Genomic DNA, 72,089 nt, shown 5'->3' with positions numbered 1-72,089 from the left:
AATCCAGTGGCAAAGTGAGCAAGGGACTCACGTCTGAGCATACCCTGCCAACTTATGGCGAACAAAGCAAAAACCAAAGGAAATGATGGATGGAGTGTTGAACATTGCAAGCACTCACCCCCAGTCAACTGATCTGGGTTTAATCCATCACCGTTCTTTAGCCCACTCTGCCACCCCAGTTCAGACATGGCCCTATGCAAATCAGTCTGACCCTGTGCCTCATGGGAACAGTCCAGCCCGAACTGCCAAGCCATGTCTTTCCTGGCCCTGAAACAAGCTTCCTAGGACCGGTTTCTGGCATTTCAGCCGTCTTCAGCCAGGCTTGCTTGAATCCAGTGACAAAGTGAGCAAGGGACTCACGTCTGAGCATACCCTGCCAACTTATGGTGAACAAAGCAAAAGCCAAAGGAAATTATGGAGGGAGTGTTGAACATTGCAAGCACTCACCCCCAGTCAACTGATCTGGGTTTAATCCATCACCGTTTTTTAGCCCACTCTGCCACCCCAGTTCAGACATGGCCCTATGCAAATCAGTCTGACCCTGTGCCTCATGGGAACAGTCCAGCCCGAACTGCCAAGCCATGTCTTTCCTGGCCCGGAAACAAGCTTCCTAGGACCGGTTTCTGGCATTTCAGCCGTCTTCAGCCAGGCTTGCTTGAATCCAGTGGCAAAGTGAGCAAGGGACTCACGTCTGAGCATACCCTGCCAACTTATCGCGAACAAAGCAAAAACCAAAGGAAATGATGGATGGAGTGTTGAACATTGCAAGCACTCACCCCCAGTCAACTGATCTGGGTTTAATCCATCACCGTACTTTAGCCCACTCTGCCACCCCAGTTCAGACATGGCCCTATGCAAATCAGTCTAACCCTGTGCCTCATGGGAACAGTCCTGCCCGAACTGCCAAGCCATGTCTTTCCTGGCCCGGAAACAAGCTTCCTAGGACCGGTTTCTGGCATTTCTGCCGTCTTCAGCCAGGCTTGCTTGAATCAAGTGGCAAAGTGAGCAAGGGACTCACGTCTGAGCATACCCTGCCAACTTATGGCGAACAAAGCAAAAACCAAAGGAAATGATGGATGGAGTGTTGAACATTGCAAGTACTCACCCCCAGTCAACTGATCTGGGTTTCATCCATCACCGTTCTTTAGCCCACTCTGCCACCCCAGTTCAGACATGGCCCAATGCAAATCAGTCTGACCCTGTGCCTCATGGGAACAGTCCAGCCCGAACTGCCAAGCCATGTCTTTCCTGGCACGGAAACAAGCTTCCTAGGACCGGTTTCTGGCATTTCAGCCGTCTTCAGCCAGGCTTGCTTGAATCCAGTGGCAAAGTGAGCAAGGGCCTCACGTCTGAGCATACCCTGCCAACTTATGGCGAACAAAGCAAAAACCAAAGGAAATGATGGATGGAGTGTTGAACATTGCAAGCACTCACCCCCAGTCAACTGATCTGGGTTTAATCCATCACCGTTCTTTAGCCCACTCTGCCACCCCAGTTCAGACATGGCCCTATGCAAATCAGTCTGACCCTGTGCCTCATGGGAACAGTCCAGCCCGAACTGCCAAGCCATGTCTTTCCTGGCCCGGAAACAAGCTTCCTAGGACCGGTTTCTGGCATTTTAGCCGTTTTCAGCCAGGCTTGCTTGAATCCAGTGGCAAAGTGAGCAAGGGACTCACGTCTGAGCATACCCTGCCAACTTATGGCGAACAAATCAAAAACCAAAGGAAATGATGGATGGAGTGTTGAACATTGCAAGCACTCACCCCCAGTCAACTGATCTGGGTTTAATCCATCACCGTTCTTTAGCCCACTCTGCCACCCCAGTTCAGACATGGCCCTATGCAAATCAGTCTGACCCTGTGCCTCATGGGAACAGTCCTGCCCGAACTGCCAAGCCATGTCTTTCCTGGCCCGGAAACAAGCTTCCTAGGACCGGTTTCTGGCATTTCATCCGTCTTCAGCCAGGCTTGCTTGAATCCAGTGGCAAAGTGAGCAAGGGACTCACGTCTGAGCATACCCTGCCAACTTATGGCGAACAAAGCAAAAACTAAAGGAAATGATGGATGGAGTGTTGAACATTGCAAGCACTCACCCCCAGTCAACTGATCTGGGTTTAATCCATCACCGTTCTTTAGCCCACTCTGCCACCCCAGTTCAGACATGGCCCTATGCAAATCAGTCTGACCCTGTGCCTCATGGGAACAGTCCTGCCCGAACTGCCAAGCCATGTCTTTCCTGGCCCGGAAACAAGCTTCCTAGGACCGGTTTCTGGCATTTCTGCCGTCTTCAGCCAGGCTTGCTTGAATCAAGTGGCAAAGTGAGCAAGGGACTCACGTCTGAGCATACCCTGCCAACTTATGGCGAACAAAGCAAAAACCAAAGGAAATGATGGATGGAGTGTTGAACATTGCAAGTACTCACCCCCAGTCAACTGATCTGGGTTTCATCCATCACCGTTCTTTAGCCCACTCTGCCACCCCAGTTCAGACATGGCCCAATGCAAATCAGTCTGACCCTGTGCCTCATGGGAACAGTCCAGCCCGAACTGCCAAGCCATGTCTTTCCTGGCACGGAAACAAGCTTCCTAGGACCGGTTTCTGGCATTTCAGCCGTCTTCAGCCAGGCTTGCTTGAATCCAGTGGCAAAGTGAGCAAGGGCCTCACGTCTGAGCATACCCTGCCAACTTATGGCGAACAAAGCAAAAACCAAAGGAAATGATGGATGGAGTGTTGAACATTGCAAGCACTCACCCCCAGTCAACTGATCTGGGTTTAATCCATCACCGTTCTTTAGCCCACTCTGCCACCCCAGTTCAGACATGGCCCTATGCAAATCAGTCTGACCCTGTGCCTCATGGGAACAGTCCAGCCCGAACTGCCAAGCCATGTCTTTCCTGGCCCGGAAACAAGCTTCCTAGGACCGGTTTCTGGCATTTTAGCCGTTTTCAGCCAGGCTTGCTTGAATCCAGTGGCAAAGTGAGCAAGGGACTCACGTCTGAGCATACCCTGCCAACTTATGGCGAACAAATCAAAAACCAAAGGAAATGATGGATGGAGTGTTGAACATTGCAAGCACTCACCCCCAGTCAACTGATCTGGGTTTAATCCATCACCGTTCTTTAGCCCACTCTGCCACCCCAGTTTAGACATGGCCCTATGCAAATCAGTCTGACCCTGTGCCTCATGGGAACAGTCCTGCCCGAACTGCCAAGCCATGTCTTTCCTGGCCCGGAAACAAGCTTTCTAGGACCGGTTTCTGGCATTTCATCCGTCTTCAGCCAGGCTTGCTTGAATCCAGTGGCAAAGTGAGCAAGGGACTCACGTCTGAGCATACCCTGCCAACTTATGGCGAACAAAGCAAAAACTAAAGGAAATGATGGATGGAGTGTTGAACATTGCAAGCACTCACCCCCAGTCAACTGATCTGGGTTTAATCCATCACCGTTCTTTAGCCCACTCTGCCACCCCAGTTCAGACATGGCCCTATGCAAATCAGTCTGACCCTGTGCCTCATGGGAACAGTCCAGCCTGAACTGCCAAGCCATGTCTTTCCTGGCCCGGAAACAAGCTTCCTAGGACCGGTTTCTGGCATTTCAGCCGTCTTCAGCCAGGCTTGCTTGAATCCAGTGGCAAAGTGAGCAAGGGACTCACGTCTGAGCATACCCTGCCAACTTATGGCGAACAAAGCAAAAACCAAAGGAAATGATGGATGGAGTGTTGAACATTGCAAGCATTCACCCCCAGTCAACTGATCTGGGTTTAATCCATCACCGTTCTTTAGCCCACTCTGCCACCCCAGTTCAGAATTGGTCCTATGCAAATCAGTCTGACCCTGTGCCTCATGGGAACAGTCCAGCCCGAACTGCCAAGCCATGTCTTTCCTGGCCCGGAAACAAGCTTCCTAGGACCGGTTTCTGGCATTTCAGCCGTCTTCGGCCAGGCTTGCTTGAATCCAGTGGCAAAGTGAGCAAGGGACTCACGTCTGAGCATACCCTGCCAACTTATGGCGAACAAAGCAAAAACCAAAGGAAATGATGGATGGAGTGTTGAACATTGCAAGCACTCACCCCCAGTCAACTGATCTGGGTTTAATCCATCACCGTTCTTTAGCCCACTCTGCCACCCCAGTTCAGACATGGCCCTATGCAAATCAGTCTGACCCTGTGCCTCATGGGAACAGTCCAGCCCGAACTGCCAAGCCATGTCTTTCCTGGCCCGGAAACAAGCTTCCTAGGTCCGGTTTCTGGCATTTCAGCCGTCTTCAGCTAGGCTTGCTTGAATCCAGTGGCAAAGTGAGCAAGGGACTCACATCTGAGCATACCCTGCCAACTTATGGCGAACATAGCAAAAACCAAAGGAAATGATGGATGGAGTGTTGAACATTGCAAGCACTCACCCCCAGTCAACTGATCTGGGTTTCATCCATCACCGTTCTTTAGCCCACTCTGCCACCCCAGTTCAGACATGGCCCTATGCAAATCAGTCTGACCCTGTGCCTCATGGGAACAGTCCAGCCCGAACTGCCAAGCCATGTCTTTCCTGGCCCGGAAACAAGCTTCCTAGGACCGGTTTTTGGCATTTCAGCAGTCTTCAGCCAGGCTTGCTTGAATCCAGTGGCAAAGTGAGCAAGGGACTCACGTCTGAGCATACCGTGCCAACTTATGGCGAACAAAGCAAAAACCAAAGGAAATGATGGATGGAGTGTTGAACATTGCAAGCACTCACCCCCAGTCAACTGATCTGGGTTTCATCCATCACCGTTCTTTAGCCCACTCTGCCACCCCAGTTCAGACATGGCCCTATGCAAATCAGTCTGACCCTGTGCCTCATGGGAACAGTCCAGCCCGAACTGCCAAGCCATGTCTTTCCTGGCCCGGAAACAAGCTTCCTAGGACCGGTTTCTGGCATTTCAGCCGTCTTCAGCCAGGCTTGCTTGAATCCAGTGGCAAAGTGAGCAAGGGACTCACATCTGAGCATACCCTGCCAACTTATGGCGAACAAAGCAAAAACCAAAGGAAATGATGGATGGAGTGTTGAACATTGCAAGCACTCACCCCCAGTCAACTGATCTGGGTTTAAACCATCACCGTTCTTTAGCCCACTCTGCCACCCCAGTTCAGACATGGCCCTATGCAAATCAGTCTGACCCTGTGCCTCATGGGAACAGTCCAGCCCGAACTGCCAAGCCATGTCTTTCCTGGCCCGGAAACAAGCTTCCTAGGACCGGTTTCTGGCATTTCAGCCGTCTTCAGCCAGGCTTGCTTGAATCCAGTGGCAAAGTGAGCAAGGGACTCACGTCTGAGCATACCCTGCCAACTTATGGCGAACAAAGCAAAAACCAAAGGAAATGATGGATGGAGTGTTGAACATTGCAAGGACTCACCCCCAGTCAACTGATCTGGGTTTCATCCATCACCGTTCTTTAGCCCACTCTGCCACCCCAGTTTAGACATGGCCCTATGCAAATCAGTCTGACCCTGTGCCTCATGGGAACAGTCCAGCCCGAACTGCCAAGCCATGTCTTTCCTGGCCCGGAAACCAGCTTCCTATGACCGGTTTCTGGCATTTCAGCCGTCTTCAGCCAGGCTTGCTTGAATCCAGTGGCAAAGTGAGCAAGGGACTCACGTCTGAGCATACCCTGCCAACTTATGGCGAACAAAGCAAAAAACCAAAGGAAATGATGGATGGAGTGTTGAACATTGCAAGCACTCACCCCCAGTCAACTGATCTGGGTTTAAACCATCACCGTTCTTTAGCCCACTCTGCCACCCCAGTTCAGACATGGCCCTATGCAAATCAGTCTGACCCTGTGCCTCATGGGAACAGTCCAGCCTGAACTGCCAAGCCATGTCTTTCCTGGCCCGGAAACAAGCTTCCTAGGACCGGTTTCTGGCATTTCAGCCGTCTTCAGCCAGGCTTGCTTGAATCCAGTGGCAAAGTGAGCAAGGGACTCACGTCTGAGCATACCCTGCCAACTTATGGCGAACAAAGCAAAAATCAAAGGAAATGATGGATGGAGTGTTGAACATTGCAAGCACTCACCCCCAGTCAACTGATCTGGGTTTAATCCATCACCGTTCTTTAGCCCACTCTGCCACCCCAGTTCAGACATGGCCCTATGCAAATCAGTCTGACCCTGTGCCTCATGGGAACAGTCCAGCCCGAACTGCCAAGCCATGTCTTTCCTGGCCCGGAAACAAGCTTCCTAGGACCGGTTTCTGGCATTTCAGCCGTATTCAGCCAGGCTTGCTTGAATCCAGTGGCAAAGTGAGCAAGGGACTCACGTCTGAGCATACCCTGCCAACTTATGACGAACAAAGCAAAAACCAAAGGAAATGATGGATGGAGTGTTGAACATTGCAAGCACTCACCCCCAGTCAACTGATCTGGGTTTAATCCATCACCGTTCTTTAGCCCACTCTGCCACCCCAGTTCAGACTTGGTCCTATGCAAATCAGTCTGACCCTGTGCCTCATGGGAACAGTCCAGCCCGAACTGCCAAGCCATGTCTTTCCTGGCCCGGAAACAAGCTTCCTAGGACCGGTTTCTGGCATTTCAGCCGTCTTCAGCCAGGCTTGCTTGAATCCAGTGGCAAAGTGAGCAAGGGACTCACATCTGAGCATACCCTGCCAACTTATGGCGAACAAAGCAAAAACCAAAGGAAATGATGGATGGAGTGTTGAACATTGCAAGCACTCACCCCCAGTCAACTGATCTGGGTTTAATCCAACACCGTTCTTTAGCCCACTCTGCCACCCCAGTTCAGACATGGCCCTATGCAAATCAGTCTGACCCTGTGCCTCATGGGAACAGTCCAGCCCGAACTGCCAAGCCATGTCTTTCCTGGCCCGGAAACAAGCTTCCTAGGTCCGGTTTCTGGCATTTCAGCCGTCTTCAGCTAGGATTGCTTGAATCCAGTGGCAAAGTGAGCAAGGGACTCACATCTGAGCATACCCTGCCAACTTATGGCGAACAAAGCAAAAACCAAAGGAAATGATGGATGGAGTGTTGAACATTGCAAGCACTCACCCCCAGTCAACTGATCTGGGTTTCATCCATCACCGTTCTTTAGCCCACTCTGCCACCCCAGTTCAGACATGGCCCTATGCAAATCAGTCTGACCCTGTGCCTCATGGGAACAGTCCAGCCCGAACTGCCAAGCCATGTCTTTCCTGGCCCGGAAACAAGCTTCCTAGGACCGGTTTCTGGCATTTCAGCCATCTTCAGCCAGGCTTGCTTGAATCCAGTGGCAAAGTGAGCAAGGGCCTCACGTCTGAGCATACCCTGCCAAATTATGGCGAACAAAGCAAAAACCAAAGGAAATGATGGATGGAGTGTTGAACATTGCAAGCACTCACCCCCAGTCAACTGATCTGGGTTTAATCCATCACCGTTCTTTAGCCCACTCTGCCACCCCAGTTCAGACATGGCCCTATGCAAATCAGTCTGACCCTGTGCCTCATGGGAACAGTCCAGCCCGAACTGCCAAGCCATGTCTTTCCTGGCCCGGAAACAAGCTTCCTAGGACCGGTTTCTGGCATTTCAGCCGTCTTCAGCCAGGCTTGCTTGAATCCAGTGGCAAAGTGAGCAAGGGACTCACGTCTGAGCATACCCTGCCAACTTATGGCGAACAAAGCAAAAACCAAAGTAAATGATGGATGGAGTGTTGAACATTGCAAGCACTCACCCCCAGTCAACTGATCTGGGTTTAATCCATCACCGTTCTTTAGCCCACTCTGCCACCCCAGTTCAGACATGGCCCTATGCAAATCAGTCTGACCCTGTGCCTCATGGGAACAGTCCAGCCCGAACTGCCAAGCCATGTCTTTCCTGGCCCGGAAACAAGCTTCCTAGGACCGGTTTCTGGCATTTCGGCCGTCTTCAGCCAGGCTTGCTTGAATCCAGTGGCAAAGTGAGCAAGGGACTCACGTCTGAGCATACCCTGCCAACTTATGGCGAACAAAGCAAAAACCAAAGGAAATGATGGATGGAGTGTTGAACATTGCAAGCACTCACCCCCAGTCAACTGATCTGGGTTTCATCCATACCCGTTCTTTAGCCCACTCTGCCACCCCAGTTCAGACATGGCGCTATGCAAATCAGTCTGACCCTGTGCCTCATGGGAACAGTCCAGCCCGAACTGCCAAGCCATGTCTTTCCTGGCCCGGAAACAAGCTTCCTAGGACCGGTTTCTGGCATTTCAGCCGTCTTCAGCCAGGCTTGCTTGAATCCAGTGGCAAAGTGAGCAAGGGACTCACGTCTGAGCATACCCTGCCAACTTATGGCGAACAAAGCAAAAACCAAAGGTAATGATGAATGGAGTGTTGAACATTGCAAGCACTCACCCCCAGTCAACTGATCTGGGTTTAATCCATCACCGTTCTTTAGCCCACTCTGCCACCCCAGTTCAGACTTGGTCCTATGCAAATCAGTCTGACCCTGTGCCTCATGGGAACAGTCCAGCCCGAACTGCCAAGCCATGTCTTTCCTGGCCCGGAAACAAGCTTCCTAGGACCGGTTTCTGGCATTTCAGCCGTCTTCAGCCAGGCTTGCTTGAATCCAGTGGCAAAGTGAGCAAGGGACTCACATCTGAGCATACCCTGCCAACTTATGGCGAACAAAGCAAAAACCAAAGGAAATGATGGATGGAGTGTTGAACATTGCAAGCACTCACCCCCAGTCAACTGAACTGGGTTTAATCCAACACCGTTCTTTAGCCCACTCTGCCACCCCAGTTCAGACATGGCCCTATGCAAATCAGTCTGACCCTGTGCCTCATGGGAACAGTCCAGCCCGAACTGCCAAGCCATGTCTTTCCTGGCCCGGAAACAAGCTTCCTAGGTCGGTTTCTGGCATTTCAGCCGTCTTCAGCTAGGATTGCTTGAATCCAGTGGCAAAGTGAGCAAGGGACTCACATCTGAGCATACCCTGCCAACTTATGGCGAACAAAGCAAAAACCAAAGGAAATGATAGATGGAGTGTTGAACATTGCAAGCACTCACCCCCAGTCAACTGATCTGGGTTTCATCCATCACCGTTCTTTAGCCCACTCTGCCACCCCAGTTCAGACATGGCCCTATGCAAATCAGTCTGACCCTGTGCCTCATGGGAACAGTCCAGCCCGAACTGCCAAGCCATGTCTTTCCTGGCCCGGAAACAAGCTTCCTAGGACCGGTTTCTGGCATTTCAGCCATCTTCAGCCAGGCTTGCTTGAATCCAGTGGCAAAGTGAGCAAGGGCCTCACGTCTGAGCATACCCTGCCAAATTATGGCGAACAAAGCAAAAACCAAAGGAAATGATGGATGGAGTGTTGAACATTGCAAGCACTCACCCCCAGTCAACTGATCTGGGTTTAATCCATCACCGTTCTTTAGACCACTCTGCCACCCCAGTTCAGACATGGCCCTATGCAAATCAGTCTGACCCTGTGCCTCATGGGAACAGTCCAGCCCGAACTGCCAAGCCATGTCTTTCCTGGCCCGGAAACAAGCTTCCTAGGACCGGTTTCTGGCATTTCAGCCGTCTTCAGCCAGGCTTGCTTGAATCCAGTGGCAAAGTGAGCAAGGGACTCACGTCTGAGCATACCCTGCCAACTTATGGCGAACAAAGCAAAAACCAAAGGAAATGATGGATGGAGTGTTGAACATTGCAAGCACTCACCCCCAGTCAACTGATCTGGGTTTAATCCATCACCGTTCTTTAGCCCACTCTGCCACCCCAGTTCAGACATGGCCCTATGCAAATCAGTCTGACCCTGTGCCTCATGAGAACAGTACTGCCCGAACTGCCAAGCCATGTCTTTCCTGGCCCGGAAACAAGCTTCCTAGGACCGGTTTCTGGCATTTCAGCCGTCTTCAGCCAGGCTTGCTTGAATCCAGTGGCAAAGTGAGCAAGGGACTCACGTCTGAGCATACCCTGCCAACTTATGGCGAACAAAGCAAAAACCAAAGGAAATGATGGATGGAGTGTTGAACATTGCAAGCACTCACCCCCAGTCAACTGATCTGGGTTTAATCCATCACCGTTCTTTAGCCCACTCTGCCACCCCAGTTCAGACATGGCCCTATGCAAATCAGTCTGACCCTGTGCCTCATGGGAACAGTCCAGCCCGAACTGCCAAGCCATGTCTTTCCTGGCCCGGAAACAAGCTTCCTAGGACCGGTTTCTGGCATTTCGGCCGTCTTCAGCCAGGCTTGCTTGAATCCAGTGGCAAAGTGAGCAAGGGACTCACGTCTGAGCATACCCTGCCAACTTATGGCGAACAAAGCAAAAACCAAAGGAAATGATGGATGGAGTGTTGAACATTGCAAGCACTCACCCCCAGTCAACTGATCTGGGTTTCATCCATCACCGTTCTTTAGCCCACTCTGCCACCCCAGTTCAGACATGGCGCTATGCAAATCAGTCTGACCCTGTGCCTCATGGGAACAGTCCAGCCCGAACTGCCAAGCCATGTCTTTCCTGGCCCGGAAACAAGCTTCCTAGGACCGGTTTCTGGCATTTCAGCCGTCTTCAGCCAGGCTTGCTTGAATCCAGTGGCAAAGTGAGCAAGGGACTCACGTCTGAGCATACCCTGCCAACTTATGGCGAACAAAGCAAAAACCAAAGGTAATGATGAATGGAGTGTTGAACATTGCAAGCACTCACCCCCAGTCAACTGATCTGGGTTTAATCCAACACCGTTCTTTAGCCCACTCTGCCACCCCAGTTCAGACATGGCCCTATGCAAATCAGTCTGACCCTGTGCCTCATGGGAACAGTCAAGCCCGAACTGCCAAGCCATGTCTTTCCTGGCCCGGAAACAAGCTTCCTAGGACCGGTTTCTGGCATTTCAGCCATCTTCAGCCAGGCTTGCTTGAATCCAGTGGCAAAGTGAGCAAGGGCCTCACGTCTGAGCATACCCTGCCAACTTATGGCGAACAAAGCAAAAACCAAAGGAAATGATGGATGGAGTGTTGAACATTGCAAGCACTCACCCCCAGTCAACTGATCTGGGTTTAATCCATCACCTTTCTTTAGCCCACTCTGCCACCCCAGTTCAGACATGGCCCTATGCAAATCAGTCTGACCCTGTGCCTCATGGGAACAGTCCTGCCCGAACTGCCAAGCCATGTCTTTCCTGGCCCGGAAACAAGCTTCCTAGGACCGGTTTCTGGCATTTCAGCCGTCTTCAGCCAGACTTGCTTAAATCCAGTGGCAAAGTGAGCAAGGGACTCACGTCTGAGCATACCCTGCCAACTTATGGCGAACAAAGCAAAAACCAAAGGAAATGATGGATGGAGTGTTGAACATTGCAAGCACTCACCCCCAGTCAACTGATCTGGGTTTAATCCATCACCGTTCTTTAGCCCACTCTGCCACCCCAGTTCAGACATGGCCCTATGCAAATCAGTCTGACCCTGTGCCTCATGGGAACAGTCCAGCCCGAACTGCCAAACCATGTCTTTCCTGGCCCGGAAACAAGCTTCCTAGGACCGGTTTCTGGCATTTCAGCTGTCTTCAGACAGGCTTGCTTGAATCCAGTGGCAAAGTGAGCAAGGGACTCACGTCTGAGCATACCCTGCCAACTTATGGCGAACAAAGCAAAAACCAAAGGAAATGATGGATGGAGTGTTGAACATTGCAAGCACTCACCCCCAGTCAACTGATCTGGGTTTAATCCATCACCGTTCTTTAGCCCACTCTGCCACCCCAGTTCAGACTTGGTCCTATGCAAATCAGTCTGACCCTGTGCCTCATGGGAACAGTCCAGCCCGAACTGCCAAGCCATGTCTTTCCTGGCCCGGAAACAAGCTTTCTAGGACCGGTTTCTGGCATTTCAGCCGTCTTCAGCCAGGCTTGCTTGAATCCAGTGGCAAAGTGAGCAAGGGACTCACGTCTGAGCATACCCTGCCAACTTATGGCGAACAAAGCAAAAACCAAAGGAAATGATGGATGGAGTGTTGAACATTGCAAGCACTCACCCCCAGTCAACTGATCTGGGTTTAATCCATCACCGTTCTTTAGCCCACTCTGCCACCCCAGTTCAGACATGGCCCTATGCAAATCAGTCTGACCCTGTGCCTCATGGGAACAGTCCAGCCCGAACTGCCAAGCCATGTCTTTCCTGGCCCGGAAACAAGTTACCTAGGACCGGTTTCTGGCATTTCAGCCGTCTTCAGCCAGGCTTGCTTGAATCCAGTGACAAAGTGAGCAAGGGACTCACGTCTGAGCATACCCTGCCAACTTATGGCGAACAAAGCAAAAACCAAAGGAAATTATGGAGGGAGTGTTGAACATTGCAAGCACTCACCCCCAGTCAACTGATCTGGGTTTAATCCATCACCGTTCTTTAGCCCACTCTGCCACCCCAGTTCAGACATGGCCCTATGCAAATCAGTCTGACCCTGTGCCTCATGGGAACAGTCCAGCCCGAACTGCCAAGCCATGTCTTTCCTGGCCCGGAAACAAGCTTCCTAGGACCGGTTTCTGGCATTTCAGCCGTCTTCAGCCAGGCTTGCTTGAATCCAGTGGCAAAGTGAGCAAGGGACTCACGTCTGAGCATACCCTGCCAACTTATGGCGAACAAAGCAAAAACCAAAGGAAATGATGGATGGAGTGTTGAACATTGCAAGCACTCACCCCCAGTCAACTGATCTGGGTTTAATCCATCACCGTACTTTAGCCCACTCTGCCACCCCAGTTCAGACATGGCCCTATGCAAATCAGTCTAACCCTGTGCCTCATGGGAACAGTCCTGCCCGAACTGCCAAGCCATGTCTTTCCTGGCCCGGAAACAAGCTTCCTAGGACCGGTTTCTGGCATTTCTGCCGTCTTCAGCCAGGCTTGCTTGAATTCAGTGGCAAAGTGAGCAAGGGACTCACGTCTGAGCATACCCTGCCAACTTATGGCGAACAAAGCAAAAACCAAAGGAAATGATGGATGGAGTGTTGAACATTGCAAGTACTCACCCCCAGTCAACTGATCTGGGTTTCATCCATAACCGTTCTTTAGCCCACTCTGCCACCCCAGTTCAGACATGGCCCTATGCAAATCAGTCTGACCCTGTGCCTCATGGGAACAGTCCAGCCCGAACTGCCAAGCCATGTCTTTCCTGGCACGGAAACAAGCTTCCTAGGACCGGTTTCTGGCATTTCAGCCGTCTTCAGCCAGGCTTGCTTGAATCCAGTGGCAAAGTGAGCAAGGGCCTCACGTCTGAGCATACCCTGCCAACTTATGGCGAACAAAGCAAAAACCAAAGGAAATGATGGATGGAGTGTTGAACATTGCAAGCACTCACCCCCAGTCAACTGATCTGGGTTTAATCCATCACCATTCTTTAGCCTACTCTGCCACCCCAGTTCAGACATGGCCCTATGCAAATCAGTCTGACCCTGTGCCTCATGGGAACAGTCCAGCCCGAACTGCCAAGCCATGTCTTTCCTGGCCCGGAAACAAGCTTCCTAGGACCGGTTTCTGGCATTTTAGCCGTCTTCAGCCAGGCTTGCTTGAATCCAGTGGCAAAGTGAGCAAGGGACTCACGTCTGAGCATACCCTGCCGACTTATGGCGAACAAATCAAAAACCAAAGGAAATGATGGATGGAGTGTTGAACATTGCAAGCACTCACCCCCAGTCAACTGATCTGGGTTTAATCCATCACCATTCTTTAGCCCACTCTGCCACCCCAGTTCAGACATGGCCCTATGCAAATCAGTCTGACCCTGTGCCTCATGGGAGCAGTCCAGCCCGAACTGCCAAGCCATGTCTTTCCTGGCCCGGAAACAAGCTTCCTAGGACCGGTTTCTGGCATTTCAGCCGTCTTCAGCCAGGCTTGCTTGAATCCAGTGGCAAAGTGAGCAAGGGACTCACGTCTGAGCATACCCTGCCGACTTATGGCGAACAAGGCAAAAACCAAAGGAAATGATGGATGGAGTGTTGAACATTGCAAGCACTCACCCCCAGTCAACTGATCTGGGTTTAATCCATCACCGTTCTTTAGCCAACTCTGCCACCCAAGTTCAGACATTGCCCTATGCAAATCAGTCTGACCCTGTGCCTCATGGGAGCAGTCCAGCCCGAACTGCCAAGCCATGTCTTTCCTGGCCCGGATACAAGCTTCCTAGGACCGGTTTCTGGCATTTTAGCCGTCTTCAGCCAGACTTGCTTGAATCCAGTGGCAAAGTGAGCAAGGGACTCACGTCTGAGCATACCCTGCCAACTTATAGCGAACAAAGCAAAAACCAAAGGATATGATGGATGGAGTGTTGAACATTGCAAGCACTCACCCCCAGTCAACTGATCTGGGTTTAATCCATCACCGTTCTTTAGCCCACTCGGCCACCCCTGTTCAGACTTGGCCCTATGCAAATCAGTCTGACCCTGTGCCTCATGGGAACAGTCCTGCCCGAACTGCCAAGCCATGTCTTTCCTGGCCCGGAAACAAGCTTCCTAGGACCGGTTTCTGGCATTTCAGCCGTCTTCAGCCAGGCTTGCTTGAATCCAGTGGCAAAGTGAGCAAGGGACTCACGTCTGAGCATACCCTGCCAACTTATGGCGAACAAAGCAAAAACCAAAGGAAATGATGGATGGAGTGTTGAACATTGCAAGCACTCACCCCCAGTCAACTGATCTGGGTTTAATCCATCACCGTTCTTTAGCCCACTCTGCCACCCCAGTTCAGACATGGCCCTATGCAAATAAGTCTGACCCTGTGCCTCATGGGAACAGTCCAGCCCGAACTGCCAAGCCATGTCTTTCCTGGCCCGGAAACAAGCTTCCTAGGACCGGTTTCTGGCATTTCAGCCGTCTTCAGCCAGGCTTGCTTGAATCCACTGACAAAGTGAGCAAGGGACTCACGTCTGAGCATACCCTGCCAACTTATGGCAAACAAAGCAAAAACCAAAGGAAATGATGGATGGAGTGTTGAACATTGCAAGCACTCACCCCCAGTCAACTGATCTGGGTTTAATCTATCACCGTTCTTTAGCCCACTCTGCCACCCCAGTTCAGACATGGCCCTATGCAAATCAGTCTGACCCTGTGCCTCATGGGAACAGTCCAGCCCGAACTGCCAAGCCATGTCTTTCCTGGCCCGGAAACAAGCTTCCTAGGACCGGTTTCTGGCATTTCAGCCGTCTTCTGCCAGGCTTGCTTGAATCCAGTGGCAAAGTGAGCAAGGGACTCACGTCTGAGCATACCCTGCCAACTTATGGCGAACAAAGCAAAAACCAAAGGAAGTGATGGATGGAGTGTTGAACATTGCAAGCACTCACCCCCAGTCAACTGATCTGGGTTTAATCCATCACCGTTCTTTAGCCCACTCTGCCACCCCAGTTCAGACATGGCCCTATGCAAATCAGTCTGACCCTGTGCCTCATGGGAACAGTCCAGCCCGAACTGCCAAGCCATGTCTTTCCTGGCCCGGAAACAAGCTTCCTAGGACCGGTTTCTGGCATTTCAGCCGTCTTCAGCCAGGCTTGCTTGAATCCAGTGGCAAAGTGAGCAAGGGACTCACGTCTGAGCATACCCTGCCAACTTATGGTGAACAAAGCAAAAACCTAAGGAAATGATGGAGGAGTGTTGAACATTGCAAGCACTCACCCCCAGTCAACTGATCTGGGTTTAATCCATCACCGTTCTTTAGCCCACTCTGCCACCCCAGTTCAGACATGGCCCTATGCAAATCAGTCTGACCCTGTGCCTCATGGGAACAGTCCAGCCCAAACTACTAAGCCATGTCTTTCCTGGCCCGGAAACAAGATTCCTAGGACCGGTTTCTGGCATTTCAGCCGTCTTCAGCCAGGCTTGCTTGAATCCAGTGGCAAAGTGAGCAAGGGACTCACGTCTGAACATACCCTGCCAACTTATGGCGAACAAAGCAAAAACCAAAGGAAATGATGGATGGAGTGTTGAACATTGCAAGCACTCACCCCCAGTCAACTGATCTGGGTTTAATCCATCACCTTTCTTTAGCCCACTCTGCCACCCCAGTTCAGACATGGCCCTATGCAAATCAGTCTGACCCTGTGCCTCATGGGAACAGTCCTGCCCGAACTGCCAAGCCATGTCTTTCCTGGCCCGGAAACAAGCTTCCTAGGACCGGTTTCTGGCATTTCAGCCGTCTTCAGCCAGGCTTGCTTGAATCCAGTGGCAAAGTGAGCAAGGGACTCACGTCTGAGCATACCCTGCCAACTTATGGCGAACAAGGCAAAAACCAAAGGAAATGATGGATGGAGTGTTGAACATTGCAAGCACTCACCCCCAGTCAACTGATCTGGGTTTAATCCATCACCGTTCTTTAGCCCACTCTGCCACCCCAGTTCAGACATGGCCCTATGCAAATCAGTCTGACCCTGTGCCTCATGGGAACAGTCCAGCCCGAACTGCCAAGCCATGTCTTTCCTGGCCCGGAAACAAGCTTCCTAGGACCGGTTTCTGGCATTTCAGCCGTCTTCTGCCAGGCTTGCTTGAATCCAGTGGCAAAGTGAGCAAGGGACTCACGTCTGAGCATACCCTGCCAACTTATGGCGAACAAAGCAAAAACCAAAGGATATGATGGATGGAGTGTTGAACATTGCAAGCACTCACCCCCAGTCAACTGATCTGGGTTTAATCCATCACCGTTCTTTAGCCCACTCGGCCACCCCAGTTCAGACATGGCCCTATGCAAATCAGTCTGACCCTGTGCCTCATGGGAACAGTCCTGCCCGAACTGCCAAGCCATGTCTTTCCTGGCCCGGAAACAAGCTTCCTAGGACCGGTTTCTGGCATTTCAGCCGTCTTCAGCCAGGCTTGCTTGAATCCAGTGGCAAAGTGAGCAAGGGACTCACGTCTGAGCATACCCTGCCAACTTATGGCGAACAAAGCAAAAACCAAAGGAAATGATGGATGGAGTGTTGAACATTGCAAGCACTCACCCCCAGTCAACTGATCTGGGTTTAATCTATCACCGTTCTTTAGCCCACTCTGCCACCCCAGTTCAGACATGGCCCTATGCAAATAAGTCTGACCCTGTGCCTCATGGGAACAGTCCAGCCCGAACTGCCAAGCCATGTCTTTCCTGGCCCGGAAACAAGCTTCCTAGGACCGGTTTCTGGCATTTCAGCCGTCTTCTGCCAGGCTTGCTTGAATCCAGTGGCAAAGTGAGCAAGGGACTCACGTCTGAGCATACCCTACCAACTTATGGCGAACAAAGCAAAAACCAAAGGAAGTGATGGATGGAGTGTTGAACATTGCAAGCACTCACCCCCAGTCAACTGATCTGGGTTTAATCCATCACCGTTCTTTAGCCCACTCTGCCACCCCAGTTTAGACATGGCCCTATGCAAATCAGTCTGACCCTGTGCCTCATGGGAACAGTCCAGCCCGAACTGCCAAGCCATGTCTTTCCTGGCCCGGAAACAAGCTTCCTAGGACCGGTTTCTGGCATTTCAGCCGTCTTCAGCCAGGCTTGCTTGAATCCAGTGGCAAAGTGAGCAAGGGACTCACGTCTGAGCATACCCTGCCAACTTATGGCGAACAAAGCAAAAACCTAAGGAAATGATGGATGGAGTGTTGAACATTGCAAGCACTCACCCCCAGTCAACTGATCTGGGTTTAATCCATCACCGTTCTTTAGCCCACTCTGCCACCCCAGTTCAGACATGGCCCTATGCAAATCAGTCTGACCCTGTGCCTCATGGGAACAGTCCAGCCCAAACTACTAAGCCATGTCTTTCCTGGCCCGGAAACAAGATTCCTAGGACCGGTTTCTGGCATTTCAGCCGTCTTCAGCCAGGCTTGCTTGAATCCAGTGGCAAAGTGAGCAAGGGACTCACGTCTGAACATACCCTGCCAACTTATGGCGAACAAAGCAAAAACCAAAGGAAATGATGGATGGAGTGTTGAACATTGCAAGCACTCACCCCCAGTCAACTGATCTGGGTTTAATCCATCACCTTTCTTTAGCCCACTCTGCCACCCCAGTTCAGACATGGCCCTATGCAAATCAGTCTGACCCTGTGCCTCATGGGAACAGTCCTGCCCGAACTGCCAAGCCATGTCTTTCCTGGCCCGGAAACAAGCTTCCTAGGACCGGTTTCTGGCATTTCAGCCGTCTTCAGCCAGGCTTGCTTGAATCCAGTGGCAAAGTGAGCAAGGGACTCACGTCTGAGCATACCCTGCCAACTTATGGCGAACAAAGCAAAAACCAAAGGAAATGATGGATGGAGTGTTGAACATTGCAAGCACTCACCCCCAGTCAACTGATCTGGGTTTAATCCATCACCGTTCTTTAGCCCACTCTGCCACCCCAGTTCAGACATGGCCCTATGCAAATCAGTCTGACCCTGTGCCTCATGGGAACAGTCCAGCCCGAACTGCCAAGCCATGTCTTTCCTGGCCCGGAAACAAGCTTCCTAGGACCGGTTTCTGGCATTTCAGCTGTCTTCAGACAGGCTTGCTTGAATCCAGTGGCAAAGTGAGCAAGGGACTCACGTCTGAGCATACCCTGCCAACTTATGGCGAACAAAGCAAAAACCAAAGGAAATGATGGATGGAGTGTTGAACATTGCAAGCACTCACCCCCAGTCAACTGATCTGGGTTTAATCTATCACCGTTCTTTAGCCCACTCTGCCACCCCAGTTCAGACATGGCCCTATGCAAATCAGTCTGACCCTGTGCCTCATGGGAACAGTCCAGCCCGAACTGCCAAGCCATGTCTTTCCTGGCCCGGAAACAAGCTTCCTAGGACCGGTTTCTGGCATTTCAGCCGTCTTCAGCCAGGCTTGCTTGAATCCAGTGACAAAGTGAGCAAGGGACTCACGTCCGAGCATACCCTGCCAACTTATGGCGAACAAAGCAAAAACCAAAGGAAATTATGGAGGGAGTGTTGAACATTGCAAGCCCTCACCCCCAGTCAACTGATCTGGGTTTAATCCATCACCGTTTTTTAGCCCACTCTGCCACCCCAGTTCAGACATGGCCCTATGCAAATCAGTCTGACCCTGAGCCTCATGGGAACAGTCCAGCCCGAACTGCCAAGCCATGTCTTTCCTGGCCCGGAAACAAGCTTCCTAGGACCGGTTTCTGGCATTTCAGCCGTCTTCAGCCAGGCTTGCTTGAATCCAGTGGCAAAGTGAGCAAGGGACTCACGTCTGAGCATACCCTGCCAACTTATGGCGAACAAAGCAAAAACCAAAGGAAATGATGGATGGAGTGTTGAACATTGCAAGCACTCACCCCCAGTCAACTGATCTGGGTTTAATCCATCACCGTACTTTAGCCCACTCTGCCACCCCAGTTCAGACATGGCCCTATGCAAATCAGTCTAACCCTGTGCCTCATGGGAACAGTCCTGCCCGAACTGCCAAGCCATGTCTTTCCTGGCCCGGAAACAAGCTTCCTAGGACCGGTTTCTGGCATTTCTGCCGTCTTCAGCCAGGCTTGCTTGAATCAAGTGGCAAAGTGAGCAAGGGACTCACGTCTGAGCATACCCTGCCAACTTATGGCGAACAAAGCAAAAACCTAAGGAAATGATGGATGGAGTGTTGAACATTGCAAGTACTCACCCCCAGTCAACTGATCTGGGTTTCATCCATCACCGTTCTTTAGCCCACTCTGCCACCCCAGTTCAGACATGGCCCAATGCAAATCAGTCTGACCCTGTGCCTCATGGGAACAGTCCAGCCCGAACTGCCAAGCCATGTCTTTCCTGGCACGGAAACAAGCTTCCTAGGACCGGTTTCTGGCATTTCAGCCGTCTTCAGCCAGGCTTGCTTGAATCCAGTGGCAAAGTGAGCAAGGGCCTCACGTCTGAGCATACCCTGCCAACTTATGGCGAACAAAGCAAAAACCAAAGGAAATGATGGATGGAGTGTTGAACATTGCTAGCACTCACCCCCAGTCAACTGATCTGGGTTTAATCCATCACCGTTCTTTAGCCCACTCTGCCACCCCAGTTCAGACATGGCCCTATGCAAATCAGTTTGACCCTGTGCCTCATGGGAACAGTCCAGCCCGAACTGCCAAGCCATGTCTTTCCTGGCCCGGAAACAAGCTTCCTAGGACCGGTTTCTGGCATTTTAGCCGTCTTCAGCCAGGCTTGCTTGAATCCAGTGGCAAAGTGAGCAAGGGACTCACGTCTGAGCATACCCTGCCAACTTATGGCGAACAAATCAAAAACCAAAGGAAATGATGGATGGAGTGTTGAACATTGCAAGCACTCACCCCCAGTCAACTGATCTGGGTTTAATCCATCACCGTTCTTTAGCCAACTCTGCCACCCCAGTTCAGACATGGCCCTATGCAAATCAGTCTGACCCTGTGCCTCATGGAAACAGTCCTGCCCGATCTGCCAAGCCATGTCTTTCCTGGCCCGGAAACAAGCTTCCTAGGACCGGTTTCTGGCATTTCAGCCGTCTTCAGCCAGACTTGCTTGAATCCAGTGGCAAAGTGAGATAGGGACTCACGTCTGAGCATACCCTGCCAACTTATGGCGAACAAAGCAAAAACTAAAGGAAATGATGGATGGAGTGTTGAACATTGCAAGCACTCACCCCCAGTCAACTGATCTGGGTTTAATCCATTACCGTTCTTTAGCCCACTCTGCCACCCCAGTTCAGACTTGGTCCTATGCAAATCAGTCTGACCCTGTGCCTCATGGGAACAGTCCAGCCCGAACTGCCAAGCCATGTCTTTCCTGGCCCGGAAACAAGCTTCCTAGGACCGGTTTCTGGCATTTCAGCCGTCTTCGGCCAGGCTTGCTTGAATCCAGTGGCAAAGTGTGCAAGGGACTCACGTCTGAGCATACACTGCCAACTTATGGCGAACAAAGCAAAAACCAAAGGAAATGATGGATGGAGTGTTGAACATTGCAAGCACTCACCCCCAGTCAACTGATCTGGGTTTAATCCATCACCGTTCTTTAGCCCACTCTGCCACCCCAGTTCAGACATGGCCCTATGCAAATCAGTCTGACCCTGTGCCTCATGGGAACAGTCCAGCCCGAACTGCCAAGCCATGTCTTTCCTGGCCCGGAAACAAGCTTCCTAGGTCCGGTTTCTGGCATTTCAGCCGTCTTCAGCTAGGCTTGCTTGAATCCAGTGGCAAAGTGAGCAAGGGACTCACATCTGAGCATACCCTGCCAACTTATGGCGAACATAGCAAAAACCAAAGGAAATGATGGATGGAGTGTTGAACATTGCAAGCACTCACCCCCAGTCAACTGATCTGGGTTTCATCCATCACCGTTCTTTAGCCCACTCTGCCACCCCAGTTCAGACATGGCCCTATGCAAATCAGTCTGACCCTGTGCCTCATGGGAACAGTCCAGCCCGAACTGCCAAGCCATGTCTTTCCTGGCCCGGAAACAAGCTTCCTAGGACCGGTTTCTGGCATTTCAGCCATCTTCAGCCAGGCTTGCTTGAATCCAGTGGCAAAGTGAGCAAGGGACTCACGTCTGAGCATACCCTGCCAACTTATGGCGAACAAAGCAAAAACCAAAGGAAATGATGGATGGAGTGTTGAACATTGCAAGCACTCACCCCCAGTCAACTGATCTGGGTTTAATCCATCACCGTTCTTTAGCCCACTCTGCCACCCCAGTTCAGACATGGACCTATGCAAATCAGTCTGACCCTGTGCCTCATGGGAACAGTCCAGCCCGAACTGCCAAGCCATGTCTTTCCTGGCCCGGAAACAAGCTTCCTAGGACCGGTTTCTGGCATTTCAGCAGTCTTCAGCCAGGCTTGCTTGAATCCAGTGGCAAAGTGAGCAAGGGACTCACGTCTGAGCATACCGTGCCAACTTATGGCGAACAAAGCAAAAACCAAAGGAAATGATGGATGGAGTGTTGAAAATTGCAAGCACTCACCCCCAGTCAACTGATCTGGGTTTCATCCATCACCGTTCTTTAGCCCACTCTGCCACCCCAGTTCAGACATGGCCCTATGCAAATCAGTCTGACCCTGTGCCTCATGGGAACAGTCCAGCCCGAACTGCCAAGCCATGTCTTTCCTGGCCCGGAAACAAGCTTCCTAGGACCGGTTTCTGGCATTTCAGCCGTCTTCAGCCAGGCTTGCTTGAATCCAGTGGCAAAGTGAGCAAGGGACTCACATCTGAGCATACCCTGCCAACTTATGGCGAACAAAGCAAAAACCAAAGGAAATGATGGATGGAGTGTTGAACATTGCAAGCACTCACCCCCAGTCAACTGATCTGGGTTTAAACCATCACCGTTCTTTAGCCCACTCTGCCACCCCAGTTCAGACATGGCCCTATGCAAGTCAGTCTGACCCTGTGCCTCATGGGAACAGTCCAGCCCGAACTGCCAAGCCATGTCTTTCCTGGCCCGGAAACAAGCTTCCTAGGACCGGTTTCTGGCATTTCAGCCGTCTTCAGCCAGGCTTGCTTGAATCCAGTGGCAAAGTGAGCAAGGGACTCACGTCTGAGCATACCCTGCCAACTTATGGCGAACAAAGCAAAAACCAAAGGAAATGATGGATGGAGTGTTGAACATTGCAAGCACTCACCCCCAGTCAACTGATCTGGGTTTAATCCATCACCGTTCTTTAGCCCACTCGGCCACCCCAGTTCAGACATGGCCCTATGCAAATCAGTCTGACCCTGTGCCTCATGGGAACAGTCCTGCCCGAACTGCCAAGCCATGTCTTTCCTGGCCCGGAAACAAGCTTCCTAGGACCGGTTTCTGGCATTTCAGCCGTCTTCAGCCAGACTTGCTTGAATCCAGTGGAAAAGTGAGCAAGGGACTCACGTCTGAGCATACCCTGACAACTTATGGCGAACAAAGCAAAAACCAAAGGAAATGATGGATGGAGTGTTGAACATTGCAAGCACTCACCCCCAGTCAACTGATCTGGGTTTAATCCATCACCGTTCTTTAGCCCACTCTGCCACCCCAGTTCAGACATGGCCCTATGCAAATAAGTCTGACCCTGTGCCTCATGGGAACAGTCCAGCCCGAACTGCCAAGCCATGTCTTTCCTGGCCCGGAAACAAGCTTCCTAGGACCGGTTTCTGGCATTTCAGCCGTCTTCAGCCAGGCTTGCTTGAATCCAGTGACAAAGTGAGCAAGGGACTCACGTCTGAGCATACCCTGCCAACTTATGGCGAACAAAGCAAAAACCAAAGGAAATGATGGATGGAGTGTTGAACATTGCAAGCACTCACCCCCAGTCAACTGATCTGGGTTTAATCTATCACCGTTCTTTAGCCCACTCTGCCACCCCAGTTCAGACATGGCCCTATGCAAATCAGTCTGACCCTGTGCCTCATGGGAACAGTCCAGCCCGAACTGCCAAGCCATGTCTTTCCTGGCCCGGAAACAAGCTTCCTAGGACCAGTTTCTGGCATTTCAGCCGTCTTCTGCCAGGCTTGCTTGAATCCAGTGGCAAAGTGAGCAAGGGACTCACGTCTGAGCATACCCTGCCAACTTATGGCGAACAAAGCAAAAACCAAAGGAAGTGATGGATGGAGTGTTGAACATTGCAAGCACTCACCCCCAGTCAACTGATCTGGGTTTAATCCATCACCATTCTTTAGCCCACTCTGCCACCCCAGTTCAGACATGGCCCTATGCAAATCAGTCTGACCCTGTGCCTCATGGGAACAGTCCAGCCCGAACTGCCAAGCCATGTCTTTCCTGGCCCGGAAACAAGCTTCCTAGGACCGGTTTCTGGCATTTCAGCCGTCTTCAGCCAGGCTTGCTTGAATCCAGTGGCAAAGTAAGCAAGGGACTCACGTCTGAGCATACCCTGCCAACTTATGGCGAACAAAGCAAAAACCTAAGGAAATGATGGATGGAGTGTTGAACATTGCAAGCACTCACCCCCAGTCAACTGATCTGGGTTTAATCCATCACCGTTCTTTAGCCCACTCTGCCACCCCAGTTCAGACATGGACCTATGCAAATCAGTCTGACCCTGTGCCTCATGGGAACAGTCCAGCCCGAACTGCCAAGCCATGTCTTTCCTGGCCCGGAAACAAGCTTCCTAGGACCAGTTTCTGGCATTTCAGCAGTCTTCAGCCAGGCTTGCTTGAATCCAGTGGCAAAGTGAGCAAGGGACTCACGTCTGAGCATACCGTGCCAACTTATGGCGAACAAAGCAAAAACCAAAGGAAATGATGGATGGAGTGTTGAAAATTGCAAGCACTCACCCCCAGTCAACTGATCTGGGTTTCATCCATCACCGTTCTTTAGCCCACTCTGCCACCCCAGTTCAGACATGGCCCTATGCAAATCAGTCTGACCCTGTGCTTCATGGGAACAGTCCAGCCCGAACTGCCAAGCCATGTCTTTCCTGGCCCGGAAACAAGCTTCCTAGGACCGGTTTCTGGCATTTCAGCCGTCTTCAGCCAGGCTTGCTTGAATCCAGTGGCAAAGTGAGCAAGGGACTCACATCTGAGCATACCCTGCCAACTTATGGCGAACAAAGCAAAAACCAAAGGAAATGATGGATGGAGTGTTGAACATTGCAAGCACTCACCCCCAGTCAACTGATCTGGGTTTAAACCATCACCGTTCTTTAGCCCACTCTGCCACCCCAGTTCAGACATGGCCCTATGCAAATCAGTCTGACCCTGTGCCTCATGGGAACAGTCCAGCCCGAACTGCCAAGCCATGTCTTTCCTGGCCCGGAAACAAGCTTCCTAGGACCGGTTTCTGGCATTTCAGCCGTCTTCAGCCAGGCTTGCTTGAATCCAGTGGCAAAGTGAGCAAGGGACTCACGTCTGAGCATACCCTGCCAACTTATGGCGAACAAAGCAAAAACCAAAGGAAATGATGGATGGAGTGTTGAACATTGCAAGCACTCACCCCCAGTCAACTGATCTGGGTTTAATCCATCACCGTTCTTTAGCCCACTCGGCCACCCCAGTTCAGACATGGCCCTATGCAAATCAGTCTGACCCTGTGCCTCATGGGAACAGTCCTGCCCGAACTGCCAAGCCATGTCTTTCCTTGCCCGGAAACAAGCTTCCTAGGACCGGTTTCTGGCATTTCAGCCGTCTTCAGCCAGGCTTGCTTGAATCCAGTGGCAAAGTGAGCAAGGGACTCACGTCTGAGCATACCCTGCCAACTTATGGCGAACAAAGCAAAAACCAAAGGAAATGATGGATGGAGTGTTGAACATTGCAAGCACTCACCCCCAGTCAACTGATCTGGGTTTAATCCATCACCGTTCTTTAGCCCACTCTGCCACCCCAGTTCAGACATGGCCCTATGCAAATAAGTCTGACCCTGTGCCTCATGGGAACAGTCCAGCCCGAACTGCCAAGCCATGTCTTTCCTGGCCCGGAAACAAGCTTCCTAGGACCGGTTTCTGGCATTTCAGCCGTCTTCAGCCAGGCTTGCTTGAATCCAGTGACAAAGTGAGCAAGGGACTCACGTCTGAGCATACCCTGCCAACTTATGGCGAACAAAGCAAAAACCAAAGGAAATGATGGATGGAGTGTTGAACATTGCAAGCACTCACCCCCAGTCAACTGATCTGGGTTTAATCTATCACCGTTCTTTAGCCCACTCTGCCACCCCAGTTCAGACATGGCCCTATGCAAATCAGTCTGACCCTGTGCCTCATGGGAACAGTCCAGCCCGAACTGCCAAGCCATGTCTTTCCTGGCCCGGAAACAAGCTTCCTAGGACCGGTTTCTGGTATTTCAGCCGTCTTCTGCCAGGCTTGCTTGAATCCAGTGGCAAAGTGAGCAAGGGACTCACGTCTGAGCATACCCTGCCAACTTATGGCGAACAAAGCAAAAACCAAAGGAAGTGATGGATGGAGTGTTGAACATTGCAAGCACTCACCCCCAGTCAACTGATCTGGGTTTAATCCATCACCGTTCTTTAGCCCACTCTGCCACCCCAGTTCAGACATGGCCCTATGCAAATCAGTCTGACCCTGTGCCTCATGGGAACAGTCCAGCCCAAACTACTAAGCCATGTCTTTCCTGGCCCGGAAACAAGATTCCTAGGACCGGTTTCTGGCATTTCAGCCGTCTTCAGCCAGGCTTGCTTGAATCCAGTGGCAAAGTGAGCAAGGGACTCACGTCTGAACATACCCTGCCAACTTATGGCGAACAAAGCAAAAACCAAAGGAAATGATGGATGGAGTTTTGAACATTGCAAGCACTCACCCCCAGTCAACTGATCTGGGTTTAATCCATTACCTTTCTTTAGCCCACTCTGCCACCCCAGTTCAGACATGGCCCTATGCAAATCAGTCTGACCCTGTGTCTCATGGGAACAGTCCTGCCCGAACTGCCAAGCCATGTCTTTCCTGGCCCGGAAACAAGCTTCCTAGGACCGGTTTCTGGCATTTCAGCCGTCTTCAGCCAGGCTTGCTTGAATCCAGTGGCAAAGTGAGCAAGGGACTCACGTCTGAGCATACCCTGCCAACTTATGGCGAACAAAGCAAAAACCAAAGGAAATGATGGATGGAGTGTTGAACATTGCAAGCACTCACCCCCAGTCAACTGATCTGGGTTTAATCCATCACCGTTCTTTAGCCCACTCTGCCACCCCAGTTCAGACATGGCCCTATGCAAATCAGTCTGACCCTGTGCCTCATGGGAACAGTCCAGCCCGAACTGCCAAGCCATGTCTTTCCTGGCCCGGAAACAAGCTTCCTAGGACCGGTTTCTGGCATTTCAGCCGTCTTCTGCCAGGCTTGCTTGAATCCAGTGGCAAAGTGAGCAAGGGACTCACGTCTGAGCATACCCTGCCAACTTATGGCGAACAAAGCAAAAACCAAAGGATATGATGGATGGAGTGTTGAACATTGCAAGCACTCACCCCCAGTCAACTGATCTGGGTTTAATCCATCACCGTTCTTTAGCCCACTCGGCCACCCCAGTTCAGACATGGCCCTATGCAAATCAGTCTGACCCTGTGCCTCATGGGAACAGTCCTGCCCGAACTGCCAAGCCATGTCTTTCCTGGCCCGGAAACAAGCTTCCTAGGACCGGTTTCTGGCATTTCAGCCGTCTTCAGCCAGGTTTGCTTGAATCCAGTGGCAAAGTGAGCAAGGGACTCACGTCTGAGCATACCCTGCCAACTTATGGCGAACAAAGCAAAAACCAAAGGAAATGATGGATGGAGTGTTGAACATTGCAAGCACTCACCCCCAGTCAACTGATCTGGGTTTAATCCATCACCGTTCTTTAGCCCACTCTGCCACCCCAGTTCAGACATGGCCCTATGCAAATAAGTCTGACCCTGTGCCTCATGGGAACAGTCCAGCCCGAACTGCCAAGCCATGTCTTTCCTGGCCCGGAAACAAGCTTCCTAGGACCGGTTTCTGGCATTTCAGCCGTCTTCAGCCAGGCTTGCTTGAATCCAGTGGCAAAGTGAGCAAGGGACTCACATCTGAGCATACCCTGCCAACTTATGGCGAACAAAGCAAAAACCAAAGGAAATGATGGATGGAGTGTTGAACATTGCAAGCACTCACCCCCAGTCAACTGATCTGGGTTTAAACCATCACCGTTCTTTAGCCCACTCTGCCACCCCAGTTCAGACATGGCCCTATGCAAATCAGTCTGACCCTGTGCCTCATGGGAACAGTCCAGCCCGAACTGCCAAGCCATGTCTTTCCTGGCCCGGAAACAAGCTTCCTAGGACCGGTTTCTGGCATTTCAGCCGTCTTCAGCCAGGCTTGCTTGAATCCAGTGGCAAAGTGAGCAAGGGACTCACGTCTGAGCATACCCTGCCAACTTATGGCGAACAAAGCAAAAACCAAAGGAAATGATGGATGGAGTGTTGAACATTGCAAGCACTCACCCCCAGTCAACTGATCTGGGTTTAATCCATCACCGTTCTTTAGCCCACTCGGCCACCCCAGTTCAGACATGGCCCTATGCAAATCAGTCTGACCCTGTGCCTCATGGGAACAGTCCTGCCCGAACTGCCAAGCCATGTCTTTCCTGGCCCGGAAACAAGCTTCCTAGGACCGGTTTCTGGCATTTCAGCCGTCTTCAGCCAGGCTTGCTTGAATCCAGTGGAAAAGTGAGCAAGGGACTCACGTCTGAGCATACCCTGACAACTTATGGCGAACAAAGCAAAAACCAAAGGAAATGATGGATGGAGTGTTGAACATTGCAAGCACTCACCCCCAGTCAACTGATCTGGGTTTAATCCATCACCGTTCTTTAGCCCACTCTGCCACCCCAGTTCAGACATGGCCCTATGCAAATAAGTCTGACCCTGTGCCTCATGGGAACAGTCCAGCCCGAACTGCCAAGCCATGTCTTTCCTGGCCCGGAAACAAGCTTCCTAGGACCGGTTTCTGGCATTTCAGCCGTCTTCAGCCAGGCTTGCTTGAATCCAGTGACAAAGTGAGCAAGGGACTCACGTCTGAGCATACCCTGCCAACTTATGGCGAACAAAGCAAAAACCAAAGGAAATGATGGATGGAGTGTTGAACATTGCAAGCACTCACCCCCAGTCAACTGATCTGGGTTTAATCTATCACCGTTCTTTAGCCCACTCTGCCACCCCAGTTCAGACATGGCCCTATGCAAATCAGTCTGACCCTGTGCCTCATGGGAACAGTCCAGCCCGAACTGCCAAGCCATGTCTTTCCTGGCCCGGAAACAAGCTTCCTAGGACCAGTTTCTGGCATTTCAGCCGTCTTCTGCCAGGCTTGCTTGAATCCAGTGGCAAAGTGAGCAAGGGACTCACGTCTGAGCATACCCTGCCAACTTATGGCGAACAAAGCAAAAACCAAAGGAAGTGATGGATGGAGTGTTGAACATTGCAAGCACTCACCCCCAGTCAACTGATCTGGGTTTAATCCATCACCGTTCTTTAGCCCACTCTGCCACCCCAGTTCAGACATGGCCCTATGCAAATCAGTCTGACCCTGTGCCTCATGGGAACAGTCCAGCCCGAACTGCCAAGCCATGTCTTTCCTGGCCCGGAAACAAGCTTCCTAGGACCGGTTTCTGGCATTTCAGCCGTCTTCAGCCAGGCTTGCTTGAATCCAGTGGCAAAGTAAGCAAGGGACTCACGTCTGAGCATACCCTGCCAACTTATGGCGAACAAAGCAAAAACCTAAGGAAATGATGGATGGAGTGTTGAACATTGCAAGCACTCACCCCCAGTCAACTGATCTGGGTTTAATCCATCACCGTTCTTTAGCCCACTCTGCCACCCCAGTTCAGACATGGACCTATGCAAATCAGTCTGACCCTGTGCCTCATGGGAACAGTCCAGCCCGAACTGCCAAGCCATGTCTTTCCTGGCCCGGAAACAAGCTTCCTAGGACCAGTTTCTGGCATTTCAGCAGTCTTCAGCCAGGCTTGCTTGAATCCAGTGGCAAAGTGAGCAAGGGACTCACGTCTGAGCATACCGTGCCAACTTATGGCGAACAAAGCAAAAACCAAAGGAAATGATGGATGGAGTGTTGAAAATTGCAAGCACTCACCCCCAGTCAACTGATCTGGGTTTCATCCATCACCGTTCTTTAGCCCACTCTGCCACCCCAGTTCAGACATGGCCCTATGCAAATCAGTCTGACCCTGTCCTTCATGGGAACAGTCCAGCCCGAACTGCCAAGCCATGTCTTTCCTGGCCCGGAAACAAGCTTCCTAGGACCGGTTTCTGGCATTTCAGCTGTCTTCAGCCAGGCTTGCTTGAATCCAGTGGCAAAGTGAGCAAGGGACTCACATCTGAGCATACCCTGCCAACTTATGGCGAACAAAGCAAAAACCAAAGGAAATGATGGATGGAGTGTTGAACATTGCAAGCACTCACCCCCAGTCAACTGATCTGGGTTTAAACCATCACCGTTCTTTAGCCCACTCTGCCACCCCAGTTCAGACATGGCCCTATGCAAATCAGTCTGACCCTGTGCCTCATGGGAACAGTCCAGCCCGAACTGCCAAGCCATGTCTTTCCTGGCCCGGAAACAAGCTTCCTAGGACCGGTTTCTGGCATTTCAGCCGTCTTCAGCCAGGCTTGCTTGAATCCAGTGGCAAAGTGAGCAAGGGACTCACGTCTGAGCATACCCTGCCAACTTATGGCGAACAAAGCAAAAACCAAAGGAAATGATGGATGGAGTGTTGAACATTGCAAGCACTCACCCCCAGTCAACTGATCTGGGTTTAATCCATCACCGTTCTTTAGCCCACTCGGCCACCCCAGTTCAGACATGGCCCTATGCAAATCAGTCTGACCCTGTGCCTCATGGGAACAGTCCTGCCCGAACTGCCAAGCCATGTCTTTCCTTGCCCGGAAACAAGCTTCCTAGGACCGGTTTCTGGCATTTCAGCCGTCTTCAGCCAGGCTTGCTTGAATCCAGTGGCAAAGTGAGCAAGGGACTCACGTCTGAGCATACCCTGCCAACTTATGGCGAACAAAGCAAAAACCAAAGGAAATGATGGATGGAGTGTTGAACATTGCAAGCACTCACCCCCAGTCAACTGATCTGGGTTTAATCCATCACCGTTCTTTAGCCCACTCTGCCACCCCAGTTCAGACATGGCCCTATGCAAATAAGTCTGACCCTGTGCCTCATGGGAACAGTCCAGCCCGAACTGCCAAGCCATGTCTTTCCTGGCCCGGAAACAAGCTTCCTAGGACCGGTTTCTGGCATTTCAGCCGTCTTCAGCCAGGCTTGCTTGAATCCAGTGACAAAGTGAGCAAGGGACTCACGTCTGAGCATACCCTGCCAACTTATGGCGAACAAAGCAAAAACCAAAGGAAATGATGGATGGAGTGTTGAACATTGCAAGCACTCACCCCCAGTCAACTGATCTGGGTTTAATCTATCACCGTTCTTTAGCCCACTCTGCCACCCCAGTTCAGACATGGCCCTATGCAAATCAGTCTGACCCTGTGCCTCATGGGAACAGTCCAGCCCGAACTGCCAAGCCATGTCTTTCCTGGCCCGGAAACAAGCTTCCTAGGACCGGTTTCTGGTATTTCAGCCGTCTTCTGCCAGGCTTGCTTGAATCCAGTGGCAAAGTGAGCAAGGGACTCACGTCTGAGCATACCCTGCCAACTTATGGCGAACAAAGCAAAAACCAAAGGAAGTGATGGATGGAGTGTTGAACATTGCAAGCACTCACCCCCAGTCAACTGATCTGGGTTTAATCCATCACCGTTCTTTAGCCCACTCTGCCACCCCAGTTCAGACATGGCCCTATGCAAATCAGTCTGACCCTGTGCCTCATGGGAACAGTCCAGCCCAAACTACTAAGCCATGTCTTTCCTGGCCCGGAAACAAGATTCCTAGGACCGGTTTCTGGCATTTCAGCCGTCTTCAGCCAGGCTTGCTTGAATCCAGTGGCAAAGTGAGCAAGGGACTCACGTCTGAACATACCCTGCCAACTTATGGCGAACAAAGCAAAAACCAAAGGAAATGATGGATGGAGTTTTGAACATTGCAAGCACTCACCCCCAGTCAACTGATCTGGGTTTAATCCATCACCTTTCTTTAGCCCACTCTGCCACCCCAGTTCAGACATGGCCCTATGCAAATCAGTCTGACCCTGTGTCTCATGGGAACAGTCCTGCCCGAACTGCCAAGCCATGTCTTTCCTGGCCCGGAAACAAGCTTCCTAGGACCGGTTTCTGGCATTTCAGCCGTCTTCAGCCAGGCTTGCTTGAATCCAGTGGCAAAGTGAGCAAGGGACTCACGTCTGAGCATACCCTGCCAACTTATGGCGAACAAAGCAAAAACCAAAGGAAATGATGGATGGAGTGTTGAACATTGCAAGCACTCACCCCCAGTCAACTGATCTGGGTTTAATCCATCACCGTTCTTTAGCCCACTCTGCCACCCCAGTTCAGACATGGCCCTATGCAAATCAGTCTGACCCTGTGCCTCATGGGAACAGTCCAGCCCGAACTGCCAAGCCATGTCTTTCCTGGCCCGGAAACAAGCTTCCTAGGACCGGTTTCTGGCATTTCAGCCGTCTTCTGCCAGGCTTGCTTGAATCCAGTGGCAAAGTGAGCAAGGGACTCACGTCTGAGCATACCCTGCCAACTTATGGCGAACAAAGCAAAAACCAAAGGATATGATGGATGGAGTGTTGAACATTGCAAGCACTCACCCCCAGTCAACTGATCTGGGTTTAATCCATCACCGTTCTTTAGCCCACTCGGCCACCCCAGTTCAGACATGGCCCTATGCAAATCAGTCTGACCCTGTGCCTCATGGGAACAGTCCTGCCCGAACTGCCAAGCCATGTCTTTCCTGGCCCGGAAACAAGCTTCCTAGGACCGGTTTCTGGCATTTCAGCCGTCTTCAGCCAGGTTTGCTTGAATCCAGTGGCAAAGTGAGCAAGGGACTCACGTCTGAGCATACCCTGCCAACTTATGGCGAACAAAGCAAAAACCAAAGGAAATGATGGATGGAGTGTTGAACATTGCAAGCACTCACCCCCAGTCAACTGATCTGGGTTTAATCCATCACCGTTCTTTAGCCCACTCTGCCACCCCAGTTCAGACATGGCCCTATGCAAATAAGTCTGACCCTGTGCCTCATGGGAACAGTCCAGCCCGAACTGCCAAGCCATGTCTTTCCTGGCCCGGAAACAAGCTTCCTAGGACCGGTTTCTGGCATTTCAGCTGTCTTCAGCCAGGCTTGCTTGAATCCAGTGACAAAGTGAGCAAGGGACTCACGTCTTAGCATACCCTGCCAACTTATGGCGAACAAAGCAAAAACCTAAGGAAATGATGGATGGAGTGTTGAACATTGCAAGCACTCACCCCCAGTCAACTGATCTGGGTTTAATCCATCACCGTTCTTTAGCCCACTCTGCCACCCCAGTTCAGACATGGCCCTATGCAAATCAGTCTGACCCTGTGCCTCATGGGAACAGTCCAGCCCAAACTACTAAGCCATGTCTTTCCTGGCCCGGAAACAAGATTCCTAGGACCGGTTTCTGGCATTTCAGCCGTCTTCAGCCAGGCTTGCTTGAATCCAGTGGCAAAGTGAGCAAGGGACTCACGTCTGAACATACCCTGCCAACTTATGGCGAACAAAGCAAAAACCAAAGGAAATGATGGATGGAGTTTTGAACATTGCAAGCACTCACCCCCAGTCAACTGATCTGGGTTTAATCCATCACCTTTCTTTAGCCCACTCTGCCACCCCAGTTCAGACATGGCCCTATGCAAATCAGTCTGACCCTGTGCCTCATGGGAACAGTCCTGCCCGAACTGCCAAGCCATGTCTTTCCTGGCCCGGAAACAAGCTTCCTAGGACCGGTTTCTGGCATTTCAGCCGTCTTCAGCCAGGCTTGCTTGAATCCAGTGGCAAAGTGAGCAAGGGACTCACGTCTGAGCATACCCTGCCAACTTATGGCGAACAAAGCAAAAACCAAAGGAAATGATGGATGGAGTGTTGAACATTGCAAGCACTCACCCCCAGTCAACTGATCTGGGTTTAATCCATCACCGTTCTTTAGCCCACTCTGCCACCCCAGTTCAGACATGGCCCTATGCAAATCAGTCTGACCCTGTGCCTCATGGGAACAGTCCAGCCCGAACTGCCAAGCCATGTCTTTCCTGGCCCGGAAACAAGCTTCCTAGGACCGGTTTCTGGCATTTCAGCCGTCTTCTGCCAGGCTTGCTTGAATCCAGTGGCAAAGTGAGCAAGGGACTCACGTCTGAGCATACCCTGCCAACTTATGGCGAACAAAGCAAAAACCAAAGGATATGATGGATGGAGTGTTGAACATTGCAAGCACTCACCCCCAGTCAACTGATCTGGGTTTAATCCATCACCGTTCTTTAGCCCACTCGGCCACCCCAGTTCAGACATGGCCCTATGCAAATCAGTCTGACCCTGTGCCTCATGGGAACAGTCCTGCCCGAACTGCCAAGCCATGTCTTTCCTGGCCCGGAAACAAGCTTCCTAGGACCGGTTTCTGGCATTTCAGCCGTCTTCAGCCAGGTTTGCTTGAATCCAGTGGCAAAGTGAGCAAGGGACTCACGTCTGAGCATACCCTGCCAACTTATGGCGAACAAAGCAAAAACCAAAGGAAATGATGGATGGAGTGTTGAACATTGCAAGCACTCACCCCCAGTCAACTGATCTGGGTTTAATCCATCACCGTTCTTTAGCCCACTCTGCCACCCCAGTTCAGACATGGCCCTATGCAAATAAGTCTGACCCTGTGCCTCATGGGAACAGTCCAGCCCGAACTGCCAAGCCATGTCTTTCCTGGCCCGGAAACAAGCTTCCTAGGACCGGTTTCTGGCATTTCAGCCGTCTTCAGCCAGGCTTGCTTGAATCCAGTGACAAAGTGAGCAAGGGACTCACGTCTGAGCATACCCTGCCAACTTATGGCGAACAAAGCAAAAACCAAAGGAAATGATGGATGGAGTGTTGAACATTGCAAGCACTCACCCCCAGTCAACTGATCTGGGTTTAATCTATCACCGTTCTTTAGCCCACTCTGCCACCCCAGTTCAGACATGGCCCTATGCAAATCAGTCTGACCCTGTGCCTCATGGGAACAGTCCAGCCCGAACTGCCAAGCCATGTCTTTCCTGGCCCGGAAACAAGCTTCCTAGGACCGGTTTCTGGCATTTCAGCCGTCTTCTGCCAGGCTTGCTTGAATCCAGTGGCAAAGTGAGCAAGGGACTCACGTCTGAGCATACCCTGCCAACTTATGGCGAACAAAGCAAAAACCAAAGGAAGTGATGGATGGAGTGTTGAACATTGCAAGCACTCACCCCCAGTCAACTGATCTGGGTTTAATCCATCACCGTTCTTTAGCCCACTCTGCCACCCCAGTTCAGACATGGCCCTATGCAAATCAGTCTGACCCTGTGCCTCATGGGAACAGTCCTGCCCGAACTGCCAAGCCATGTCTTTCCTGGCCCGGAAACAAGCTTCCTAGGACCGGTTTCTGGCATTTCAGCCGTCTTCAGCCAGGCTTGCTTGAATCCAGTGGCAAAGTGAGCAAGGGACTCACATCTGAGCATACCCTGCCAACTTATGGCGAACAAAGCAAAAACCAAAGGAAATGATGGATGGAGTGTTGAACATTGCAAGCACTCACCCCCAGTCAACTGATCTGGGTTTAATCCATCACCGTTCTTTAGCCCACTCTGCCACCCCAGTTCAGACATGGCCCTATGCGAATCAGTCTGACCCTGTGCCTCATGGGAACAGTCCAGCCCGAACTGCCAAGCCATGTCTTTCCTGGCCCGGAAACAAGCTTCCTAGGACCGGTTTCTGGCATTTCAGCCGTCTTCAGACAGGCTTGCTTGAATCCAGTGGCAAAGTGAGCAAGGGACTCACGTCTGAGCATACCCTGCCAACTTATGGCGAACAAAGCAAAAACCAAAGGAAATGATGGATGGAGTGTTGAACATTGCAAGCACTCACCCCCAGTCAACTGATCTGGGTTTAATCCATCACCGTTCTTTAGCCCACTCTGCCACCCCAGTTCAGACATGGCCCTATGCAAATCAGTCTGACCCTGTGCCTCATGAGAACAGTCCTGCCCGAACTGCCAAGCCATGTCTTTCCTGGCCCGGAAACAAGCTTCCTAGGACCGGTTTCTGGCATTTCAGCCGTCTTCAGCCAGGCTTGCTTGAATCCAGTGGCAAAGTGAGCAAGGGACTCACGTCTGAGCATACCCTGCCAACTTATGGCGAACAAAGCAAAAACCAAAGGAAATGATGGATGGAGTGTTGAACATTGCAAGCACTCACCCCCAGTCAACTGATCTGGGTTTAATCCATCACCGTTCTTTAGCCCACTCTGCCACCCCAGTTCAGACATGGCCCTATGCAAATCAGTCTGACCCTGTGCCTCATGGGAACAGTCCAGCCCGAACTGCCAAGCCATGTCTTTCCTGGCCCGGAAACAAGCTTCCTAGGACCGGTTTCTGGCATTTCAGCCGTCTTCAGCCAGGCTTGCTTGAATCCAGTGACAAAGTGAGCAAGGGACTCACGTCTGAGCATACCCTGCCAACTTATGGCGAACAAAGCAAAAAACAAAGTAAATTATGGAGGGAGTGTTGAACATTGCAAGCACTCACCCCCAGTCAACTGATCTGGGTTTAATCCATCACCGTTTTTTAGCCCACTCTGCCACCCCAGTTCAGACATGGCCCTATGCAAATCAGTCTGACCCTGTGCCTCATGGGAACAGTCCAGCCCGAACTGCCAAGCCATGTCTTTCCTGGCCCGGAAACAAGCTTCCTAGGACCGGTTTCTGGCATTTCAGCCGTCTTCAGCCAGGCTTGCTTGAATCCAGTGGCAAAGTGAGCAAGGGACTCACGTCTGAGCATACCCTGCCAACTTATGGCGAACAAAGCAAAAACCAAAGGAAATGATGGATGGAGTGTTGAACATTGCAAGCACTCACCCCCAGTCAACTGATCTGGGTTTAATCCATCACCGTTCTTTAGCCCACTCTGCCACCCCAGTTCAGACATGGCCCTATGCAAATCAGTCTGACCCTGTGCCTCATGGGAACAGTCCAGCCCGAACTGCCAAGCCATGTCTTTCCTGGCCCGGAAACAAGCTTCCTAGGACCGGTTTCTGGCATTTCAGCCGTCTTCAGCCAGGCTTGTTTGAATCCAGTGACAAAGTGAGCAAGGGACTCACGTCTGAGCATACCCTGCCAACTTATGGCGAACAAAGCAAAAAACAAAGTAAATTATGGAGGGAGTGTTGAACATTGCAAGCACTCACCCCCAGTCAACTGATCTGGGTTTAATCCATCACCGTTTTTTAGCCCACTCTGCCACCCCAGTTCAGACATGGCCCTATGCAAATCAGTCTGACCCTGTGCCTCATGGGAACAGTCCAGCCCGAACTGCCAAGCCATGTCTTTCCTGGCCCGGAAACAAGATTCCTAGGACCGGTTTCTGGCATTTCAGCCGTCTTCAGCCAGGCTTGCTTGAATCCAGTGGCAAAGTGAGCAAGGGACTCACGTCTGAGCATACCCTGCCAACTTATGGCGAACAAAGCAAAAACCAAAGGAAATGATGGATGGAGTGTTGAACATTGCAAGCACTCACCCCCAGTCAACTGATCTGGGTTTAATCCATCACCGTACTTTAGCCCACTCTGCCACCCCAGTTCAGACATGGCCCTATGCAAATCAGTCTAACCCTGTGCCTCATGGGAACAGTCCTGCCCGAACTGCCAAGCCATGTCTTTCCTGGCCCGGAAACAAGCTTCCTAGGACCGGTTTCTGGCATTTCTGCCGTCTTCAGCCAGGCTTGCTTGAATCAAGTGGCAAAGTGAGCAAGGGACTCACGTCTGAGCATACCCTGCCAACTTATGGCGAACAAAGCAAAAACCAAAGGAAATGATGGATGGAGTGTTGAACATTGCAAGTACTCACCCCCAGTCAACTGATCTGGGTTTCATCCATCACCGTTCTTTAGCCCACTCTGCCACCCCAGTTCAGACATGGCCCAATGCAAATCAGTCTGACCCTGTGCCTCATGGGAACAGTCCAGCCCGAACTGCCAAGCCATGTCTTTCCTGGCACGGAAACAAGCTTCCTAGGACCGGTTTCTGGCATTTCAGCCGTCTTCAGCCAGGCTTGCTTGAATCCAGTGGCAAAGTGAGGAAGGGCCTCACGTCTGAGCATACCCTGCCAACTTATGGCGAACAAAGCAAAAACCAAAGGAAATGATGGATGGAGTGTTGAACATTGCAAGCACTCACCCCCAGTCAACTGATCTGGGTTTAATCCATCACCGTTCTTTAGCCCACTCTGCCACCCCAGTTCAGACATGGCCCTATGCAAATCAGTCTGACCCTGTGCCTCATGGGAACAGTCCAGCCCGAACTGCCAAGCCATGTCTTTCCTGGCCCGGAAACAAGCTTCCTAGGACCGGTTTCTGGCATTTTAGCCGTCTTCAGCCAGGCTTGCTTGAATCCAGTGGCAAAGTGAGCAAGGGACTCACGTCTGAGCATACCCTGCCAACTTATGGCGAACAAATCAAAAACCAAAGGAAATGATGGATGGAGTGTTGAACATTGCAAGCACTCACCCCCAGTCAACTGATCTGGGTTTAATCCATCACCGTTCTTTAGCCCACTCTGCCACCCCAGTTCAGACATGGCCCTATGCAAATCAGTCTGACCCTGTGCCTCATGGGAACAGTCCTGCCCGAACTGCCAAGCCATGTCTTTCCTGGCCCGGAAACAAGCTTCCTAGGACCGGTTTCTGGCATTTCAGCCATCTTCAGCCAGGCTTGCTTGAATCCAGTGGCAAAGTGAGCAAGGGACTCACGTCTGAGCATACCCTGCCAACTTATGGCGAACAAAGCAAAAACTAAAGGAAATGATGGATGGAGTATTGAACATTGCAAGCACTCACCCCCAGTCAACTGATCTGGGTTTAATCCATCACCGTTCTTTAGCCCACTCTGCCACCCCAGTTCAGACATGGCCCTATGCAAATCAGTCTGACCCTGTGCCTCATGGGAACAGTCCAGCCTGAACTGCCAAGCCATGTCTTTCCTGGCCCGGAAACAAGCTTCCTAGGACCGGTTTCTGGCATTTTAGCCGTCTTCAGCCAGGCTTGCTTGAATCCAGTGGCAAAGTGAGCAAGGGACTCACGTCTGAGCATACCCTGCCAACTTATGGCGAACAAAGCAAAAACCAAAGGAAATGATGGATGGAGTGTTGAACATTGCAAGCACTCACCCCCAGTCAACTGATCTGGGTTTAATCCATCACCGTTCTTTAGCCCACTCTGCCACCCCAGTTCAGACTTGGTCCTATGCAAATCAGTCTGACCCTGTGCCTCATGGGAACAGTCCAGCCCGAACTGCCAAGCCATGTCTTTCCTGGCCCGGAAACAAGCTTCCTAGGACCGGTTTCTGGCATTTCAGCCGTCTTCGGCCAGGCTTGCTTGAATCCAGTGGCAAAGTGAGCAAGGGACTCACGTCTGAGCATACCCTGCCAACTTATGGCGAACAAAGCAAAAACCAAAGGAAATGATGGATGGAGTGTTGAACATTGCAAGCACTCACCCCCAGTCAACTGATCTGGGTTTAATCCATCACCGTTCTTTAGCCCACTCTGCCACCCCAGTTCAGACATGGCCCTATGCAAATCAGTCTGACCCTGTGCCTCATGGGAACAGTCCAGCCCGAACTGCCAAGCCATGTCTTTCCTGGCCCGGAAACAAGCTTCCTAGGTCCGGTTTCTGGCATTTCAGCCGTCTTCAGCTAGGCTTGCTTGAATCCAGTGGCAAAGTGAGCAAGGGACTCACATCTGAGCATACCCTGCCAACTTATGGCGAACATAGCAAAAACCAAAGGAAATGATAGATGGAGTGTTGAACATTGCAAGCACTCACCCCCAGTCAACTGATCTGGGTTTCATCCATCACCGTTCTTTAGCCCACTCTGCCACCCCAGTTCAGACATGGCCCTATGCAAATCAGTCTGACCCTGTGCCTCATGGGAACAGTCCAGCCCGAACTGCCAAGCCATGTCTTTCCTGGCCCGGAAACAAGCTTCCTAGGACCGGTTTCTGGCATTTCAGCCATCTTCAGCCAGGCTTGCTTGAATCCAGTGGCAAAGTGAGCAAGGGACTCACGTTTGAGCATACCCTGCCAACTTATGGCGAACAAAGCAAAAACCAAAGGAAATGATGGATGGAGTGTTGAACATTGCAAGCACTCACCCCCAGTCAACTGATCTGGGTTTAATCCATCACCGTTCTTTAGCCCACTCTGCCACCCCAGTTCAGACATCGACCTATGCAAATCAGTCTGACCCTGTGCCTCATGGGAACAGTCCAGCCCGAACTGCCAAGCCATGTCTTTCCTGGCCCGGAAACAAGCTTCCTAGGACCGGTTTCTGGCATTTCAGCAGTCTTCAGCCAGGCTTGCTTGAATCCAGTGGCAAAGTGAGCAAGGGACTCACGTCTGAGCATACCGTGCCAACTTATGGCGAACAAAGCAAAAACCAAAGGAAATGATGGATGGAGTGTTGAACATTGCAAGCACTCACCCACAGTCAACTGATCTGGGTTTCATCCATCACCGTTCTTTAGCCCACTCTGCCACCCCAGTTCAGACATGGCCCTATGCAAATCAGTCTGACCCTGTGCCTCATGGGAACAGTCCAGCCCGAACTGCCAAGCCATGTCTTTCCTGGCCCGGAAACAAGCTTCCTAGGACCGGTTTCTGGCATTTCAGCCGTCTTCAGCCAGGCTTGCTTGAATCCAGTGGCAAAGTGAGCAAGGGACTCACATCTGAGCTTACCCTGCCAACTTATGGCGAACAAAGCAAAAACCAAAGGAAATGATGGATGGAGTGTTGAACATTGCAAGCACTCACCCCCAGTCAACTGATCTGGGTTTAAACCATCACCGTTCTTTAGCCCACTCTGCCACCCCAGTTCAGACATGGCCCTATGCAAATCAGTCTGACCCTGTGCCTCATGGGAACAGTCCAGCCCGAACTGCCAAGCCATGTCTTTCCTGGCCCGGAAACAAGCTTCCTAGGACCGGTTTCTGGCATTTCAGCCGTCTTCAGCCAGGCTTGCTTGAATCCAGTGGCAAAGTGAGCAAGGGACTCACGTCTGAGCATACCCTGCCAACTTATGGCGAACAAAGCAAAAACCAAAGGAAATGATGGATGGAGTGTTGAACATTGCAAGCACTCACCCCCAGTCAACTGATCTGGGTTTCATCCATCACCGTTCTTTAGCCCACTCTGCCACCCCAGTTCAGACATGGCCCTATGCAAATCAGTCTGACCCTGTGCCTCATGGGAACAGTCCAGCCCGAACTGCCAAGCCATGTCTTTCCTGGCCCGGAAACCAGCTTCCTATGACCGGTTTCTGGCATTTCAGCCGTCTTCAGCCAGGCTTGCTTGAATCCAGTGGCAAAGTGAGCAAGGGACTCACGTCTGAGCATACCCTGCCAACTTATGGCGAACAAAGCAAAAACCAAAGGAAATGATGGATGGAGTGTTGAACATTGCAAGCACTCACCCCCAGTCAACTGATCTGGGTTTAAACCATCACCGTTCTTTAGCCCACTCTGCCACCCCAGTTCAGACATGGCCCTATGCAAATCAGTCTGACCCTGTGCCTCATGGGAACAGTCCAGCCTGAACTGCCAAGCCATGTCTTTCCTGGCCCGGAATCAAGCTTCCTAGGACCGGTTTCTGGCATTTCAGCCGTCTTCAGCCAGGCTTGCTTGAATCCAGTGGCAAAGTGAGCAAGGGACTCACGTCTGAGCATACCCTGCCAACTTATGGCGAACAAAGCAAAAACCAAAGGAAATGATGGATGGAGTGTTGAACATTGCAAGCACTCACCCCCAGTCAACTGATCTGGGTTTAATCCATCACCGTTCTTTAGCCCACTCTGCCACCCCAGTTCAGACATGGCCCTATGCAAATCAGTCTGACCCTGTGCCTCATGGGAACAGTCCAGCCCGAACTGCCAAGCCATGTCTTTCCTGGCCCGGAAACAAGCTTCCTAGGACCGGTTTCTGGCATTTCAGCCGTATTCAGCCAGGCTTGCTTGAATCCAGTGGCAAAGTGAGCAAGGGACTCACGTCTGAGCATACCCTGCCAACTTATGACGAACAAAGCAAAAACCAAAGGAAATGATGGATGGAGTGTTGAACATTGCAAGCACTCACCCCCAGTCAACTGATCTGGGTTTAATCCATCACCGTTCTTTAGCCCACTCTGCCACCCCAGTTCAGACTTGGTCCTATGCAAATCAGTCTGACCCTGTGCCTCATGGGAACAGTCCAGCCCGAACTGCCAAGCCATGTCTTTCCTGGCCCGGAAACAAGCTTCCTAGGACCGGTTTCTGGCATTTCAGCCGTCTTCAGCCAGGCTTGCTTGAATCCAGTGGCAAAGTGAGCAAGGGACTCACATCTGAGCATACCCTGCCAACTTATGGCGAACAAAGCAAAAACCAAAGGAAATGATGGATGGAGTGTTGAACATTGCAAGCACTCACCCCCAGTCAACTGATCTGGGTTTAATCCAACACCGTTCTTTAGCCCACTCTGCCACCCCAGTTCAGACATGGCCCTATGCAAATCAGTCTGACCCTGTGCCTCATGGGAACAGTCCAGCCCGAACTGCCAAGCCATGTCTTTCCTGGCCCGGAAACAAGCTTCCTAGGTCCGGTTTCTGGCATTTCAGCCGTCTTCAGCTAGGATTGCTTGAATCCAGTGGCAAAGTGAGCAAGGGACTCACATCTGAGCATACCCTGCCAACTTATGGCGAACAAAGCAAAAACCAAAGGAAATGATGGATGGAGTGTTGAACATTGCAAGCACTCACCCCCAGTCATCTGATCTGGGTTTCATCCATCACCGTTCTTTAGCCCACTCTGCCACCCCAGTTCAGACTTGGCCCTATGCAAATCAGTCTGACCCTGTGCCTCATGGGAACAGTCCAGCCCGAACTGCCAAGCCATGTCTTTCCTGGCCCGGAAACAAGCTTCCTAGGACCGGTTTCTGGCATTTCAGCCATCTTCAGCCAGGCTTGCTTGAATCCAGTGGTAAAGTGAGCAAGGGCCTCACGTCTGAGCATACCCTGCCAAATTATGGCGAACAAAGCAAAAACCAAAGGAAATGATGGATGGAGTGTTGAACATTGCAAGCACTCACCCCCAGTCAACTGATCTGGGTTTAATCCATCACCGTTCTTTAGCCCACTCTGCCACCCCAGTTCAGACATGGCCCTATGCAAATCAGTCTGACCCTGTGCCTCATGAGAACAGTACTGCCCGAACTGCCAAGCCATGTCTTTCCTGGCCCGGAAACAAGCTTCCTAGGACCGGTTTCTGGCATTTCAGCCGTCTTCAGCCAGGCTTGCTTGAATCCAGTGGCAAAGTGAGCAAGGGACTCACGTCTGAGCATACCCTGCCAACTTATGGCGAACAAAGCAAAAACCAAAGGAAATGATGGATGGAGTGTTGAACATTGCAAGCACTCACCCCCAGTCAACTGATCTGGGTTTAATCCATCACCGTTCTTTAGCCCACTCTGCCACCCCAGTTCAGACATGGCCCTATGCAAATCAGTCTGACCCTGTGCCTCATGGGAACAGTCCAGCCCGAACTGCCAAGCCATGTCTTTCCTGGCCCGGAAACAAGCTTCCTAGGACCGGTTTCTGGCATTTCGGCCGTCTTCAGCCAGGCTTGCTTGAATCCAGTGGCAAAGTGAGCAAGGGACTCACGTCTGAGCATACCCTGCCAACTTATGGCGAACAAAGCAAAAACCAAAGGAAATGATGGATGGAGTGTTGAACATTGCAAGCACTCACCCCCAGTCAACTGATCTGGGTTTCATCCATCACCGTTCTTTAGCCCACTCTGCCACCCCAGTTCAGACATGGCGCTATGCAAATCAGTCTGACCCTGTGCCTCATGGGAACAGTCCAGCCCGAACTGCCAAGCCATGTCTTTCCTGGCCCGGAAACAAGCTTCCTAGGACCGGTTTCTGGCATTTCAGCCGTCTTCAGCCAGGCTTGCTTGAATCCAGTGGCAAAGTGAGCAAGGGACTCACGTCTGAGCATACCCTGCCAACTTATGGCGAACAAAGCAAAAACCAAAGGTAATGATGAATGGAGTGTTGAACGTTGCAAGCACTCACCCCCAGTTAACTGATCTGGGTTTAATCCAACACCGTTCTTTAGCCCACTCTGCCACCCCAGTTCAGACATGGCCCTATGCAAATCAGTCTGACCCTGTGCCTCATGGGAACAGTCAAGCCCGAACTGCCAAGCCATGTCTTTCCTGGCCCGGAAACAAGCTTCCTAGGTCCGGTTTCTGGCATTTCAGCCGTCTTCAGCTAGGCTTGCTTGAATCCAGTGGCAAAGTGAGCAAGGGACTCACATCTGAGCATACCCTGCCAACTTATGGCGAACAAAGCAAAAACCAAAGGAAATGATGGATGGAGTGTTGAACATTGCAAGCACTCACCCCCAGTCAACTGATCTGGGTTTCATCCATCACCGTTCTTTAGCCCACTCTGCCACCCCAGTTCAGACATGGCCCTATGCAAATCAGTCTGACCCTGTGCCTCATGGGAACAGTCCAGCCCGAACTGCCAAGCCATGTCTTTCCTGGCCCGGAAACAAGCTTCCTAGGACCGGTTTCTGGCATTTCAGCCATCTTCAGCCAGGCTTGCTTGAATCCAGTGGCAAAGTGAGCAAGGGCCTCACGTCTGAGCATACCCTGCCAACTTATGGCGAACAAAGCAAAAACCAAAGGAAATGATGGATGGAGTGTTGAACATTGCAAGCACTCACCCCCAGTCATCTGATCTGGGTTTCATCCATCACCGTTCTTTAGCCCACTCTGCCACCCCAGTTCAGACTTGGCCCTATGCAAATCAGTCTGACCCTGTGACTCATGGGAACAGTCCAGCCTGAACTGCCAAGCCATGTCTTTCCTGGCCCGGAAACAAGCTTCCTAGGACCGGTTTCTGGCATTTCAGCCATCTTCAGCCAGGCTTGCTTGAATCCAGTGGTAAAGTGAGCAAGGGCCTCACGTCTGAGCATACCCTGCCAAATTATGGCGAACAAAGCAAAAACCAAAGGAAATGATGGATGGAGTGTTGAACATTGCAAGCACTCACCCCCAGTCAACTGATCTGGGTTTAATCCATCACCGTTCTTTAGCCCACTCTGCCACCCCAGTTCAGACATGGCCCTATGCAAATCAGTCTGACCCTGTGCCTCATGAGAACAGTACTGCCCGAACTGCCAAGCCATGTCTTTCCTGGCCCGGAAACAAGCTTCCTAGGACCGGTTTCTGGCATTTCAGCCGTCTTCAGCCAGGCTTGCTTGAATCCAGTGGCAAAGTGAGCAAGGGACTCACGTCTGAGCATACCCTGCCAACTTATGGCGAACAAAGCAAAAACCAAAGGAAATGATGGATGGAGTGTTGAACATTGCAAGCACTCACCCCCAGTCAACTGATCTGGGTTTAATCCATCACCGTTCTTTAGCCCACTCTGCCACCCCAGTTCAGACATGGCCCTATGCAAATCAGTCTGACCCTGTGCCTCATGGGAACAGTCCAGCCCGAACTGCCAAGCCATGTCTTTCCTGGCCCAGAAACAAGCTTCCTAGGACCGGTTTCTGGCATTTCGGCCGTCTTCAGCCAGGCTTGCTTGAATCCAGTGGCAAAGTGAGCAAGGGACTCACGTCTGAGCATACCCTGCCAACTTATGGCGAACAAAGCAAAAACCAAAGGAAATGATGGATGGAGTGTTGAACATTGCAAGCACTCACCCCCAGTCAACTGATCTGGGTTTCATCCATCACCGTTCTTTAGCCCACTCTGCCACCCCAGTTCAGACATGGCGCTATGCAAATCAGTCTGACCCTGTGCCTCATGGGAACAGTCCAGCCCGAACTGCCAAGCCATGTCTTTCCTGGCCAGGAAACAAGCTTCCTAGGACCGGTTTCTGGCATTTCAGCCGTCTTCAGGCAGGCTTGCTCGAATCCAGTGGCAAAGTGAGCAAGGGACTCACGTCTGAGCATACCCTGCCAACTTATGGCGAACAAAGCAAAAACCAAAGGTAATGATGAATGGAGTGTTGAACATTGCAAGCACTCACCCCCAGTCAACTGATCTGGGTTTAATCCAACACCGTTCTTTAGCCCACTCTGCCACCCCAGTTCAGACATGGCCCTATGCAAATCAGTCTGACCCTGTGCCTCATGGGAACAGTCAAGCCCGAACTGCCAAGCCATGTCTTTCCTGGCCCGGAAACAAGCTTCCTAGGTCCGGTTTCTGGCATTTCAGCCGTCTTCAGCTAGGCTTGCTTGAATCCAGTGGCAAAGTGAGCAAGGGACTCACATCTGAGCATACCCTGCCAACTTATGGCGAACAAAGCAAAAACCAAAGGAAATGATGGATGGAGTGTTGAACATTGCAAGCACTCACCCCCAGTCAACTGATCTGGGTTTCATCCATCACCGTTCTTTAGCCCACTCTGCCACCCCAGTTCAGACATGGCCCTATGCAAATCAGTCTGACCCTGTGCCTCATGGGAACAGTCCAGCCCGAACTGCCAAGCCATGTCTTTCCTGGCCCGGAAACAAGCTTCCTAGGACCGGTTTCTGGCATTTCAGCCATCTTCAGCCAGGCTTGCTTGAATCCAGTGGCAAAGTGAGCAAGGGCCTCACGTCTGAGCATACCCTGCCAACTTATGGCGAACAAAGCAAAAACCAAAGGAAATGATGGATGGAGTGTTGAACATTGCAAGCACTCACCCCCAGTCAACTGATCTGGGTTTCATCCATCACCGTTCTTTAGCCCACTCTGCCACCCCAGTTCAGACTTGGTCCTATGCAAATCAGTCTGACCCTGTGCCTCATGGGAACAGTCCAGCCCGAACTGCCAAGCCATGTCTTTCCTGGCCCGGAAACAAGCTTCCTAGGACCGGTTTCTGGCATTTCAGCCGTCTTCAGCCAGGCTTGCTTGAATCCAGTGGCAAAGTGAGCAAGGGACTCACATCTGAGCATACCCTGCCAACTTATGGCGAACAAAGCAAAAACCAAAGGAAATGATGGATGGAGTGTTGAACATTGCAAGCACTCACCCCCAGTCAACTGATCTGGGTTTAATCCAACACCGTTCTTTAGCCCACTCTGCCACCCCAGTTCAGACATGGCCCTATGCAAATCAGTCTGACCCTGTGCCTCATGGGAACAGTCCAGCCCGAACTGCCAAGCCATGTCTTTCCTGGCCCGGAAACAAGCTTCCTAGGTCCGGTTTCTGGCATTTCAGCCGTCTTCAGCTAGGATTGCTTGAATCCAGTGGCAAAGTGAGCAAGGGACTCACATCTGAGCATACCCTGCCAACTTATGGCGAACAAAGCAAAAACCAAAGGAAATGATGGATGGAGTGTTGAACATTGCAAGCACTCACCCCCAGTCATCTGATCTGGGTTTCATCCATCACCGTTCTTTAGCCCACTCTGCCACCCCAGTTCAGACTTGGCCCTATGCAAATCAGTCTGACCCTGTGCCTCATGGGAACAGTCCAGCCCGAACTGCCAAGCCATGTCTTTCCTGGCCCGGAAACAAGCTTCCTAGGACCGGTTTCTGGCATTTCAGCCATCTTCAGCCAGGCTTGCTTGAATCCAGTGGTAAAGTGAGCAAGGGCCTCACGTCTGAGCATACCCTGCCAAATTATGGCGAACAAAGCAAAAACCAAAGGAAATGATGGATGGAGTGTTGAACATTGCAAGCACTCACCCCCAGTCAACTGATCTGGGTTTAATCCATCACCGTTCTTTAGCCCACTCTGCCACCCCAGTTCAGACATGGCCCTATGCAAATCAGTCTGACCCTGTGCCTCATGAGAACAGTACTGCCCGAACTGCCAAGCCATGTCTTTCCTGGCCCGGAAACAAGCTTCCTAGGACCGGTTTCTGGCATTTCAGCCGTCTTCAGCCAGGCTTGCTTGAATCCAGTGGCAAAGTGAGCAAGGGACTCACGTCTGAGCATACCCTGCCAACTTATGGCGAACAAAGCAAAAACCAAAGGAAATGATAAATGGAGTGTTGAACATTGCAAGCACTCACCCCCAGTCAACTGATCTGGGTTTAATCCATCACCGTTCTTTAGCCCACTCTGCCACCCCAGTTCAGACATGGCCCTTTGCAAATCAGTCTGACCCTGTGCCTCATGGGAACAGTCCAGCCCGAACTGCCAAGCCATGTCTTTCCTGGCCCGGAAACAAGCTTCCTAGGACCGGTTTCTGGCATTTCGGCCGTCTTCAGCCAGGCTTGCTTGAATCCAGTGGCAAAGTGAGCAAGGGACTCACGTCTGAGCATACCCTGCCAACTTATGGCGAACAAAGCAAAAACCAAAGGAAATGATGGATGGAGTGTTGAACATTGCAAGCACTCACCCCCAGTCAACTGATCTGGGTTTCATCCATCACCGTTCTTTAGCCCACTCTGCCACCCCAGTTCAGACATGGCGCTATGCAAATCAGTCTGACCCTGTGCCTCATGGGAACAGTCCAGCCCGAACTGCCAAGCCATGTCTTTCCTGGCCCGGAAACAAGCTTCCTAGGACCGGTTTCTGGCATTTCAGCCGTCTTCAGCCAGGCTTGCTTGAATCCAGTGGCAAAGTGAGCAAGGGACTCACGTCTGAGCATACCCTGCCAACTTATGGCGAACAAAGCAAAAACCAAAGGTAATGATGAATGGAGTGTTGAACATTGCAAGCACTCACCCCCAGTTAACTGATCTGGGTTTAATCCAACACCGTTCTTTAGCCCACTCTGCCACCCCAGTTCAGACATGGCCCTATGCAAATCAGTCTGACCCTGTGCCTCATGGGAACAGTCAAGCCCGAACTGCCAAGCCATGTCTTTCCTGGCCCGGAAACAAGCTTCCTAGGTCCGGTTTCTGGCATTTCAGCCGTCTTCAGCTAGGCTTGCTTGAATCCAGTGGCAAAGTGAGCAAGGGACTCACATCTGAGCATACCCTGCCAACTTATGGCGAACAAAGCAAAAACCAAAGGAAATGATGGATGGAGTGTTGAACATTGCAAGCACTCACCCCCAGTCAACTGATCTGGGTTTCATCCATCACCGTTCTTTAGCCCACTCTGCCACCCCAGTTCAGACATGGCCCTATGCAAATCAGTCTGACCCTGTGCCTCATGGGAACAGTCCAGCCCGAACTGCCAAGCCATGTCTTTCCTGGCCCGGAAACAAGCTTCCTAGGACCGGTTTCTGGCATTTCAGCCATCTTCAGCCAGGCTTGCTTGAATCCAGTGGCAAAGTGAGCAAGGGCCTCACGTCTGAGCATACCCTGCCAACTTATGGCGAACAAAGCAAAAACCAAAGGAAATGATGGATGGAGTGTTGAACATTGCAAGCACTCACCCCCAGTCATCTGATCTGGGTTTCATCCATCACCGTTCTTTAGCCCACTCTGCCACCCCAGTTCAGACTTGGCCCTATGCAAATCAGTCTGACCCTGTGACTCATGGGAACAGTCCAGCCCGAACTGCCAAGCCATGTCTTTCCTGGCCCGGAAACAAGCTTCCTAGGACCGGTTTCTGGCATTTCAGCCATCTTCAGCCAGGCTTGCTTGAATCCAGTGGTAAAGTGAGCAAGGGCCTCACGTCTGAGCATACCCTGCCAAATTATGGCGAACAAAGCAAAAACCAAAGGAAATGATGGATGGAGTGTTGAACATTGCAAGCACTCACCCCCAGTCAACTGATCTGGGTTTAATCCATCACCGTTCTTTAGCCCACTCTGCCACCCCAGTTCAGACATGGCCCTATGCAAATCAGTCTGACCCTGTGCCTCATGAGAACAGTACTGCCCGAACTGCCAAGCCATGTCTTTCCTGGCCCGGAAACAAGCTTCCTAGGACCGGTTTCTGGCATTTCAGCCGTCTTCAGCCAGGCTTGCTTGAATCCAGTGGCAAAGTGAGCAAGGGACTCACGTCTGAGCATACCCTGCCAACTTATGGCGAACAAAGCAAAAACCAAAGGAAATGATGGATGGAGTGTTGAACATTGCAAGCACTCACCCAAAGTCAACTGATCTGGGTTTAATCCATCACCGTTCTTTAGCCCACTCTGCCACCCCAGTTCAGACATGGCCCTATGCAAATCAGTCTGACCCTGTGCCTCATGGGAACAGTCCAGCCCGAACTGCCAAGCCATGTCTTTCCTGGCCCGGAAACAAGCTTCCTAGGACCGGTTTCTGGCATTTCGGCCGTCTTCAGCCAGGCTTGCTTGAATCCAGTGGCAAAGTGAGCAAGGGACTCACGTCTGAGCATACCCTGCCAACTTATGGCGAACAAAGCAAAAACCAAAGGAAATGATGGATGGAGTGTTGAACATTGCAAGCACTCACCCCCAGTCAACTGATCTGGGTTTCATCCATCACCGTTCTTTAGCCCACTCTGCCACCCCAGTTCAGACATGGCGCTATGCAAATCAGTCTGACCCTGTGCCTCATGGGAACAGTCCAGCCCGAACTGCCAAGCCATGTCTTTCCTGGCCAGGAAACAAGCTTCCTAGGACCGGTTTCTGGCATTTCAGCCGTCTTCAGGCAGGCTTGCTCGAATCCAGTGGCAAAGTGAGCAAGGGACTCACGTCTGAGCATACCCTGCCAACTTATGGCGAACAAAGCAAAAACCAAAGGTAATGATGAATGGAGTGTTGAACATTGCAAGCACTCACCCCCAGTCAACTGATCTGGGTTTAATCCAACACCGTTCTTTAGCCCACTCTGCCACCCCAGTTCAGACATGGCCCTATGCAAATCAGTCTGACCCTGTGCCTCATGGGAACAGTCAAGCCCGAACTGCCAAGCCATGTCTTTCCTGGCCCGGAAACAAGCTTCCTAGGTCCGGTTTCTGGCATTTCAGCCGTCTTCAGCTAGGCTTGCTTGAATCCAGTGGCAAAGTGAGCAAGGGACTCACATCTGAGCATACCCTGCCAACTTATGGCGAACAAAGCAAAAACCAAAGGAAATGATGGATGGAGTGTTGAACATTGCAAGCACTCACCCCCAGTCAACTGATCTGGGTTTCATCCATCACCGTTCTTTAGCCCACTCTGCCACCCCAGTTCAGACATGGCCCTATGCAAATCAGTCTGACCCTGTGCCTCATGGGAACAGTCCAGCCCGAACTGCCAAGCCATGTCTTTCCTGGCCCGGAAACAAGCTTCCTAGGACCGGTTTCTGGCATTTCAGCCATCTTCAGCCAGGCTTGCTTGAATCCAGTGGCAAAGTGAGCAAGGGCCTCACGTCTGAGCATACCCTGCCAACTTATGGCGAACAAAGCAAAAACCAAAGGAAATGATGGATGGAGTGTTGAACATTGCAAGCACTCACCCCCAGTCAACTGATCTGGGTTTCATCCATCACCGTTCTTTAGCCCACTCTGCCACCCCAGTTCAGACATGGCCCTATGCAAATCAGTCTGACCCTGTGCCTCATGGGAACAGTCCAGCCCGAACTGCCAAGCCATGTCTTTCCTGGCCCGGAAACAAGCTTCCTAGGACCGGTTTCTGGCATTTCAGCCATCTTCAGCCAGGCTTGCTTGAATCCAGTGGCAAAGTGAGCAAGGGCCTCACGTCTGAGCATACCCTGCCAACTTATGGCGAACAAAGCAAAAACCAAAGGAAATGATGGATGGAGTGTTGAACATTGCAAGCACTCACCCCCAGTCAACTGATCTGGGTTTAATCCATCACTGTTCTTTAGCCCACTCTGCCACCCCAGTTCAGACATGGCCCTATGCAAATCAGTCTGACCCTGTGCCTCATGGGAACAGTCCAGCCCGAACTGCCAAGCCATGTCTTTCCTGGCCCGGAAACAAGCTTCCTATGACCGGTTTCTGGCATTTCAGCCGTCTTCAGCCAGACTTGCTTGAATCCAGTGGCAAAGTGAGCAAGGGACTCACGTCTGAGCATACCCTGCCAACTTATGGCGAACAAAGCAAAAACCAAAGGAAATGATGGATGGAGTGTTGAACATTGCAAGCACTCACCCCCAGTCAACTGATCTGGGTTTAAACCATCACCGTTCTTTAGCCCACTCTGCCACCCCAGTTCAGACATGGCCCTATGCAAATCAGTCTGACCCTGTGCCTCATGGGAACAGTCCAGCCCGAACTGCCAAGTCATGTCTTTCCTGGCCCGGAAACAAGCTTCCTAGGACTGGTTTCTGGCATTTCAGCCGTCTTCAGCCAGGCTTGCTTGAATCCAGTGGCAAAGTGAGCAAGGGACTCACGTCTGAGCATACCCTGCCAACTTATGGCGAACAAAGCAAAAACCAAAGGAAATGATGGATGGAGTGTTGAACATTGCAAGCACTCACCCCCAGGCAACTGATCTGGGTTTAATCCATCACCGTTCTTTAGCCCACTCTGCCACCCCAGTTCAGACATTGCCCTATGCAAATCAGTCTGACCCTGTGCCTCATGGGAACAGTCCAGCCCGAACTGCCAAGCCATGTCTTTCCTGGCCCGGAAACAAGCTTCCTAGGACCGGTTTCTGGCATTTCAGCCGTCTTCAGCCAGGCTTGCTTGAATCCAGTGGCAAAGTGAGCAAGGGACTCACGTCTGAGCATACCCTGCCAACTTATGGCGAACAAAGCAAAAACCAAAGGAAATGATGGATGGAGTGTTGAACATTGCAAGCACTCACCCCCAGTCAACTGATCTGGGTTTCATCCATCACCGTTCTTTAGCCCACTCTGCCACCCCAGTTCAGACATGGCCCTATGCAAATCAGTCTGACCCTGTGCCTCATGGGAACAGTCCAGCCTGAACTGCCAAGCCATGTCTTTCCTGGCCCGGAAACAAGCTTCCTAGGACCGGTTTCTGGCATTTCAGCCGTCTTCAGCCAGGCTTGCTTGAATCCAGTGGCAAAGTGAGCAAGTGACTCACGTCTGAGCATACCCTGCCAACTTATGGCGAACAAAGCAAAAACCAAAGGAAATGATGGATGGAGTGTTGAACATTGCAAGCACTCACCCCCAGTCAACTGATCTGGGTTTAAACCATCACCGTTCTTTAGCCCACTCTGCCACCCCAGTTCAGACATGGCCCTATGCAAATCAGTCTGACCCTGTGCCTCATGGGAACAGTCCAGCCCGAACTGCCAAGCCATGTCTTTCCTGGCCCGGAAACAAGCTTCCTAGGACCGGTTTCTGGCATTTCAGCCGTCTTCAGCCAGGCTTGCTTGAATCCAGTGGCAAAGTGAGCAAGGGACTCACGTCTGAGCATACCCTGCCAACTTATGGCGAACAAAGCAAAAACCAAAGGAAATGATGGATGGAGTGTTGAACATTGCAAGCACTCACCCCCAGTCAACTGATCTGGGTTTCATCCATCACCGTTCTTTAGCCCACTCTGCCACCCCAGTTCAGACATGGCCCTATGCAAATCAGTCTGACCCTGTGCCTCATGGGAACAGTCCAGCCCGAACTGCCAAGCCATGTCTTTCCTGGCCCGGAAACAAGCTTCCTAGGACCGGTTTCTGGCATTTCAGCCGTCTTCAGCCAGGCTTGCTTGAATCCAGTGGCAAAGTGAGCAAGGGACTCACGTCTGAGCATACCCTGCCAACTCATGGCGAACAAAGCAAAAACCAAACGAAATGATGGATGGAGTGTTGAACATTGCAAGCACTCACCCCCAGTCAACTGATCTGGGTTTAATCCATCACCGTTCTTTAGCCCACTCTGCCACCCCAGTTCAGACATGGCCCTATGCAAATCAGTCTGACCCTGTGCCTCATGGGAACAGTCCAGCCCGAACTGCCAAGCCATGTCTTTCCTGGCCCGGAAACAAGCTTCCTAGGACCGGTTTCTGGCATTTCAGCCGTCTTCAGCCAGGCTTGCTTGAATCCAGTGGCAAAGTGAGCAAGGGACTCACGTCTGAGCATACCCTGCCAACTTATGGCGAACAAAGCAAAAACCAAAGGAAATGATGGATGGAGTGTTGAACATTGCAAGCACTCACCCCCAGTCAACTGATCTGGGTTTAATCCATCACCGTTCTTTAGCCCACTCTGCCACCCCAGTTCAGACATGGCCCTATGCAAATCAGTCTGACCCTGTGCCTCATGGGAGCAGTCCAGCCCGAACTGCCAAGCCATGTCTTTCCTGGCCCGGAAACAAGCTTCCTAGGACCGGTTTCTGGCATTTCAGCCGTCTTCAGCCAGGCTTGCTTGAATCCAGTGGCAAAGTGAGCAAGGGACTCACGTCTGAGCATACCCTGCCGACTTATGGCGAACAAGGCAAAAAACAAAGGAAATGATGGATGGAGTGTTGAACATTGCAAGCACTCACCCCCAGTCAACTGATCTGGGTTTAATCCATCACCGTTCTTTAGCCAACTCTGCCACCCAAGTTCAGACATGGCCCTATGCAAATCAGTCTGACCCTGTGCCTCATGGGAGCAGTCCAGCCCGAAATGCCAAGCCATGTCTTTCCTGGCCCGGAAACAAGCTTCCTAGGACCGGTTTCTGGCATTTCAGCCGTCTTCAGCCAGACTTGCTTGAATCCAGTGGCAAAGTGAGCAAGGGACTCACGTCTGAGCATACCCTGCCAACTTATGGCGAACAAAGCAAAAACCAAAGGAAATGATGGATGGAGTGTTGAACATTGCAAGCACTCACCCCCAGTCAACTGATCTGGGTTTAATCCATCACCGTTCTTTAGCCCACTCTGCCACCCCAGTTCAGACATGGCCCTATGCAAATCAGTCTGACCCTGTGCCTCATGAGAACAGTACTGCCCGAACTGCCAAGCCATGTCTTTCCTGGCCCGGAAACAAGCTTCCTAGGACCGGTTTCTGGCATTTCAGCCGTCTTCAGCCAGGCTTGCTTGAATCCAGTGGCAAAGAGAGCAAGGGACTCACGTCTGAGCATACCCTGCCAACTTATGGCGAACAAAGCAAAAACCAAAGGAAATGATGGATGGAGTGTTGAACATTGCAAGCACTCCCCCCCAGTCAACTGATCTGGGTTTAATCCATCACCGTTCTTTAGCCCACTCTGCCACCCCAGTTCAGACATGGCCCTATGCAAATCAGTCTGACCCTGTGCCTCATGGGAACAGTCCAGCCCGAACTGCCAAGCCATGTCTTTCCTGGCCCGGAAACAAGCTTCCTAGGACCGGTTTCTGGCATTTCAGCCGTCTTCAGCCAGGCTTGCTTGAATCCAGTGGCAAAGTGAGCAAGGGACTCACGTCTGAGCATACCCTGCCAACTTATGGCGAACAAAGCAAAAACCAAAGGAAATGATGGATGGAGTGTTGAACATTGCAAGCACTCACCCCCAGTCAACTGATTTGGGTTTCATCCATCACCGTTCTTTAGCCCACTCTGCCACCCCAGTTCAGACATGGCGCTATGCAAATCAGTCTGACCCTGTGCCTCATGGGAACAGTCCAGCCCGAACTGCCAAGCCATGTCTTTCCTGGCCCGGAAACAAGCTTCCTAGGACCGGTTTCTGGCATTTCAGCCGTCTTCAGCCAGGCTTGCTTGAATCCAGTGGCAAAGTGAGCAAGGGACTAACGTCTGAGCATACCCTGCCAACTTATGGCGAACAAAGCAAAAACCAAAGGAAATGATGGATGGAGTGTTGAACATTGCAAGCACTCACCCCCAGTCAACTGATCTGGGTTTAATCCATCACCGTTCTTTAGCCCACTCTGCCACCCCAGTTCAGACATGGCCCTATGCAAATCAGTCTGACCCTGTGCCTCATGGGAGCAGTCCAGCCCGAACTGCCAAGCCATGTCTTTCCTGGCCCGGAAACAAGCTTCCTAGGACCGGTTTCTGGCATTTCAGCCGTCTTCAGCCAGGCTTGCTTGAATCCAGTGGCAAAGTGAGCAAGGGACTCACGTCTGAGCATACCCTGCCGACTTATGGCGAACAAGGCAAAAACCAAAGGAAATGATGGATGGAGTGTTGAACATTGCAAGCACTCACCCCCAGTCAACTGATCTGGGTTTAATCCATCACCGTTCTTTAGCCAACTCTGCCACCCAAGTTCAGACATGGCCCTATGCAAATCAGTCTGACCCTGTGCCTCATGGGAGCAGTCCAGCCCGAAATGCCAAGCCATGTCTTTCCTGGCCCGGAAACAAGCTTCCTAGGACCGGTTTCTGGCATTTCAGCCGTCTTCAGCCAGACTTGCTTGAATCCAGTGGCAAAGTGAGCAAGGGACTCACGTCTGAGCATACCCTGCCAACTTATGGCGAACAAAGCAAAAACCAAAGGAAATGATGGATGGAGTGTTGAACATTGCAAGCACTCACCCCCAGTCAACTGATCTGGGTTTAATCCATCACCGTTCTTTAGCCCACTCTGCCACCCCAGTTCAGACATGGCCCTATGCAAATCAGTCTGACCCTGTGCCTCATGAGAACAGTACTGCCCGAACTGCCAAGCCATGTCTTTCCTGGCCCGGAAACAAGCTTCCTAGGACCGGTTTCTGGCATTTCAGCCGTCTTCAGCCAGGCTTGCTTGAATCCAGTGGCAAAGAGAGCAAGGGACTCACGTCTGAGCATACCCTGCCAACTTATGGCGAACAAAGCAAAAACCAAAGGAAATGATGGATGGAGTGTTGAACATTGCAAGCACTCACCCCCAGTCAACTGATCTGGGTTTAATCTATCACCGTTCTTTAGCCCACTCTGCCACCCCAGTTCAGACATGGCCCTATGCAAATCAGTCTGACCCTGTGCCTCATGGGAACAGTCCAGCCCGAACTGCCAAGCCATGTCTTTCCTGGCCCGGAAACAAGCTTCCTAGGACCGGTTTCTGGCATTTCAGCCGTCTTCAGCCAGGCTTGCTTGAATCCAGTGGCAAAGTGAGCAAGGGACTCACGTCTGAGCATACCCTGCCAACTTATGGCGAACAAAGCAAAAACCAAAGGAAATGATGGATGGAGTGTTGAACATTGCAAGCACTCACCCCCAGTCAACTGATCTGGGTTTAATCCAACACCGTTCTTTAGCCCACTCTGCCACCCCAGTTCAGACATGGCCCTATGCAAATCAGTCTGACCCTGTGCCTCATGGGAACAGTCCAGCCCGAACTGCCAAGCCATGTCTTTCCTGGCCCGGAAACAAGCTTCCTAGGTCCGGTTTCTGGCATTTCAGCCGTCTTCAGCTAGGCTTGCTTGAATCCAGTGGCAAAGTGAGCAAGGGACTCACATCTGAGCATACCCTGCCAACTTATGGCGAACAAAGCAAAAACCAAAGGAAATGATGGATGGAGTGTTGAACATTGCAAGCACTCACCCCCAGTCAACTGATCTGGGTTTCATCCATCACCGTTCTTTAGCCCACTCTGCCACCCCAGTTCAGACATGGCCCTATGCAAATCAGTCTGACCCTGTGCCTCATGGGAACAGTCCAGCCCCAACTGCCAAGCCATGTCTTTCCTGGCCCGGAAACAAGCTTCCTAGGACCGGTTTCTGGCATTTCAGCCATCTTCAGCCAGGCTTGCTTGAATCCAGTGGAAAAAGTGAGCAAGGGCCTCACGTCTGAGCATACCCAGCCAACTTATGGCAAACAAAGCAAAAACCAAAGGAAATGATGGATGGAGTGTTGAACATTGCAAGCACTCACCCCCAGTCAACTGATCTGGGTTTAATCCATCACCGTTCTTTAGCCCACTCTGCCACCCCAGTTCAGACATGGCCCTATGGAAATCAGTCTGACCCTGTGCCTCATGGGAACAGTCCAGCCCGAACTGCCAAGCCATGTCTTTCCTGGCCCGGAAACAAGCTTCCTAGAACCGGTTTCTGGCATTTCAGCCGTCTTCAGCCAGACTTGCTTGAATCCAGTGGCAGAGTGAGCAAGGGACTCACGTCTGAGCATACCCTGCCAACTTATGGCGAACAAAGCAAAAACCAAAGGAAATGATGGATGGAGTGTTGAACATTGCAAGCACTCACCCCCAGTCAACTGATCTGGGTTTAATCCATCACCGTTCTTTAGCCCACTCTGCCACCCCAGTTCAGACATGGCCCTATGCAAATCAGTCTGACCCTGTGCCTCATGAGAACAGTACTGCCCGAACTGCCAAGCCATGTCTTTCCTGGCCCGGAAACAAGCTTCCTAGGACCGGTTTCTGGCATTTCAGCCGTCTTCAGCCAGGCTTGCTTGAATCCAGTGGCAAAGTGAGCAAGGGACTCACGTCTGAGCATACCCTGCCAACTTATGGCGAACAAAGCAAAAACAAAAGGAAATGATGGATGGAGTGTTGAACATTGCAAGCACTCACCCCCAGTCAACTGATCTGGGTTTAATCCATCACCGTTCTTTAGCCCACTCTGCCACCCCAGTTCAGACATGGCCCTATGCAAATCAGTCTGACCCTGTGCCTCATGGGAACAGTCCAGCCCGAACTGCCAAGCCATGTCTTTCCTGGCCCGGGAACAAGCTTCCTAGGACCGGTTTCTGGCATTTCAGCTGTCTTCAGCCAGGCTTGCTTGAATCCAGTGGCAAAGTGAGCAAGGGACTCACGTCTGAGCATACCCTGCCAACTTATGGCGAACAAAGCAAAAACCAAAGGAAATGATGGATGGAGTGTTGAACATTGCAAGCACTCACCCCCAGTCAACTGATCTGGGTTTAAACCATCACTGTTCTTTAGCCCACTCTGCCACCCCAGTTCAGACATGGCCCTATGCAAATCAGTTTGACCCTGTGCCTCATGGGAACAGTCCAGCCTGAACTGCCAAGCCATGTCTTTCCTGGCCCAGAAACAAGCTTCCTAGGACCGGTTTCTGGCATTTCAGCCGTCTTCAGCCAGGCTTGCTTGAATCCAGTGGCAAAGTGAGCAAGGGACTCACGTCTGAGCATACCCTGCCAACTTATGGCGAACAAAGCAAAAACCAAAGGAAATGATGGATGGAGTGTTGAACATTGCAAGCACTCACCCCCAGTCAACTGATCTGGGTTTAATCCATCACCGTTCTTTAGCCCACTCTGCCACCCCAGTTCAGACATGGCCCTATGCAAATCAGTCTGACCCTGTGCCTCATGGGAACAGTCCAGCCCGAACTGCCAAGCCATGTCTTTCCTGGCCCGGAAACAAGCTTCCTAGGACCGGTTTCTGGCATTTCATCCGTCTTCAGCCAGGCTTGCTTGAATCCAGTGGCAAAGTGAGCAAGGGACTCACGTCTGAGCATACCCTGCCAACTCATGGCGAACAAAGCAAAAACCAAAGGAAATGATGGATGGAGTGATGAACATTGCAAGCACTCACCCCCAGTCAACTGATCTGGGTTTAATCCATCACCGTTCTTTAGCCCACTCTGCCACCCCAGTTCAGACATGGCCCTATGCAAATCAGTCTGACCCTGTGCCTCATGGGAACAGTCCAGCCCGAACTGCCAAGCCATGTCTTTTCTGACCCGGAAACAAGCTTCCTAGGACCGGTTTCTGGCATTTCAGCCGTCTTCAGCCAGGCTTGCTTGAATCCAGTGGCAAAGTGAGCAAGGGAATAACGTCTGAGCATACCCTGCCAACTTATGGCGAACAAAGCAAAAACCAAAGGAAATGATGGATGGAGTGTTGAACATTGCAAGCACTCACCCCCAGTCAACTGATCTGGGTTTAATCCATCACCGTTCTTTAGCCCACTCTGCCACCCCAGTTCAGACATGGCCCTATGCAAATCAGTCTGACCCTGTGCCTCATGGGAGCAGTCCAGCCCGAACTGCCAAGCCATGTCTTTCCTGGCCCGGAAACAAGCTTCCTAGGACCGGTTTCTGGCATTTCAGCCGTCTTCAGCCAGGCTTGCTTGAATCCAGTGGCAAAGTGAGCAAGGGACTCACATCTGAGCATACCCTGCCGACTTATGGCGAACAAGGCAAAAACCAAAGGAAATGATGGATGGAGTGTTGAACATTGCAAGCACTCACCCCCAGTCAACTGATCTGGGTTAAATCCATCACCGTTCTTTAGCCAACTCTGCCACCCAAGTTCAGAGATGGCCCTATGCAAATCAGTCTGACCCTGTGCCTCATGGGAGCAGTAAAGCCCGAACTGCCAAGCCATGTCTTTTCTGGCCCGGATACAAGCTTCCTAGGACCGGTTTCTGGCATTTTAGCCGTCTTCAGCCAGACTTGCTTGAATCCAGTGGCAAAGTGAGCAAGGGACTCACGTCTGAGCATACCCTGCCAACTTATGGCGAACAAAGCAAAAACCAAAGGATATGATGGATGGAGTGTTGAACATTGCAAGCACTCACCCCCAGTCAACTGATCTGGGTTTAATCCATCACCGTTCTTTAGCCCACTCGGCCACCCCAGTTCAGACATGGCCCTATGCAAATCAGTCTGACCCTGTGCCTCATGGGAACAGTCCTGCCCGAACTGCCAAGCCATGTCTTTCCTGGCCCGGAAACAAGCTTCCTAGGACCGGTTTCTGGCATTTCAGCCGTCTTCAGCCAGGCTTGCTTGAATCCAGTGGCAAAGTGAGCAAGGGACTCACGTCTGAGCATACCCTGCCAACTTATGGCGAACAAAGCAAAAACCAAAGGAAATGATGGATGGAGTGTTGAACATTGCAAGCACTCACCCCCAGTCAACTGATCTGGGTTTAATCCATCACCGTTCTTTAGCCCACTCTGCCACCCCAGTTCAGACATGGCCCTATGCAAATCAGTCTGACCCTGTGCCTCATGGGAACAGTCCAGCCCGAACTGCCAAGCCATGTCTTTCCTGGCCCGGAAACAAGCTTCCTAGGACCGGTTTCTGGCATTTCAGCCGTCTTCAGCCAGGCTTGCTTGAATCCAGTGACAAAGTGAGCAAGGGACTCACGTCTGAGTATACCCTGCCAACTTATGGCGAACAAAGCAAAAACCAAAGGAAATGATGGATGGAGTGTTGAACATTGCAAGCACTCACCCCCAGTCAACTGATCTGGGTTTAATCCATCACCGTTCTTTAGCCCACTCTGCCACCCCAGTTCAGACATGGCCCTATGCAAATCAGTCTGACCCTGTGCCTCATGGGAACAGTCCAGCCCGAACTGCCAAGCCATGTCTTTCCTGGCCCGGAAACAAGCTTCCTAGGACCGGTTTCTGGCATTTCAGCTGTCTTCAGCCAGGCTTGCTTGAATCCAGTGGCAAAGTGAGCAAGGGACTCACGTCTGAGCATACCCTGCCAACTTATGGCGAACAAAGCAAAAACCAAAGGAAATGATGGATGGAGTGTTGAACATTGCAAGCACTCACCCCCAGTCAACTGATCTGGGTTTAATCCATCACCGTTCTTTAGCCTACTCTGCCACCCCAGTTCAGACATGGCCCTATGCAAATCAGTCTGACCCTGTCCCTCATGGGAACAGTCCAGCCCGAACTGCCAAGCCATGTCTTTCCTGGCCCGGAAACAAGCTTCCTAGGACCGGTTTCTGGCATTTCAGCCGTCTTCAGCCAGGCTTGCTTGAATCCAGTGGCAAAGTGAGCAAGGGACTCACGTCTGAGCATACCCTGCCAACTTATGGCGAACAAAGCAAAAACCTAAGGAAATGATGGATGGAGTGTTGAACATTGCAAGCACTCACCCCCAGTCAACTGATCTGGGTTTAATCCATCACCGTTCTTTAGCCCACTCTGCCACCCCAGTTCAGACATGGCCCTATGCAAATCAGTCTGACCCTGTGCCTCATGGGAACAGTCCAGCCCAAACTACTAAGCCATGTCTTTCCTGGCCTGGAAACAAGCTTCCTAGGACCGGTTTCTGGCATTTCAGCCGTCTTCAGCCAGGCTTGCTTGAATCCAGTGGCAAAGTGAGCAAGGGACTCCCGTCTGAGCATACCCTGCCAACTTATGGCAAACAAAGCAAAAACCAAAGGAAATGATGGATGGAGTGTTGAACATTGCAAGCACTCATCCCCAGTCAACTGATCTGGGTTTAATCCATCACCTTTCTTTAGCCCACTCTGCCACCCCAGTTCAGACATGGCCCTATGCAAATCAGTCTGACCCTGTGCCTCATGGGAACAGTCCTGCCCGAACTGCCAAGCCATGTCTTTCCTGGCCCGGAAACAAGCTTCCTAGGACCGGTTTCTGGCATTTCAGCCGTCTTCAGCCAGGCTTGCTTGAATCCAGTGGCAAAGTGAGCAAGGGACTCACGTCTGAGCATACCCTGCCAACTTATGGCGAACAAAGCAAAAACCAAAGGAAATGATGGATGGAGTGTTGAACATTGCAAGCACTCACCCCCAGTCAACTGATCTGGGTTTAATCCATCACCGTTCTTTAGCCCACTCTGCCACCCCAGTTCAGACATGGCCCTATGCAAATCAGTCTGACCCTGTGCCTCATGGGAACAGTCCAGCCCGAACTGCCAAGCCATGTCTTTCCTGGCCCGGAAACAAGCTTCCTAGGACCGGTTTCTGGCATTTCAGCCGTCTTCAGCCAGGCCTGCTTGAATCCAGTGACAAAGTGAGCAAGGGACTCACGTCTGAGTATACCCTGCCAACTTATGGCGAACAAAGCAAAAACCAAAGGAAATGATGGATGGAGTGTTGAACATTGCAAGCACTCACCCCCAGTCAACTGATCTGGGTTTAATCCATCACCGTTCTTTAGCCCACTCTGCCACCCCAGTTCAGACATGGCCCTATGCAAATCAGTCTGACCCTGTGCCTCATGGGAACAGTCCAGCCCGAACTGCCAAGCCATGTCTTTCCTGGCCCGGAAACAAGCTTCCTAGGACCGGTTTCTGGCATTTCAGCTGTCTTCAGCCAGGCTTGCTTGAATCCAGTGGCAAAGTGAGCAAGGGACTCACGTCTGAGCATACCCTGCCAACTTATGGCGAACAAAGCAAAAACCAAAGGAAATGATGGATGGAGTGTTGAACATTGCAAGCACTCACCCCCAGTCAACTGATCTGGGTTTAATCCATCACCGTTCTTTAGCCCACTCTGCCACCCCAGTTCAGACATGGCCCTATGCAAATCAGTCTGACCCTGTCCCTCATGGGAACAGTCCAGCCCGAACTGCCAAGCCATGTCTTTCCTGGCCCGGAAACAAGCTTCCTAGGACCGGTTTCTGGCATTTCAGCCGTCTTCAGCCAGGCTTGCTTGAATCCAGTGGCAAAGTGAGCAAGGGACTCACGTCTGAGCATACCCTGCCAACTTATGGCGAACAAAGCAAAAACCTAAGGAAATGATGGATGGAGTGTTGAACATTGCAAGCACTCACCCCCAGTCAACTGATCTGGGTTTAATCCATCACCGTTCTTTAGCCCACTCTGCCACCCCAGTTCAGACATGGCCCTATGCAAATCAGTCTGACCCTGTGCCTCATGGGAACAGTCCAGCCCAAACTACTAAGCCATGTCTTTCCTGGCCTGGAAACAAGCTTCCTAGGACCGGTTTCTGGCATTTCAGCCGTCTTCAGCCAGGCTTGCTTGAATCCAGTGGCAAAGTGAGCAAGGGACTCCCGTCTGAGCATACCCTGCCAACTTATGGCAAACAAAGCAAAAACCAAAGGAAATGATGGATGGAGTGTTGAACATTGCAAGCACTCATCCCCAGTCAACTGATCTGGGTTTAATCCATCACCTTTCTTTAGCCCACTCTGCCACCCCAGTTCAGACATGGCCCTATGCAAATCAGTCTGACCCTGTGCCTCATGGGAACAGTCCTGCCCGAACTGCCAAGCCATGTCTTTCCTGGCCCGGAAACAAGCTTCCTAGGACCGGTTTCTGGCATTTCAGCCGTCTTCAGCCAGGCTTGCTTGAATCCAGTGGCAAAGTGAGCAAGGGACTCACGTCTGAGCATACCCTGCCAACTCATGGCGAACAAAGCAAAAACCAAAGGAAATGATGGATGGAGTGTTGAACATTGCAAGCACTCACCCCCAGTCAACTGATCTGGGTTTAATCCATCACCGTTCTTTAGCCCACTCTGCCACCCCAGTTCAGACATGGCCCTATGCAAATCAGTCTGACCCTGTGCCTCATGGAAACAGTCCAGCCCGAACTGCCAAGCCATGTCTTTCCTGGCCCGGAAACAAGCTTCCTAGGACCGGTTTCTGGCATTTCAGCCGTCTTCAGCCAGGCTTGCTTGAATCCAGTGGCAAAGTGAGCAAGGGACTCACGTCTGAGCATACCCTGCCAACTTATGGCGAACAAAGCAAAAACCAAAGGAAATGATGGATGGAGTGTTGAACATTGCAAGCACTCACCCCCAGTCAACTGATCTGGGTTTAATCCATCACCGTTCTTTAGCCCACTCTGCCACCCCAGTTCAGACATGGCCCTATGCAAATCAGTCTGACCCTGTGCCTCATGGGAGCAGTCCAGCCCGAACTGCCAAGCCATGTCTTTCCTGGCCCGGAAACAAGCTTCCTAGGACCGGTTTCTGGCATTTCAGCCGTCTTCAGCCAGGCTTGCTTGAATCCAGTGGCAAAGTGAGCAAGGGACTCACATCTGAGCATACCCTGCCGACTTATGGCGAACAAGGCTAAAAAACAAAGGAAATGATGGATGGAGTGTTGAACATTGCAAGCACTCACCCCCAGTCAACTGATCTGGGTTTAATCCATCACCGTTCTTTAGCCAACTCTGCCACCCAAGTTCAGACATGGCCCTATGCAAATCAGTCTGACCCTGTGCCTCATGGGAGCAGTCCAGCCCGAACTGCCAAGCCATGTCTTTCCTGGCCCGGATACAAGCTTCCTAGGACCGGTTTCTGGCATTTTAGCCGTCTTCAGCCAGACTTGCTTGAATCCAGTGGCAAAGTGAGCAAGGGACTCACGTCTGAGCATACCCTGCCAACTTATGGCGAACAAAGCAAAAACCAAAGGATGTGATGGATGGAGTGTTGAACATTGCAAGCACTCACCCCCAGTCAACTGATCTGGGTTTAATCCATCACCGTTCTTTAGCCCACTCGGCCACCCCAGTTCAGACATGGCCCTATGCAAATCAGTCTGACCCTGTGCCTCATGGGAACAGCCCTGCCCGAACTGCCAAGCCATGTCTTTCCTGGCCCGGAAACAAGCTTCCTAGGACCGGTTTCTGGCATTTCAGCCGTCTTCAGCCAGGCTTGCTTGAATCCAGTGGCAAAGTGAGCAAGGGACTCACGTCTGAGCATACCCTGCCAACTTATGGCGAACAAAGCAAAAACCAAAGGAAATGATGGATGGAGTGTTGAACATTGCAAGCACTCACCCCCAGTCAACTGATCTGGGTTTAATCCATCACCGTTCTTTAGCCCACTCTGCCACCCCAGTTCAGACATGGCCCTATGCAAATCAGTCTGACCCTGTGCCTCATGGGAACAGTCCAGCCCGAACTGCCAAGCCATGTCTTTCCTGGCCCGGAAACAAGCTTCCTAGGACCGGTTTCTGGCATTTCAGCCGTCTTCAGCCAGGCTTGCTTGAATCCAGTGGCAAAGTGAGCAAGGGACTCACGTCTGAGCATACCCTGCCAACTTATGGCGAACAAAGCAAAAACCTAAGGAAATGATGGATGGAGTGTTGAACATTGCAAGCACTCACCCCCAGTCAACTGATCTGGGTTTAATCCATCACCGTTCTTTAGCCCACTCTGCCACCCCAGTTCAGACATGGCCCTATGCAAATCAGTCTGACCCTGTGCCTCATGGGAACAGTCCAGCCCAAACTACTAAGCCATGTCTTTCCTGGCCTGGAAACAAGCTTCCTAGGACCGGTTTCTGGCATTTCAGCCGTCTTCAGCCAGGCTTGCTTGAATCCAGTGGCAAAGTGAGCAAGGGACTCACGTCTGAGCATACCCTGCCAACTTATGGCAAACAAAGCAAAAACCAAAGGAAATGATGGATGGAGTGTTGAACATTGCAAGCACTCATCCCCAGTCAACTGATCTGGGTTTAATCCATCACCTTTCTTTAGCCCACTCTGCCACCCGAGTTCAGACATGGCCCTATGCAAATCAGTCTGACCCTGTGCCTCATGGGAACAGTCCTGCCCGAACTGCCAAGCCATGTCTTTCCTGGCCCGGAAACAAGCTTCCTAGGACCGGTTTCTGGCATTTCAGCCGTCTTCAGCCAGGCTTGCTTGAATCCAGTGGCAAAGTGAGCAAGGGACTCACGTCTGAGCATACCCTGCCAACTCATGGCGAACAAAGCAAAAACCAAAGGAAATGATGGATGGAGTGTTGAACATTGCAAGCACTCACCCCCAGTCAACTGATCTGGGTTTAATCCATCACCGTTCTTTAGCCCACTCTGCCACCCCAGTTCAGACATGGCCCTATGCAAATCAGTCTGACCCTGTGCCTCATGGAAACAGTCCAGCCCGAACTGCCAAGCCATGTCTTTCCTGGCCCGGAAACAAGCTTCCTAAGACCAGTTTCTGGCATTTCAGCCGTCTTCAGCCAGGCTTGCTTGAATCCAGTGGCAAAGTGAGCAAGGGACTCACGTCTGAGCATACCCTGCCAACTTATGGCGAACAAAGCAAAAACCAAAGGAAATGATGGATGGAGTGTTGAACATTGCAAGCACTCACCCCCAGTCAACTGATCTGGGTTTAATCCATCACCGTTCTTTAGCCCACTCGGCCACCCCAGTTCAGACATGGCCCTATGCAAATCAGTCTGACCCTGTGCCTCATGGGAACAGTCCTGCCCGAACTGCCAAGCCATGTCTTTCCTGGCCCGGAAACAAGCCTACTAGGACCGGTTTCTGGCATTTCAGCCGTCTTCAGCCAGGCTTGCTTGAATCCAGTGGCAAAGTGAGCAAGGGACTCACGTCTGAGCATACCCTGCCAACTTATGGCGAACAAAGCAAAAACCAAAGGAAATGATGGATGGAGTGTTGAACATTGCAAGCACTCACCCCCAGTCAACTGATCTGGGTTTAATCCATCACCGTTCTTTAGCCCACTCTGCCACCCCAGTTCAGACATGGCCCTATGCAAATCAGTCTGACCCTGTGCCTCATGGGAACAGTCCAGCCCGAACTGCCAAGCCATGTCTTTCCTGGCCCGGAAACAAGCTTCCTAGGACCGGTTTCTGGCATTTCAGCCGTCTTCAGCCAGGCTTGCTTGAATCCAGTGGCAAAGTGAGCAAGGGACTCACGTCTGAGCATACCCTGCCAACTTATGGCGAACAAAGCAAAAACCAAAGGAAATGATGGATGGAGTGTTGAACATTGCAAGCACTCACCCCCAGTCAACTGATCTGGGTTTAATCCATCACCGTTCTTTAGCCCACTCTGCCACCCCAGTTCAGACATGGCCCTATGCAAGTCAGTCTGACCCTGTGCCTCATGGGAACAGTCCAGCCCGAACTGCCAAGCCATGTCTTTCCTGGCCCGGAAACAAGCTTCCTAGGACCGGTTTCTGGCATTTCAGCCGTCTTCAGCCAGGCTTGCTTGAATCCAGTGGCAAAGTGAGCAAGGGACTCACGTCTGAGCATACCCTGCCAACTTATGGCGAACAAAGCAAAAACCAAAGGAAATGATGGATGGAGTGTTGAACATTGCAAGCACTCACCCCCAGTCAACTGATCTGGGTTTCATCCATCACCATTCTTTAGCCCACTCTGCCACCCCAGTTCAGACATGGCCCTATGCAAATCAGTCTGACCCTGTGCCTCATGGGAACAGTCCAGCCCGAACTGCCAAGCCATGTCTTTCCTGGCCCGGAAACAAGCTTCCTAGGACCGGTTTCTGGCATTTCAGCCGTCTTCAGCCAGGCTTGCTTGAATCCAGTGGCAAAGTGAGCAAGGGACTCACGTCTGAGCATACCCTGCAAACTTATGGCGAACAAAGCAAAAACCAAAGGAAATGATGGATGGAGTGTTGAACATTGCAAGCACTCACCCCCAGTCAACTGATCTGGGTTTAATCCATCACCGTTCTTTAGCCCACTCTGCCACCCCAGTTCAGACATGGCCCTATGCAAATCAGTCTGACCCTGTGCCTCATGGGAGCAGTCCAGCCCGAACTGCCAAGCCATGTCTTTCCTGGCCCGGAAACAAGCTTCCTAGGACCGGTTTCTGGCATTTCAGCCGTCTTCAGCCAGGCTTGCTTGAATCCAGTGGCAAAGTGAGCAAGGGACTCACATCTGAGCATACCCTGCCGACTTATGGCGAACAAGGCAAAAACCAAAGGAAATGATGGATGGAGTGTTGAACATTGCAAGCACTCACCCCCAGTCAACTGATCTGGGTTTAATCCATCACCGTTCTTTAGCCAACTCTGCCACCCAAGTTCAGACATGGCCCTATGCAAATCAGTCTGACCCTGTGCCTCATGGGAGCAGTCCAGCCCGAACTGCCAAGCCATGTCTTTCCTGGCCCGGATACAAGCTTCCTAGGACCGGTTTCTGGCATTTTAGCCGTCTTCAGCCAGACTTGCTTGAATCCAGTGGCAAAGTGAGCAAGGGACTCACGTCTGAGCATACCCTGCCAACTTATGGCGAACAAAGCAAAAACCTAAGGAAATGATGGATGGAGTGTTGAACATTGCAAGCACTCACCCCCAGTCAACTGATCTGGGTTTAATCCATCACCGTTCTTTAGCCCACTCTGCCACCCCAGTTCAGACATGGCCCTATGCAAATCAGTCTGACCCTGTGCCTCATGGAAACAGTCCAGCCCAAACTACTAAGCCATGTCTTTCCTGGCCCGGAAACAAGATTCCTAGGACCGGTTTCTGGCATTTCAGCCGTCTTCAGCCAGGCTTGCTTGAATCCAGTGGCAAAGTGAGCAAGGGACTCACGTCTGAACATACCCTGCCAACTTATGGCGAACAAAGCAAAAACCAAAGGAAATGATGGATGGAGTGTTGAACATTGCAAGCACTCACCCCCAGTCAACTGATCTGGGTTTAATCCATCACCGTTCTTTAGCCCAATCGGCCACCCCAGTTCAGACATGGCCCTATGCAAATCAGTCTGACCCTGTGCCTCATGGGAACAGTCCAGCCCGAACTGCCAAGCCATGTCTTTCCTGGCCCGGAAACAAGCTTCCTAGGACCGGTTTCTGGCATTTCAGCTGTCTTCAGCCAGGCTTGCTTGAATCCAGTGGCAAAGTGAGCAAGGGACTCACGTCTGAGCATACCCTGCCAACTTATGGCGAACAAAGCAAAAACCAAAGGAAATGATGGATGGAGTGTTGAACATTGCAAGCACTCACCCCCAGTCAACTGATCTGGGTTTAATCCATCACCGTTCTTTAGCCCACTCTGCCACCCCAGTTCAGACATGGCCCTATGCAAATCAGTCTGACCCTGTGCCTCATGGGAACAGTCCAGCCCGAACTGCCAAGCCATGTCTTTCCTGGCCCGGAAACAAGCTTCCTAGGACCAGTTTCTGGCATTTCAGCCGTCTTCAGCCAGGCTTGCTTGAATCCAGTGGCAAAGTGAGCAAGGGACTCACGTCTGAGCATACCCTGCCAACTTATGGCGAACAAAGCAAAAACCTAAGGAAATGATGGATGGAGTGTTGAACATTGCAAGCACTCACCCCCAGTCAACTGATCTGGGTTTAATCCATCACCGTTCTTTAGCCCACTCTGCCACCCCAGTTCAGACATGGCCCTATGCAAATCAGTCTGACCCTGTGCCTCATGGGAACAGTCCAGCCCAAACTACTAAGCCATGTCTTTCCTGGCCTGGAAACAAGCTTCCTAGGACCGGTTTCTGGCATTTCAGCCGTCTTCAGCCAGGCTTGCTTGAATCCAGTGGCAAAGTGAGCAAGGGACTCACGTCTGAGCATACCCTGCCAACTTATGGCAAACAAAGCAAAAACCAAAGGAAATGATGGATGGAGTGTTGAACATTGCAAGCACTCACCCCCAGTCAACTGATCTGGGTTTAATCCATCACCTTTCTTTAGCCCACTCTGCCACCCCAGTTCAGACATGGCCCTATGCAAATCAGTCTGACCCTGTGCCTCATGGGAACAGTCCTGCCCGAACTGCCAAGCCATGTCTTTCCTGGCCCGGAAACAAGCTTCCTAGGACCGGTTTCTGGCATTTCAGCCGTCTTCAGCCAGGCTTGCTTGAATCCAGTGGCAAAGTGAGCAAGGGACTCACGTCTGAGCATACCCTGCCAACTCATGGCGAACAAAGCAAAAACCAAAGGAAATGATGGATGGATGGAGTGTTGAACATTGCAAGCACTCACCCCCAGTCAACTGATCTGGGTTTAATCCATCACCGTTCTTTAGCCCACTCTGCCACCCCAGTTCAGACATGGCCCTATGCAAATCAGTCTGACCCTGTGCCTCATGGGAACAGTCCAGCCCGAACTGCCAAGCCATGTCTTTCCTGGCCCGGAAACAAGCTTCCTAGGACCGGTTTCTGGCATTTCAGCCGTCTTCAGCCAGGCTTGCTTGAATCCAGTGGCAAAGTGAGCAAGGGACTCACGTCTGAGCATACCCTGCCAACTTATGGCGAACAAAGCAAAAACCAAAGGAAATGATGGATGGAGTGTTGAACATTGCAAGCACTCACCCCCAGTCAACTGATCTGGGTTTAATCCATCACCGTTCTTTAGCCCACTCTGCCACCCCAGTTCAGATATGGCCCTATGCAAATCAGTCTGACCCTGTGCCTCATGGGAGCAGTCCAGCCCGAACTGCCAAGCCATGTCTTTCCTGGCCCGGAAACAAGCTTCCTAGGACCGGTTTCTGGCATTTCAGCCGTCTTCAGCCAGGCTTGCTTGAATCCAGTGGCAAAGTGAGCAAGGGACTCACATCTGAGCATACCCTGCCGACGTATGGCGAACAAGGCTAAAAAACAAAGGAAATGATGGATGGAGTGTTGAACATTGCAAGCACTCACCCCCAGTCAACTGATCTGGGTTTAATCCATCACCGTTCTTTAGCCAACTCTGCCACCCAAGTTCAGACATGGCCCTATGCAAATTAGTCTGACCCTGTGCCTCATGGGAGCAGTCCAGCCCGAACTGCCAAGCCATGTCTTTCCTGGCCCGGATACAAGCTTCCTAGGACCGGTTTCTGGCATTTTAGCCGTCTTCAGCCAGACTTGCTTGAATCCAGTGGCAAAGTGAGCAAGGGACTCACGTCTGAGCATACCCTGCCAACTTATGGCGAACAAAGCAAAAACCAAAGGATGTGATGGATGGAGTGTTGAACATTGCAAGCACTCACCCCCAGTCAACTGATCTGGGTTTAATCCATCACCGTTCTTTAGCCCACTCGGCCACCCCAGTTCAGACATGGCCCTATGCAAATCAGTCTGACCCTGTGCCTCATGGGAACAGTCCTGCCCGAACTGCCAAGCCATGTCTTTCCTGGCCCGGAAACAAGCTTCCTAGGACCGGTTTCTGGCATTTCAGCCGTCTTCAGCCAGGCTTGCTTGAATCCAGTGGCAAAGTGAGCAAGGGACTCACGTCTGAGCATACCCTGCCAACTTATGGCGAACAAAGCAAAAACCAAAGGAAATGATGGATGGAGTGTTGAACATTGCAAGCACTCACCCCCAGTCAACTGATCTGGGTTTAATCCATCACCGTTCTTTAGCCCACTCTGCCACCCCAGTTCAGACATGGCCCTATGCAAATCAGTCTGACCCTGTGCCTCATGGGAACAGTCCAGCCCGAACTGCCAAGCCATGTCTTTCCTGGCCCGGAAACAAGCTTCCTAGGACCGGTTTCTGGCATTTCAGCCGTCTTCAGCCAGGCTTGCTTGAATCCAGTGGCAAAGTGAGCAAGGGACTCACGTCTGAGCATACCCTGCCAACTTATGGCGAACAAAGCAAAAACCAAAGGAAATGATGGATGGAGTGTTGAACATTGCAAGCACTCACCCCCAGTCAACTGATCTGGGTTTAAACCATCACCGTTCTTTAGCCCACTCTGCCACCCCAGTTCAGACATGGCCCTTGGCAAATCAGTCTGACCCTGTGCCTCATGGGAACAGTCCAGCCCGAACTGCCAAGCCATGTCTTTCCAGGCCCGGAAACAAGCTTCCTAGGACCGGTTTCTGGCATTTCAGCCGTCTTCAGCCAGGCTTGCTTGAATCCAGTGGCAAAGTGAGCAAGGGACTCACGTCTGAGCATACCCTGCCAACTTATGGCGAACAAAGCAAAAACCAAAGGAAATGATGGATGGAGTGTTGAACATTGCAAGCACTCACCCCCAGTCAACTGATCTGGGTTTAATCCATCACCGTTCTTTAGCCCACTCTGCCACCCCAGTTCAGACATGGCCCTATGCAAATCAGTCTGACCCTGTGCCTCATGGGAACAGTCCAGCCCGAACTGCCAAGCCATGTCTTTCCTGGCCCGGAAACAAGCTTCCTAGGACCGGTTTCTGGCATTTCAGCCGTCTTCAGCCAGGCTTGCTTGAATCCAGTGGCAAAGTGAGCAAGGGACTCACGTCTGAGCATACCCTGCCAACTCATGGCGAACAAAGCAAAATCCAAAGGAAATGATGGATGGAGTGTTGAACATTGCAAGCACTCACCCCCAGTCAACTGATCTGGGTTTAATCCATCACCGTTCTTTAGCCCACTCTGCCACCCCAGTTCAGACATGGCCCTATGCAAATCAGTCTGACCCTGTGCCTCATGGGAACAGTCCAGCCCGAACTGCCAAGCCATGTCTTTCCTGGCCCGGAAACAAGCTTCCTAGGACCGGTTTCTGGCATTTCAGCCGTCTTCAGCCAGGCTTGCTTGAATCCAGTGGCAAAGTGAGCAAGGGACTCACG

Source organism: Triturus cristatus, chromosome 1_1 (genome assembly GCF_964204655.1).
Source record: "Triturus cristatus chromosome 1_1, aTriCri1.1, whole genome shotgun sequence".
NCBI classification, from domain to species: domain Eukaryota; kingdom Metazoa; phylum Chordata; class Amphibia; order Caudata; family Salamandridae; genus Triturus; species Triturus cristatus.
Note: the sequence above shows the minus strand (reverse complement) of the source record.